The sequence below is a fragment of the Lepus europaeus genome, chromosome 11 (assembly GCF_033115175.1).
Source record: "Lepus europaeus isolate LE1 chromosome 11, mLepTim1.pri, whole genome shotgun sequence".
Taxonomy (NCBI): domain Eukaryota; kingdom Metazoa; phylum Chordata; class Mammalia; order Lagomorpha; family Leporidae; genus Lepus; species Lepus europaeus.
In genome coordinates, this window is record NC_084837.1 from 114,000,416 (window position 1) to 114,069,308 (window position 68,893).

The 68,893-nt window shown below is 60.7% G+C and overlaps 2 protein-coding genes across 3 annotated transcripts in view; one reads left to right on the plus strand and one right to left on the minus strand.

Moving 5' to 3' along the window:
• INSYN1 (inhibitory synaptic factor 1) overlaps positions 1 to 2,072 on the plus strand; it is an 8,964-nt gene extending 6,892 nt beyond the window's left edge. The window contains exon 2 of the mRNA XM_062204881.1: positions 1,267 to 2,072. Within this exon, the coding sequence (XP_062060865.1) occupies positions 1,267 to 1,989 (723 nt within the window). The 3' untranslated portion in view covers positions 1,990 to 2,072. The remainder of the gene's footprint in view (positions 1 to 1,266) is intronic.
• Positions 2,073 to 20,081: 18,009 nt separating this feature from the next.
• On the minus strand, positions 20,082 to 49,554 carry CD276 (CD276 molecule). Of its 2 annotated transcripts, XM_062206496.1 has the most exons (11): positions 49,267 to 49,298; positions 39,670 to 39,788; positions 33,918 to 34,011; positions 31,801 to 32,151; positions 31,282 to 31,596; positions 30,582 to 30,932; positions 30,081 to 30,377; positions 25,307 to 25,441; positions 23,941 to 23,982; positions 22,157 to 22,192; positions 20,082 to 21,211 (listed from the first exon to the last, which is right to left on the minus strand). In XM_062206496.1, exons 3-11 carry the CDS (start codon positions 33,964 to 33,966, stop codon positions 21,198 to 21,200), a joined length of 1,590 nt encoding a protein of 529 aa, XP_062062480.1. In that variant the 5' UTR covers positions 33,967 to 34,011; positions 39,670 to 39,788; positions 49,267 to 49,298; the 3' UTR covers positions 20,082 to 21,197. The 2 variants fall into 2 exon arrangements, with proteins under 2 accessions (XP_062062480.1, XP_062062478.1); XM_062206494.1 differs by lacking the exon at positions 39,670 to 39,788 and having other exon boundaries at positions 49,267 to 49,554.
• Between the last annotated feature and the right edge of the window lie 19,339 nt (positions 49,555 to 68,893).

Genomic DNA, 68,893 nt, shown 5'->3' on the forward strand with positions numbered 1-68,893 from the left:
CCTATTGAGCCGCGGCGCCGGCCCAAGCCGACTGGTCTGGATGTTCCCTGTGTGTCTGTCCCCGCCCTCCGCAGCCGGCCTGGTGCGGACCCCTCTGCTCTGCATTTGTGGTTCTGCTGTTTTGCTTCTGGCCTGACTCTCCCCTCTACCATCCCTGGTTCCATCCTCTCCTGTGTCTCTAGCTGGGTCCCACGTGTTCCCTCCGGGTCTCTCACCCTGATTGCTCTGCAGGCAGGGGCACAGGCAGGCACCTGTGGGGGGGTGGGAGGGGGAGAGGCACAGGCAGGCACCTGTGGGGGTGGGAGGGGGGAGAGCAGGGTGAGGCTCTCACTGAGTGCCCTTGGCCCCAGCCCTGAGCCAGGGGGCGTGACTTCTTAGTCCTTCTCCCCCAAGCCAGGGGCCCAGGGAGGACACACAGGGGGTGTGGGGGGTGGGTGCAGGAAGAGGAGGGTGACCAGCCAGTGCCACACGCCTGCTGCCCTCGTCCTGAAAGGCTAGGGGAGACCCGGAGGGGACAGTGGCTGGTGGGCTGCTGGTGGTCCCAGGTGCTGTACAAAAACCTGGACAGGGCCTTCCTTGTGGCTGTCCTGAATCCTGTCCTCCCTGAGGGGAGTCCTGGGGACACTCTGGGGTCCTACTGCCCTTAAAAAAAAAAGATATATTTATTTGTTTTTAAAGGCAGAGTTACAGAGGGGCAAAGGCGGAGAAAGTCTTCTATCTGTTGGTTCACTCCTCCAAATGGCTACAACAGCCAGAGCCGTGCCGACCCGAAGCCAGGAGCTTCTCTGGGTCTCCCATGCAGACGCAGGGCCCAAGCACTTGGGCCATCTCTCACTGCTTTCCCAGGCCATAGCAGAGAGCTGGATTGGAGTGGAGTAGCCAGGACTCGAACTGGTGACCATATGGGATGCCGGCGCTGCAGGCTGGGGTTTTACCCACTGTGCCACAGCGCCAGGCCCCCTACTGCCCTTCTGACCGAGCTCTCTCTGTCAATCAAAGGCTGACGAGCCCCATCACCAGGGCTGCAGCTGGGTGGGAGAGCGAGGGCTGCGGCTCTGGAAAAGGACCAGAGTGTGAGGCGAGGGCCACAGCCAGCTCTGTCCACCTCGGCCCAGTCTGGACCCTCAGCTGGGCCCACGAACCTGTGACCGCCAGCCCGACCGCCCTCCTGTAGGCTCAGCAGCCGGGGGTGTGGGGAGGGGGGCACACTCGCCCGCACATGGCCCCACAGACCCTCCCATCTCGTCTCCCCCCCTCCCCGGCCAGGTGGTGAGCCAGATCGACAGGCTAACCTCGGACTTCGACTTCGACCTGGAGCCGGACGACTGGACCACGGCCACGGTGAGCAGCACCTCGAGCAGCGACAAGGCGGGCACGGGCGGCCCCTTCGACCTGGGCCAGCTGGACTTCGTGACGGCGGACATCCTCTCCGACAGCTGGGAGTTCTGCTCCTTCCTCGACGCCTCCACGCCCTCGGACTCTGTGGACGGCCCCGAGGCCCGGCCGGGCGCTGGCGCCGACTACCGGCTCATGAACGGCGGCCTGCCCGTCCCCAACGGGCCGCGCGTGGACACCCCGGACTCCTCCAGCGAGGAGGCCTTTGGCACTGGCCCAGCCAAGGGCCAGCAGCCCCAGCGGACCCCGGGCACGCGGGAGAGGGTACGTTTCAGCGACAAAGTGCTCTACCACGCGCTGTGCTGCGATGACGAGGAGGGAGACGGCGAGGAGGCGGCCGGTGTGGCAGAGGAGGAGGAGGGGGGCACGCCTCCCGAGCTCCCCCACGCCGAGGGCGCCCTCAAGCCGGCCCCAGCCCCCCACAAGCCCCGGCGCCCTCCCTCGACTGGTGGCCGCTCGGGCCCCGCGGCAGCCCCCGATCACTACAGGAGGAACAGCACAAGGAACAGCAGCACCCAGACCGTGTCAGACAAGAGCACGCAGACGGCGCTGCCCTACACGGCTGCCCGGCAAAAAGCCAAGGGCAAGAACTAGGGGCGGGCGGGCAGGCACATAGAGCTATATATATATATATAATATATATATTTAAATAATCGCAGTCATAATAAAATTTTAAAATGCCGAGGACCCGGCCCGCAGGCCCCCGGCGCTCATCTTGGGCCGAGGCGAGCCCGCAGGGGAGGGGCGGGGCGGGGCGGGGCCTGGCTGCTGGCCTGCAAGGCAGCCATGCCCCAGGCCCCAGGTGCACATTGGAGTGCTGGGGACACGGCAGGGCTGGGGCCCGGGAGTGGCCCTGGATCCCTTGCGCCTCCTCCTGGCCCCGTCTCCCACCTCCAGGCTGACTTTGGCATCTGCTGCCCTGTTTGGAACCTGGAGCGCCCCCATCTCTTCAGCTCCACTCTCAGATCCTCTAAGGGGCAAAGGTTCAGGGCAGGGCCTCAGCCACCCTGGCTTGGTCCCCAGGGCACACCCGAGGGTGTGAGGAAGCAGGGCCGCAGCCAGGCTCCCGGCCCAGACCACCTTAGCAGGCTCAGGCGTGAGCGCCGAGGGCTGCTCACAGTCACGGAGCTCCCTGCACACCTGCCCGGCGCGGCCAGCCTCTCTCTCCGAATCTCCACGGCCCGACAGCACAGGGCGCATCACTGTCCCCCCTTTGACAAATGAGGAGGTGCAGGGCTTCCGTGGCTGCTCCGGGCCCCACTGTCTGGCGCTGTGTGGCGTGGGCCCTGCGGTCGCCCGCCTCTCTGAGCCCGTCAATGGAATGAGTCCGACGGTCTTCACCGGCCATGGCAGAGCTGTCACGAGCCAGGGGTCCCTGATGGACAGAAGGGGCTGCAGGTGCCTGTTGTGGTTTCTGGGGCAAGGGTCCCTGAGTGGGTGGGGAGACAGCCAGTGGGGAGCCACCACTGGATCCCAAGTGCCCCATCCACCAGCTCTGGGGACACAGCGAGGACAGGGCTCCTCCTCTGGGCCTCCGTGTCCATGAAGGCAGCTTTCCTGGCACCAGGGGGGCCTGGCAGCAGCTGCTGTCTCTGCTTGAGAGGTGCTGTCCAGCCCCAGCCGCGGGAAGACAGCTGGATCCGACAGCAGACCCACTGGGGCAGACTCGGGGTGCTGGCTGGGTGGGGAGGGATCTCTTCTCCAGCCCTCCAGAGGTCGCCAGGATGCAGCCCCCCCCCCCCCCGCAATGTGGAAACTCCCCTCTTCCCAGCCCAGCCTGAGAGCCAGGTGCCGGATATTCAATGGCTCCAAGCACTGGTCAACCAGGACAAGGGCCGGGGGCTCCCTGGCCGTGGGAAGAGATGGCTTCTGTTCCCTGACGGTGAGGAGGGGCAGCCCCCGCCCAGCCGTGGGTCCTCCTGGCTCTGTGACAGACCTGCACTCTCCTCCAGAGGGGTTCAGACTCAGTCTCTGTTCACCCAGTCGGGGAGAAGAAACCCATCTCACAGAGGAAGAAACCAAGGGCCAGAACCTGTCAACCCCCCCGCCCTGCACACACACCAGGCTTCTTGTTGTAAATGGGGCTGTGGCGCAGGTGCGTCCTGGAGGAGGGGCATGGGTTTGGAATGGGGGTCCGGACGTGTTGTCCTCATCATTTTGCCAAGGCCAGTCCCGGCCTCACTGCCGAGGGGTGGGATCCCCACAGCTTGTCCTGCTGTGGGCACCCAGGGAGAGAGCTGATGTCACTGGTGAGCTCCCGGTCGCTGCAGCGGACCCCACCACCCCCGCGGGACTTCCTCCAGAGGCACCTGCTGGGCAGGGGTCAGCCCGTGTCCTGCCCTCCCTGCAGCTAGCCTGGGCCAGTGTCGGTGCTGCGTCACCAGGCCTCCTGCTCCAGCCGCCTCCTGTATGTATGCGCCCAGCGGGGGCGGCAGAAGGGGCCAGGCTCTGTCCTCACGGGTGACTGTGCTGGGCACCAAACCTCGCTCTAACCCACTTATCCCACACTGCAAACAGGAGACGGGACACTGGGGCTCTGAGCTGTGCGGCAGGGAGCGGCACTGGGTATCCTAGGCCAGGCAGGCCTTGGGGCTTGGGTGAGGGTGCAGACATCAGGAGGAGGGTGCCTAGGGGCTCTTGGGAGAACCTGGCTAGTATGAACTTGACTGTCACAACCTCTGACCCAGAGCCAGGGCCCCAAAGGGACAAGCGGAACAACAGGTGTTTGTTGAATGACTGAATGAGCCACACCTACAGAGGAGCATCCGCTGTGCGTGCATTCAATCAGCTTTGATGGCGGCCGTGGGGGTGGGGGTGGCTCTGTGCACCAGGTCCATGGTGCTTGTGCACAAACAGGTGCGCATGCCTCCCCCAGGACAGCCTGGGCTGTGCAGAGCGAAAGCTGCAAGGTGCCACCGGGGGGGGGGGGGAGCTGTGGGGAGAGACCCTCAACCTGATACCCTTCATTTAGGCCAGGTGTGGAGCAGGGCCCGGGAGTCGGAGAGCCGGGGCCAGGGCTGTCCCCTTGTATCGACGACGGACTGGTCTGACAGTGCCAAGGGGCGGAAGGAGCACAAGCTATTCAGAGACCCCAGACCATGCCCTGGGAGGAGAGCTGGAGTGAGAGGCACGTTCACAGCGGGTGGCACATCCAGCCCCTCCCCCAGCCCCACCCACTCCCACCTGGCACCTCTCCCACAGCTGGGTCTGTGCAAAACGCTGACAGCTCCTGACAGCCCGGCGCACAGCAGCACATCACGGCACTGACACGCAGCGACAGAGTGAGCTGGGCCCGGCGCAGAACAGGTCACCGAGTGATTACTGAGTCAACAGATTCACCACACGCCTCTCCAGGGTGAAACCAGCGCACCAACGGGGACCGTGTTCGGTGGCGGAGCCAGAGGCCAGGAGCAGGGGCCTGGGCGTCGCTGTCACTCCTGACGCCATGCGTGGAGGAGCTGCTGTCCCTGGGGTCCCGGCTCTGCACCTGGCTCTTCGGTGGGCAGGGCCACCTGCTGCCCTGGGCCAGACTTCCAGTTCTGGGGGCTCAGCAGGCAGGCAGCTCCAGGCCCGGGGGGTCCCCGGCTCGCCTCCTGTCTCTGGCAGAGCCGCAAGACGGGCCCTGTTCTCAGCCAGCAGAGGTCCAGGCCCTCTCTGGTGTAGGCTTGCCTGGTGCTGGGGGGCGGGAGAGTCCAGGGGCAGGGGTTACCCGGAGGAGGAGGAAGTGAGCGCCTGGGAGTGGGAATGGGTGGCGTAACAGGGCTGGTGGAACCTCAGGTGCGAGGGTGGGCGTTTAGCCTGCTGGTTAAGAGGCATGGGACGGGGACACGTCCCGTCGGAATACCTGGGCTTGATGCTCCGGCTCTGGCTCCGGCTCCGGCTCCGGCTGCCTGCTCGTGCACACCCTGAGAGGCGCAGTGACGGCTCAAGTCCTTGGGGTCCTGACACCCATGCGGGGGACCTGGCTGCCAGCTCCAGCCCGGCGCGGCTCTGGCCACCGTGGGTACTCAGGAAGTGTCTGTCTCTGTCTCTGAAACACGTGTTTGTTTTCGTATAAAAGCGCTGCCTGCGGAGCCCGTGCGGCAGGCGGGAGACAGCCATCTTGCTGAACTACAGGTGCGGTCGTGGCCAGGACAGCGGGGAGCAGCTGAGCAGGACTCAGAGCAGCCCCCGCCTGCCCGGGGGGAGGGAGGCCGGTGTCCCCTCTGCTCTGAGACAGGGGACAGGGGCAAGCGTTTGGCACAGCAGTTAAGGCCCCGTTTGGGCCGTCTGCTTCCTGTACCGAGTTTCTGGGTTTGAGCCCTGGCTCCGCTCCTGGTTCCAGCTTCCTCCTGATGCAGACCCTGAGGGGCAGCAGGTGATGGCTCAAGTACTTGGCTCCCTGCTGGCCGCGCGGAGGCCAGAACGGAATGTCAGGGTCCAGCCCTGATGGAAGATCTCGCTCTCTCTCCTCTCTCTCTCTCTTTCTCTTTCCCCCTCTCTCTCTCTCCATCGGTATCTCTCTGCCTTTAAAATAGATAAGCATTTTTTAAACAACTCAGTAGCACGTCACGCAGTAGAGACCGACGTGATGGGCAGAGAACCACCGGGCCTCAGCACACTGGGCATGAGTTACACACAGAGGTATGAGTGCATGGAAAGCAGTCAGGGGGCTGGCACCATGGCTCACTTGGTTAGTTCTCCGCCTGCAGCGCTGGCATCCCATATGGACACTGGTTCGAGTCCCGGCTGCTCCACTTCCAGTCCAGCTCTCTGCTGTGGCCCAGGAAGGCAGTGGAGGATGGCCCAAGTGCTTGGGCCCTGCACCCCATGGGAGACCAGGAGAAGCACCTGGCTCCTGGCTTCAGATCGACGCAGCACCGGCTGTAGCAGCCATTTGGGGAGTGAACCAACGGAAGAAAGACCTTTCTCTCTGTCTCTCTCTCACTGTCTATAACTCTTATCTGTCAAATAGGAAAAAAAAGAACAGAACAACAGTCGGATCCTCCCAGTACAGCCAAACACCCCCATCCCACCCCACACCACCACGACGTGAGCACTGCGCCTCTCCCCCACCCACAGCCCCGGGAGTGGGACGCTGGGGACCAGGTGCCGCCTGATTCTGCTCACCTGCTGCCCCTCCCCCTACACCTGTGCCCTCCGTGCCAGCCAAGGACACTGCGGCGGGCTCTCCGTGGGTGGCTGCAAACCACGCTGTCCACGGCCCTCGCACTACACTGATGGGATCTGACTCCCTGCCGGGAACACTCAGGCTCACACACCTGCCTGGGGCTCCCGGCCTCCTGTTCCCCTGTTCCAGCTGGGGCCGGCGGAGGTGAGACGCTTCCCACTGTGGGCGACAAACCTTCCTGGAGAAACCCAGCCCCCGGGGCTACCTCTGCCCTCAAGAGAGCAGGATGGGGCTGGGGGCAGGCGGCGGGGGGGGGGGGTCCTATACAGCAGAGTGTGTGTAGTGGCTGTGGAGAGAGACATGGGACCCTGGTCTGGTTCACCCTGGCCAGGAGACACCTGTGAGGATGGACGCTATTCTCTGAGCCAGACAGACTGACAGCGGGGACCAGTGCTGGCTGAGCCCACCCTGGAGGGGCAGAGAGGGGCCGGGGGCTCACTCACAGGTGGCGACCAGGAACGTGCAGAGGGGACAGCACCCTGGCACCTCTCACAGGCAGCAATGTGGGTGCCATTGCTCCCCAGCACCGGCCTCCCCCCTCCCCCAAGACTGACGGCTTCCGTGGGGAGATGGCACTCACCCCAAGACCAAGGGGAGCTGTGGGTGGCTAAGGAGAGCAGACGCGTGGGGCAAGTGAGGCGCCCAGTGTTTAGCCTCTGTGGGCTGAGGATGTACTGGATCAGCCTGCAAGCACACAGGCACCAGGGGGGCACCAGGAGGTCCCTGGCGGGGAGGGGGCAGGAGCCCACCCTGGCGAGCAGACTGCTGGGGGACATGCTCCTGGGGGGCTCAGCCTGACTGCACTCTGACCTTGCCCCCGGGTCTGGTGCAGGTGGGAGCAGTCAGGGGGCAGCCCCAGCATGGGGTCCAGTCTTCCCCAGCAGCAGGCGGGTCTCCCTGAGGCTCTTCCTTGTGCCGGGCTGCCGGCAGGTGCAGTGGCAGGGAGGCTGGGTCCGGGGGCTCTGAGAGCTTCCCCAGCCCAGAGACACCACCTCGCTGCAGAACCAAGTCCCTCGGGGGCAAGGATGGTGGCTGTGTCTCCAGGAGCAGGCCCAGGGCTCCTGGCAGCAGCGTGGTCCCCAGCAGGTTCCCGCTGCTGCCCTCAGAAGCCATCCTTGGCCTTGGGGGCTTCCAGCCGTCTCTAGAGTCAGGGCGAGGGGTCACGACTCCCACAGACAGGTGCTGGGGTGGGGAGCAAAGCAGGGGAGCTCTCGGCTAATCCTGCTGCGAAACTTCCCCTCACCCCAAGTTTTCTCGCTCAGGGCTGGGGTATGGAGCTGCGGATTTTTTTTAATAAAGGAAGCTTCAGCTCCAATAGCCCCATGGCTGCTCCGTCAAACCCGCTGGAGCGGCCCCAGACACAGAGGCAAGTCACATGCATTCGGGGTTTTGCATGGGGCGTGGTGAGCTGTCAGTCACGTGAGAGTTCACTTAATCAAGGGCCTTGGCCCTGCAGTCCCACGTGTGAAGGCCCGGCTGAGCAAGATCTGGCTCTGTGGTCAGCATCCGTGTCTCCCAGCTCCGGGACAGCTGCTGGCCCAGGCAGCCGGTGCAGGGGCCTCCAAGGCACCCCGTGAACAAGCTCAGGGCCCTTTGCCTCTCCGCCTGGGCCCATCAGTGAGGGAGCGGCGAGGGCACCTGCTGGGGCCACCGTACAGCACCAGCACCCCCCCTGTGACCGGCCCCTCAAGCGCCACCAAGAGGACGCTGAGGGAATGACGCCCCCGGGAGCCTGGTGAGTCCTGGCTGCTCCACTTCCCATCCAGCTCCCTGCTGATGCACCTGGGAAAGCAGCGGAAAATGTTCCAAGTGCTTGGGCCCCTGTACCCACGTGGGAGACCCAGAAGAGGCTCCTGGCTTCAGCCTGGCCCAGCCCCTGCTGTTGTGGCCTTTTGGGGGGAGTGAACCAACAGATGGAAAATCACTTTGTCTCTCTCTTTCTCTGTCGGTCTCCCCCCTTCTCTATGTAACTCTGCCTATCAAATACATAACAAATTAAAATAAGATAAATGGAGACTCTGACACCTGTTCAGGGCCATAAGGATGCATGGCCCGGACTCAAGGGTCCTGACCCTGCCCGGACTTCGAGCCCTCTGGGGACAGGGCCTACTCTGGTTGTCTTCTGAGCTCAGCCGCCGGGGTCAGGGCCCAGAGAGGTGGCCTTAGAGACTCAGCAGGGCAGGGTGTGGCCCCACACTGGTCCCACCCTCTGACCACGGCAGAGACCAGGACCTCTGGCAGGGCTCAGCATCACTGACCACATCCGGCCAGAAGCAGATGCAGCCTGTGCCCCGGACCAAAGGGAGGACCTGGCCAGGCCGGAGGAGGCCAGCAGGAAGGAGAGGCCTGGTCTGGATTGGCGCTCGCTCTCCTGCCGGCTCTGCAACCTGCCGCCTGTTCCTTAAGCTCTGGGGTTCTCTTTCTTAAAGCGGCAGGGGCTGGGGAGGCTCAGGGACACAACGCATGTCAGGCTGACAGTGCGATTGGCTCCCTCTCGAGGCCCCTAGGGGATGCCCTGAGCTCAGGAGCAAGGCCTCAGACAGGGGGACATTCCTGTGGCTGCCCCCCACCCCCGAACCTGGTCAGCAAGGTCCAAGGGAGGCCTAGCTGGAAGGGCTGGGCAGAGCCTCTGCAGACCTGGGGACTGGAAGATGCTGCCCCCTTAGAAACACTCTATCTGCTCCACCTCGAAGGCCACCTGCTAGCGGGTGAGGCCCTGGTTGTCCCCTGGGACAGGACAGGAAATGGGCATAGGCATGGGGAGGCAGGGCCCGAGCAGCCTGGAGATGGAAAGGATGTGGGGGTGGGGGGAGCAGGTACAGAAGACAAGGCAGGGGCTCCCCACATTCATCTGCCTCCCCTCTGACCACAGTGGCCGTCCACAGCACCGTGCACCCGTCCCCACCCGCTGTCAGTCACGTGAGCTGTTTTCCCAGGCCTGGCCCTGCCAGCTGCCTCCTGCTGCCTCCACCCACAGAGCTGCTCGTGCGTGTCCTCAGCCCTCACTCTCGCTCAGCCGCGGCTGGGAGCTGACGTCCCCGGGCTGCGGCTAAGTCCTCCCTGAGGACGCCCTGAGCCCTGATCCTGGTCACACGCCGAGCCCCATTCGGTTGATGAGGAGCTCCAGGCTTAGGACGGGAGCCTCTTCAGGGTAGAAAAGGGATCAGAATGTCCTAGGCCCTCTCTTTCCTCACCCCCCCCCCCACAATCCATCCAGCACCAGGCGAGCGCTGTGGCCAGCAGTGGAGGAGGCGGCTCTCAGTGACCACCTCTGCTGATGCCCTGCAGTCAGTGGCCTTCTGCAGAGTTCAGATGAGATCATGGCTCAGTGGCTGGACAGGCCCAGTCTACAGTCCACAGCCAGAGTTAGGGCCAGAGGGAGGCCAAGGTCAGACTCTGTCCAGGACAAGGGTGGGGCTCAGTGTATGCCCAGCATAAGGGTACAGTGTGGGACCAGGATCAGGGCTCAGCGTGCGACCAGGGTCAGGGCTCAGTGTGGGACCAGGACCAGGGCTCAGTGTGGGACCAGGGTCAGGGCTCAGCGTGGGACCAGGGTCAGGGCTCAGTGTGGGACCAGGGTAAGGGCCCAGTGTGTGACCACGGTCAGAGTTCAGTGTGGGACCAGGGTCAGGGCTTAGTATGTGACCAGGGTCAGGGCCCAGTGTGTGACCAGGGTCAGAGTTCAGTGTGGGACCAGGGTCAGGGCTCGGTGTGGGACCAGGGTCAGTGCTCAGTGTGGGACCAGAATCAGGGCTCAGCTTGGGACCAGGGTCAGTGCTCAGTGTGGGACCAGGATCAGGGCTCAGCTTGGGACCAGGGTCAGGGCTCAGAGTGAGATCAGGGTCAGGGTTCAATGTGGGACCAGGATCAGGGCTCAGTGTGGACCAGAGTCAGGGCTCAGTGTGGGACCAGGACCAGGACTCAGTGTGGACCAGGGTCAGGGCTTGGTGTGGGACCAGGGTCAGGGCCCAGTGTGGGACCAGGGTCAGAGTTCAGTGTGGGACCAGGGTCAGGGCTCAGTGTGACCAGAGTCAGGGCTCAGTGTGGACCAGGGTCAGGGCTCAGTGTGGACCAGGGTCAGGACTCAGTGTGGACCAGGATCAGACTCAGTGTGTGACCAGGATCAGGGCTCAGCGTGGGACCAGGACCAGGGCTCAGTGTGGGACCAGGGTCAGGGCTCAGTGTGGGACCAGGACCAGGGCTCAGCTTGGGACCAGATCAGGGCTCAGTGTTGGACCAGGGTCAGGGCTCAGTGTCTGACCCTTGTGGTCTAGAGTCTACCTGGTTCTGTTACCGGAGAACGGCAGGCCTTTGTCACACAAACCTAAGCTCATATCTGACTTCCTACCTAACAGTTCTGGCTGCGGGTTTCCAGCCCTGGGTTGGGTTAGGGCAGTGCGGTCTTGTAGCTGAAGCTCAGATGCCCCCTCCACCTCCCACAGCCTCCTTGTTGCTGTGTACGGAACCAGCACCGACTTGGCAGCTCCGACACCAGCCGACCCTGTTCTGCCCGGGGGGCCACGAGTCCAGAGAGAGCGTCACCTGGGCCCGTGCTGCAGTGTCAGCCGGCGCTCCCGCTGGCGGCACCAGAAAAGCTGTGCCCACTCTTGCAGATTCCAAAGGCAACTGCGTTCCTGGCTCCCAGGGCCCCTTTCTCCACCCCCAGGCCAGCTGCTGGCCGGGATCGCCCTCCTTTTTGTCTTCTGATGACCTCTTGGCCCTTGGATTCTTTCCTGCCTTTCCCTTGGAGGACCCAACCAGAGAAGCACAATAATCTCCCCACCTCAGGATTTTTGCGTGGACAGCATGCCTTCTGCCACAGGCTCCGGGAATTAGGACTGTGTGCCTACAGGGAGGACCATGAGGCGGCTACACTCTTGTAGGTGCACAATAAAAAAGAGGCAGTCTCTCTGCTCACGGTACCGTAAGTCCTTCCAGCCTCAGCTTGGATGTCACCGGTCTGGGAACCTACCCCGCCCAGTTCCTCCAGCTCCTCCTGGATCAAATTCCTATCAGTGCTGATCTCTCCTTGGGGGTCTTGTCTCTCAGGGACGTCCCTGGATGGAGGGGGCAGCCACGCACGAGACGCCAGCTTCTTCAGAATTCTGGGTCCGGAATTAGGCAGTGACAATGACAAGGGGCGGAAGAGGCAGCCTCCACACAAAGGAGAGGCAGGGGTTAAGCCCAGGACCCAGACAGCGAGCGAGCAGAGAACAAGTCCTGCTGGAACAGGAGCAGGAAATGTCCTAGGTCCCCTACGTCCCCTCACCTGGGACAGGTGTGGTCCCAGAACCAGAAGCGCGCCTCCCCAGTGCAGCACATGGAGGAAGCCGTGAGTGCGAAGGTGACAGCCGGCCCTGCACGGGCCACCTCGGCTGACCGGCGAGAACCCAGGAGTCTCAGGCTGGGAAACCTGCCCTGCCCACGGCCAGCAGTGGTTGACCACATAGAAGCAGAGAGAAGAGGGGTCCCTGGAGGCGGGAGGGGGAGGGAGGAGTGAGAGGTGGGTGATGGGCACCTTCAGGTGGGTGATGGGCAGTTCGAGGGGGCGGGTTTCCAGTGCCACTGGCGCGGTGCGGGACGCACAGTCCACAACAGAGCAACTAGACAGTGGCGCCGATAGCCTGGCCATGACCACACATACCACGTCCCCTGGCCAAGCCCCGCCCTCCCTGGCCCTCGGTGTCTTCCATCTATACACTCGGGACAGCAGAATCCGGGCTGACGGCCTAGGGAGAGAAAGCAAGCCGCAGGAGCAGCAGAGAGAGGGGAGCAAGGTCCCACCGAGCAGCGGGAGAGGCAGAGCCTGGATCTGGGCAGGAGAGGCTGAGGCCAGGCGGCCGGGGGTGGAGGAGGGGACGGCTGGGAAGCCCGAGGGGCCACTAATGAGGTCCCAGCAGACAGGCCGGTTGTGAGCGCGCAGCTGTCCCTCCTCCATCCCTGACACTCAGCACACTTCCAATTAATAATTAAAGAGCTTCCTGTCGGCTTGCAGCCTGGCGGTAATTAGAGCAGCTCTGGGCTTCAGGTGATGGCCGTGAACACAGCTCTCTCGTTAGAAGGAGACCTTCCTGGAGCCAGCAGGGCGAGGTCGAGCCCTCCTCCCGGCGTCTGTCTGCAGGCCGGGAGCAGACAGGCCAGGAGCAGGCAGGCCGGGAGCAGGCAGGCTGGGAGCAGGCAGGCCGGGAGCAGGCAGGCCGGGAGCAGGCAGGCTGGGCTTTCCCTCTGGCCTGGGGAGAGGCAGGGGCATGGGGAGGAACCATGATTCCCCCACCTGTGCCTGGAGGGCACTGCCCAGGTGCCACCAGAGCTGCAGACAAAACAGCAGCTCAGGGATTCAAGCAAGATGAGGGCAGGAAGGGGCTGCTGTGAGTTTAAAAGCCAGACAGACCAAGGGGTCCAGTGCATCTCTCTGGGGACCCCGCACCCTGTGCCATGGGACCCTCCTGGGCCCGCCGCACCCGGAGTGCTCAGCTCATTAACCGAGGGCCCTGAGCTCCCATCCTGGGGCTGCAGCCCGCCCTTAGGGGCTTGACTGGGTACCTATTAGGAGGAAATCGCTGGAGTTTGCCTTCATACATATTTTAAAGGTGTTTACTAGGAAAATCACAGGAGCTGAGTGGAGGTTGGTGAGGTTGGTAGGGGAGCTGCCCAGGGGGACTCGGCTGCCGCCAGAGAGACCCGACTCCCTCGGAGGGCTGCCGGGAGGGAAGCCCCCTGTGTCCCTGCCCCACCACAAGCGAGCAGCTTCTCAGGCGCTGTGCCCTCATCCTCACGCTGAACCCTAGAGGGACACCGGCCGGCTTCAAAGAGCTCGCGGCGGCTCACTAGGCTAATCCTCCGCCTGCGGCGCCAGCACACTGGGTTCTAGTCCCGGTTAGGGCGCCGGATTCTGTCCCGGTTGCTCCCCTTCCAGGCCAGCTCTCTGCTGTGGCCCAGGAAGGCAGTGGAGGATGGCCCAAGTGCTTGGGCCCTGCACCCGCATGGGAGACCAGGAGAAGCACCTGGCTCCTGGCTTCAGATCGGCGCAGTACCAGCCGTAGTGGCCATTTGTGGGGTGAACCAACGGAAGGAAGATCTTTCTCTCTGTCTCTCTCTCACTGTCCACCTCTGCCTGTAAAAAAAACCCAAAAAACAAAAGAACTTTCTCTCTCTCTCTGTAATTCTTTCAAAATAATAATAATTAAAAAAAAGTTTGTGGAAAATAAGTGTATGTGGGGAGGTGACCAGATTTTAAAACGCACTCCCAGTCTTGCCATAGGCAGCACTCCCTGGGAACTTTTGGAAGGCTCTCTCACAACCGCAGTCCTGGGGTCCAACCCTGGGCTGGCAGGGGCAGGCTGCCCCGCCCTCCTCAGAGCTTGGCTGCTGGCCGCTGGAGCGCTGATGGGGAGGGCCCCTGCTGGGCAGCCACCCCGCCCTCCTCTCTCCCTCATCTCCTGCCACATCCATGCAGAGCCACAGGCATCAGGCTGTGCAGCTGAGGCAGAGCAGGTGCACGGGGCCAGAAAGCTCCCCCAGGAGCCCCTCAGTGCAGGCACACCACAGAGTGCCGAGAGAACCCGGCTGGGCCTGGGCAAGAACGGTGTTGCACCTGCTGAGCCCGAGCCTTGGGAAGCCGCCGGTGCAGGAGGTAAGGCACCACTCTGACAAGCTCCCAAGCAGAGAGCCTTTTTCTCCTCCCCAGGCCAAAGCCAGCAAGTCAATTAGACCCGGGAAGCAGAATCGACCAGCGAGGGATTACACCCACCTGCAGTGCTGCGGCCGGGGGCCCAGCTGCTTCCCCGGCGCGCCGGGGCACCTTGCACTGCGTCCTCCCTACTCCATCGCCAGCTTCTCCTCCCCCTGCCCACAGGTACCCCGTCACTGGGCTCAGAGCCAGCCCACTGCCACCTTCTCAGACCCATACACTCCCACCGGCAGTGGTGGCCCTGGGAAGGCTGGGTCCTAGGAGCGATCCCTGTCCCTTCCCACCGACCAGGGAAGGGGGCACTGCTGGAGACCCCACTTCACAGATGCAGCCTGCAAGGACAAGGAGGTGGGGGCACCGGGCTCACTCCCTGGGGTGGGGGTTGGGCCAACAGCTTAGAGCGCCTTCTCTGGTTAAGAAAAAAAAAAAGACTTGTAATTACCATATCAATTGTTTCTGGGTAAATAGGGGCCTCTAAAAGATTTTAAAATAGATTATTCTTTCAAATAGGCTGAGCACCCTTGGGCAGCCTCATTTGCATTATTCATTTTCTGGGAAATCCTTTCTTCATGGGTAGTGTGGCTGTGGGGGGGGAGAGGGTGACTGTGCCAGGGAGGAGGAGGGGTGCTCCCGCGTGGACTGCAAAGTGCAGGGCTGTGGGGGGGGGGCGTGTGGGTTCAGAGCCCCCCCCCGGGGGGGGACTGAGGAACACGAGCGACTGCCCCTCCCCCAGTCATCTCTGTCCCCTTCCCGCCCCGTACCTCCCCCCACTCCCTCGACCCCCACTCCCTCGACCCCCACGGCAGAGGCCTCCACTGGGGAGCTCTGGCTGCTAGCACACCCTCTGCGGGCTGGCCTGGATCCTCTGGCCGCAGTGGACAGGAGAGCAACAGGAATAGACTCGCAGACACGCTGGGGGGTGCGGTGGGGGATGCACACCCTGGCCATGCGCAGCACAGAAGTGCGTCCACCCATGGACGGATGGACAGCGAGTTCCATGGATGCATAGCAAACACAGCAAAACCTCCACTCAGGGTGGGCGGGCTGTGCCGGCCAGCGCGGCGGGGGCCCTCTGCGGGGAACAAGGAAGCCAGAGGAGCAGGCAGAGAGCAGGACCCTGGGGTGGCCAGCACGGCGGGGACCCTCTGCGGGGAACAAGGAAGCCAGAGGAGCAGGCAGAGAGCAGGACCCTGGGGTGCTGGGCTGGAACGATGGGAGTGGGAGGCTGGATCTGGGTGGGTGACGTTTGTTTGTTTTTTTAGGTACAAATAAGATGAACTTAGAATGAAGGAGAAATCCCATCTCACAATTTAAATTCTTCAATGAGAGGTGCAGCGTAGTGGGTAAAGTTGGCGCCTACCACGATGCCACGGGCACCCCATGTGGGCTGTGGTTCAAGCCCCAGCTGCTCCACTTCCAACCCAGCTCCCTGCTAATGCGCCTGCAAAAGCATCAGAAGATGCCCAAGTGCTTGGGCTCCTGCCACCCTCAGAGACCTGGGTGGAGTTCGGGGTTCCTGGCTTGGGCCTGGCCTGGCCTGGCTGTTGCGGCTGTCTGGGAGAGATCCAGCAAGTGGAAGATCTCTCTCTCCTCTTCCCCCTGGTTGCTGTGTCTTTCAAGTAAATAAATATTTTTTGAGAATCTTTTTATTAACATGCAACACTTGCACAGCCTGATGTGTACAATGCAGCATTTCAATACATGCACAGAGCGTAAACCGATCCAACCAGGCAGCTGGCCAACTGCTCACCAGGCTGCACCCTATTCAGGCTGGAAACCGAGGGGAGCCCAGGCAGGGGAGGGGGCTCCTGGCGTGCAGGCGGCTGGGGGGTGAGTTTTGAAACTGAGGAGGGGCTGCGGTCAGAGGTCTTCGGGGGAGATGCCAGGCTCTGGTCACTACAGGCCCGCTGGGTGGTAAGCACCCCAGGACCCTCTGTGGCGGAAGTGTCTGAGGTGGGGGCAAGGACAGGCGGGAAGGCTGCTTCGCTGAGCCTGGGGCTCAGGCACAGACTGACAGCACCAGGGAGCAGGACAGATGGCTGCCCCGCGGCTGCCCTCCCTCCCCCGCCCGCGGGCCAGGAACAAGGAAGGAGCGGACCCAGCCACATGACTGTGCATCTGGAGCCGCGATCGAGGTGCGGGGGTGGGAGGGGAGGGGCACGCCGAAGGAGGGAGGTCCCCTTCCCCGGACTGAGCTCAGAGGGGCTGAGCCTTGGAGGGGTCCTGCCCTCTCCAGCGGCCGCACATCCCAGGGAGCAGGGGAGCCTGCCTCGCTCCCGCGTTCTCCATACTCTGCTCCGTTAGAAAGCACCAACCCTTCTGTCTGACCATGTGGTCTCTGAGGACGGGCCCCACTCAGGGCTGGTCCCCTGCATCCTACTTTGCATTCATTTGCAAGCCAGGCTGGAGCCCCTGGGACCCGCAGATCAAATATTGAACAACAATCTCAACCAAGCGCATCCCAGTGGCTCAGAGGGGGAGTGTGGCACCAGCAGCCCTGGAAACCCCAGGAGTGACTTCAGAGAAGCAGGGGGCTCCCTGGGGCTGGGGCTGTATCCTGAGGAGCACAGTGGCCAGGGGGGAGGAGGTGAGAGGCAGCCAAGGCCATGCAGGAGACCGATGGGGTGGATGACCGCCCTGCCTCGCACATCCACTCACTCAGGTGTTCTGGGTGTGCACGCTCAGACCTCAGCACTGCACCCTCACCCCCCAGCAAGAGGCAGGTGCACCCACCCAGGGACGGGGCTCCCAGACACGCAAAGACAGCTCCTGGGAACTGAGGAGGCGGTGGACAGAGGCAGATGTATGAGGGGCAGGGAGTGGTGACCACAGACCCTGTCCACTGCAGAGCTGGGGCTCCAGCCTCGTGAATGGGCTGTGGCTGCTAAGCACGGGTTCTGCCCTTGTCTGGACTCAGCATTGCGGGGGGGCTCCGTATTCTTTCTTTCCTGGCTTCTTACTGCTACAAGGCCTGGCCACAAAGCAGCCGGAGTCACTGGCAACTCCACTAATGTTTAAAATGCTCCCCAAGCTTAGAGGATGCACAGGGCTGCATCGTTGTATCCACGCTGCAGAAGTGGCAAAAGGCATTAGTACCGTGAGATCCTCCCTCCCTCCCTCCCGACCACTGACAAAACCCAGGGCAGGGCCGGATACAAAATAGCAGGCACTGGAAGTTCAAGAACAAGCAAAACTAAGCCAGGTGCGCGGGGCGCTCTTGCCTGGAAGCGGCAGTGGTGGAACTTCTCAGGGCCCCAGAGCTGCTCCGGCTTCTCCGGGCAGTGGTTCCAGCGGGAGATATTTGTGTAAAAGCCGCGCGGAGGCCTGGCATGTCTTCCACCCCGCAGTGGGGGAGGTAAGTGCTTCGCACAGCAGATCAGATGGCAGCAGGGCTGCCCTCGTCTCATACAGGCGTCAAGTGGGTTCTGCTTCTGATTCCAGCCCCCTGCTGATGGGCACCCTGGGAGGCAGCAGGCGATGGTTCAAACAGTTGGGTCCCTGCCACCCACGCAGGAGACCTGGGTTGAGTTCCTGGCTCCCAGCTTCTTCCTGCCCAGTCCTGGCCATTGCAGGCGCTTGGGGAGTGAAGCAGAGGATGGGAGTGCCCTCTCTCTGTCCAATAAATGATTTTAAAAGGAGGAGTAACGAGTATAGTGTGCTATATCAAACCCCAAACCCTCCAAATAATTGACCTTAATAAAAACAAACCCAGAGGTGTGTTACACAGCAATACCCAGAGGAGAAGGGGAAGTTGGTAAAGAATGCAGCGCTTACCTGCGAGGTCAGGTTTGGAAACAGAGGAGGCTGCGGGGGGAGCCTGGCGGGACAGCGCACCCCCAGTGACGCCGCCCCACAGCGGGCAGCGTGGAGGGGAGCAGGCACCACATACAGCTCTGCCCTGGCTGCTGCCCTGCCTACCCCGCCCCCACCTCTGGCTGCAGCTTTTTTGGGAGCCCCTGTGGGTGGAGCCAGGGATCCTGGTTCCTCAGGGCAGACTCGGCCCAGCTGAGGTCTTGGCCTTTGCCATGTTGTCAGGATCTCTGCTCAGCCCCCTCCCCCGCCCCCCCAGCTGCCTCTGGGCGGAGCCAGGTGAGGTGCCTCCTGGGCAGCAGACCCCATGAAAGGCAGGGCTCACGGCCGCAAGGGGGAGCAGGACGGTCCAGACAAGCAAGAAGAGGTAGGGGTGGCTCAGGGTCCCTCCTCCCCGTCTCTCCTCTCTGACTGGTCCTGGCGCATCCCCATGGCCCTGGCTCTGAATGAACCCTGGCTCTGTCCCCTCGCCCCTATGAATGGAACACCTGCCGGCTGCAGCTTGTCACACTGGAGAGTTTATTTCTCCATTAAAATGCAGGAGTTGGACCTTTGCCCGGGAAAGCAGCTAAAAATACTGTCCTGCAGGGCACTTGTCACCAGGAGACTTCGTGGCCACTGTCCTCACTCATCTGTCCCCAGGCGAGTCGCACACGTGCTGGCCCCTCCCAGCAAGCACTGGTTAGCAGGCCTGGCTTACAGCGGGCAAACTGAGGTGCGGACAGCTCCCTCAGCGCTGCTGTCATCAACCTACACGTGTTGGGAGCAGCAGTGGGCGGCCCCGACTCCAAGGAGGGGAAGAATCCTTGACAGGAGCCCTGCGCTTACGTCTGCAGTGTCTTCCTACCCACGCCTCGTCCGAGTCTCGCAACAAATCCTTCAGACGGAGAACTGACAGCCGTCTCCACCTCACGGTGGGAAGGAACCCGGCGAGGGGAAGCGAGGTGCTCAGGTCACACAGGGAGCTAAGGGGCCACAGCACACCTACATCAGAACAAGCCTTCGATCCAAAACCTGCCCGGAGCGGCGACCGGGGGACTGGAGCAAGGGGGAGTGACCTCACCCGACAGCCATCACTGTGACAGGTGCTCCATTTGTCACACACCCTGCAAGCTTTTCAGGCCAGGACTGGTCACCCCACTTAACAGACGGGGAAACGGGGTGCAGAGGTGTGAAGACGGCACAAGTTGGGAACGGAGCTGGGATCAAACGTGAAGGGTCCCGGGGTTGGCACCGAGGCTGAGACGCCGCCCTGGGGGCCCAGGTCCCATCTCAGTGCCTGGGTTCCACTCCCAGTTCCCGACCCCAGCTCCCTGCTGACGCACACCCTGGGAGGCAGCGGTGACGGCCCAGGTGCCTGCCGCCCACGTGGGAGACCTGGGTTGAGTGCCAGGCTCCGAGCTGCTGCGGGAATTCAGGGAGTGAAGCCGTGGATGGAAGATCTCTGTCTCTGTTTCTCTCGCTGTCTCCACCTTTCAAACATATTTTTAAAAACTTTAAGTGTCCTGGCCCCTGGCCCAGAACCTGAGGGGCTCCGGGATGAGTGGCCGGCCCAGGGTGGCGACTCGGTCACCGGGACAAAAGAGTAGTGAGCTCAGCCACTCCACAGCCCCGAACCCGCTTCTCCTCCCAGATTCACCTCCCTTCGAAGTGGAAGGTGCTTAAAACTGCGGACCCATTTTCCACACAAGAAAACAAAGGCCCGGAGGAGGTAAGGGCCTTGCTCAGGGTCACAGGACGGAAACTCGATCCTGAGCCTGGTGCCCACTCCGCAGGGTCAGCCAAGGACAGCAGAACTCTCTTCCTGGCGTCAGTGTCTTCCTGGGCCTCAGTGTCCCCATCTGTGAAATGGGTACACTAGCAAAGGCTCTAAACAAGCATCGGGGTCGAGTATTCTGAGGCAAACAAACTTGCAGCAGCGGGCAGTGCCCCAGGCGTCTCCCCTCCGCTTGCAGTGTCCAGCACGGAGCACTGCCCACCACGTGCTGCTCCAAACACCGCACAGAGGGGCAGCTTCGTACAAAGGCATTTATTTTTCCCCAAAATCCTCCCCCCTCCCCGGTTTACAAAAGTCCTGAGTCCCACACTTAAATAAGAAGCCCTCCCGTCTCCATCCTTGGGGTAGGGGTGCCATGGGCCCAGCAGCTCTTGCTGGCAGGGCTGGGGGCTGGCCGAGACAGCGGGAGGCGGCTTCCCGGCCCCAGAGTAGCACCACGGGGACCCCTCTTGGCTCTGCCCCATCTCAGGCTGTGGCCAGCGAGGACAGGCCCCACGCTCGGCTGTGCGAGGTTGGCAGGGCCCTGGCTGCCGGCTCAGCCCGCGTCCCCCTACTCCTGCGTTTTGCTCCCATCCCAAGCTCCGGGGAGAGATTAGGGGACGAGATGGGGGTGAGGTATCCAGGCAGCTGGGGGCAGAGGCAGAGCTGCCCCCAGGAAACCACAGACCCCGCTTCCAAGTGGGGGGTGGGCAGCAGGGGTGGGGTGGGGGACTGGTCTTCTCACCGGGGTCCCCAGTACCTAGCCGGGTGCCGACACCCCTGTCACCCTGTGAACAGTGACCGAACGGATGGCAAACAAAAGCCGCAGACGGGGAGAACCAGATCCCAGACCCAGTGTGACCAGCACAGGCTGCCCCGGGGCAGGGGCGGGCAGCGGGGAGGGCACTGTGGCGATGACCGCGGGGGCGCCCACACGTGTTCCTGCACGTGGCTGTGGGCCCGCCCCCGTGTGTGGGGCCGGGGTCAGAGCGGGGAAGGCAAGGCTGCAGGCAGGAGGCAGCCCCCAGACCCGAGGAGATGCGGGGCCGCTGTGGTGGGGTGAGGAGGTGAGAAGCAAGGCAGGGGGTGAGTATGAGGAGGAAGGAGGCGGGGCCGGCTCGGAACACCTGTCTTTTGGATTAAAAAAATAAAAAAGGCAGCCAGGTGGTCAGAAATAAGGTGGTGCGGTCTGGGCCCTGTGTCCCTAAGAAGTAAGGCAGCGGGATGGCGCCGGGATGGTGTCGAGGAGCGGTAAGGCAGCAGGACGACGCGGGCACCGTGTCACTCACAGGAGGCACAGACCTGGCCCCGCAGGCCCGCGTCCCCGGGAGAGGGCCCGCCCGGGGCCGGGGGCAGCCGCTCCCGGGGCTCCGGGGTCAGGCGATTTCCTCTGCACTCGCCGTGCCGAGAAGAGAAGGAGAGAGAAGCGTTAGCTGTCCAGCTGCCGGAAGTTCCGCTCCCTGCACACTTCTGGGGGCCGCGTGGGCAGGACGGACCGCAGCAGTCCCACAGAAGCCCTGGGCTGACCCGGGCTCTCGCAGCCCAGACCTGGGTACCGGAGGCAGGCACCGGGCATCGGGCAGGCCACGGAGCCTATACTCCCTGCACCCCTCCCCCTACAGCCTCCCTCTGCTGGGCCCCCTGCCCGGGTAAGTCTCCCCTCCACTTCCCATCTCCCTGCTGGCCTGCTCTTCAGGGGACGCCCTGCCCCTCCAAGTTAGTTCTTGGGCTCTGCTGTCCCCGTACAACTCGTGGCCGCTGACCCTGGGGTCGTCCAGTGTGGCCAGGGGCTGGGGGCCAGGCTGCCTCACTGGGCAGCAGGGACAGGACGGCCACTGCTTTGCCCTCGGGGCACGGAGAATGCCACCTGCCCGCTTGGTTCTGAACTACAGGCTGGGGAAGCCTTCTCTCCCGCGTTTCCCGAAGCTACTGTGGATGAGGTCACAACACAGAGCCCCCTGGCTGCAGGCGCCAAGGACCAGGGACACGGCCACTCCCCCTGAAAGCTGCATCTCCATCCCCCTGCACCCACTGGAGTTCGGGGTCCTGGGGCTCCCTCTCTCCCCTCCTGGCCCAGCAGGGCGCTGGGGGCCCAGAGCACAGCTTGGATCTGGAGCCAGAAGCTGTGCCCACAAGGCCGAGCGCAGGCGGGGGTACCCGGCTGCAGGACTCGGGGTTTCGGGGTGCTGCCGGCCCTGGGTGTGGCTCGCTGGGACCTGGTTCCCCGCCTGCTGCCGGCTCACGGGGTCTCCTGGGAGGGAGCCTCAGGTCATGGGGGAAGGTGATGACCCCCGCCCCCCCCAGGCGCACGCATCCCGGGCCCGCGTGGCTTTACCTTCTTTGCTCTCAGAGTGCTTCAGAGGCCGCAGGGCTGCCAAGAGAAAAGCCAGGAGGGCCTGGTGAGGGAGGGAGTGCGGGGCAGAGGGAGGGGCATCGCAGGGCGGGAGAGGCCCCAGGCTGCTCCCCAAGGCCCCGTCCTGAGTCCCAGCTTCCCAGGGGTTTAGCGCTCCTCTCTCTGAGCCTCAGTGCCCTCTGTCCACTGATGGGGACAGTGGCTCAGTGAGCTGGAGATGAGCTCGCGTCCTGAGCCCATTCTGCGTACCTCGGCAGGTGCAGGCGCCCTGAGCCCACTACACACGCCTCGGCACGCGCACGTGCAGGTGCCCTGAGCCCACTACACGCGCCTCGGCACGCGCACGCACCCTGAGCCCACTACACGCGTCTCGGCACGCGCACGCGCCCTGAACCCACTACACTCGCCTCCAGACGCGCATGCGCCCTGAACCCACTCTACATACGTCGACAGGTGCAGGTGCCCTGAGCCCACTACACGCGCCTCGGCACGCGCACGCGCCCTGAGCCCACTACGCTCGCCTCCAGACGCGCACGCGCCCTGAACCCACTCTACATACCTCGGAAGGTGCAGGTGCCCTGAGCCCACTACGCTCGCCTCGGTGTGGGGAGGAGCTACAAGCACATTAGCAGGCTGGCCCAGGTGGGCTCAAGACTGACCAAACCTCCAGTGCCCCTCTTCCTCCTCCCTCCCTTCTGCCAACTTCATCTGCCTCTGAGCAGCAAAAAATGAGGCCGGATCCCAAGGCTGTCTCCACGCCTGCCACCAGCACCGACCGCGGGCAGAGAATTAATTGGCGTAATAACAGCAGTCCCAGGTGTCAGTTGCCTGCCTGCCTGCCTTCTGCAGGGGTGGGGAGGGAACTGGTGTCAACCGGAACGTGCCTCTCCCAGCCTGGGTGTCTCTGGAAGGGACCCCCGCGCTGCGTCCCAGGTCTGCAGTGGCCCCTTCCCGTGGCTTTACCGATGGTACATGCAGCCCAGAGCCGCCGAGCCTCTCGCAGGAGCTGGGCTACCCCGGGCTGTTTGCTGATACACGCAGTTCCCGGCTCCCGAAGGCACGGCTCAGGACTTTGCCACTTTAGATGGTGGGACAGTGAGAGGCGGTGGCAGAAGCCATACTCCAGGATCAGGCACTGTGCCAAACAGTCCTCTCCCATGGAGGCTGGGCAGTGGCAACGAGGGCAGCTCTCAGGCAGCCCCCACGGCTGCAAGAGGAACCCGGCAGCGTGTTACTGAGCCAGGGAGTTGGTGCTTTGTTGATGCAGTGTTCCTGGCTTGGGTCAGTGTGCCGGGTGCAACCATGAGGGAGCATCCCAGAGACAGGGCTCCACTCCAGCTCCAGGTCCGGGACTGGGGTCTTTCTGCACAGTATCTCATTTAACTGAACCCAAGCAACCCGGGAACCTGTTGTGACGCCCATTCTGTGGATGAGAAAACTGAGGGCCAGTCAGTGTCTCTGAGCAGGAACTGAAACTCCCCTGTCTGCTGAGCCCCTGTGCCCATCCCCAGCAGGCACAGGGCGGGGTCAGTCAGGGGGACTTGGCCCCGGCAGACAGGGGCAGGCCAGGGGCAGGCCGGCAGGACAAAGGAAGCAGCACCTGGCAGGGACTCGGGGGCGGCACCTTGGGGCTTGACCTGAGCCAATTGCTGATCCCCAGGCTTGGGCAGCCTCAGGCCGGGCCACACCTCCGCCACACCTGGAGCAGAGCCAGTCCCTCCAGGCCCGGCAGGCCCCCGGGGCGTGAGCTCCACGCTCAGACTCACCGGTCTTGGAGCCATCTCCATCTCCATCCTGATCCTCTGCCCCTGGAAGGCAAGGCCACAGGTGAGCGAAACGCTTCCCGGCCCCTTCTCAGCCCCCCCCTGCTCTTCCAGGGCCCGCCTGCGCTCCGAGGGTGGGACCCGGGGGAGAGTGTGTGGCCAGGGCAGAGCAGAGCCGAGGGTGGGACCTGGGGGAGAGTGTGTGGCCAGGGCAGAGCAGAGCCGCGCCTGCGTGAGGACGAGAGCGCACCCCGCCTGCAGCCCCCTACTCACTGCCCGTCCCATCACCGGCACCCTCCCTCTCACACCCACCCTTCCGGCTCGCTCTCCAGCCCACCCAACTGCCCGCTGGCCAGGTGTGGCTGGCGGCTCTTAGTGGTCCCCAGTGACATGGGTGCTCACGCCCAGTGGGGTGGGATGGCCTTTCAGAGGGGGTGGGGCCACAAGGGCTCCACGTGGAGCGGAGCCTGGCGCTGCCCGTGGTCTGGCTCAGCCACTCACCTCCTGCCACGAGAGGACCATGAGGCATGAAGCCCCTCCTGCAGGGGCCTGCACACGCACGCACACCTGCACACGCACACCCACACACCCACACCCGCACACCGGCACACACACACCCCTGCACACCTGCACACACAATCCCACACCCCCACACGCACACCTGCACACACAATCCCACACACCCACACGCACACCTGCACACACAATCCTACACACCCACACCGGCACCCGCACACACACTCACACACCTGTACACACACTCACACACACACACCTGCACACCTGCACACACAATCCCACACACCCACACCCACACACCGGCACACACACACACCTGCACACACAATCCCACACACCCACACCTGCACCCGCACACTCGTACACGCACACACATTCCAACACACCCCCACACACACCTGCACACACACTCACACACCACACACACCCACACGCACACCTGCACGTGCACACACTCCTACACCCCTGCACACCTGCACACACAACCCCACACACCCACACGCACACGCACACACACATTCCAACACACCTGCACACACACTCACACACACACACACCTGCACACACAACCCCACACACCCACACGCACACCTGCACCCGCACACCTGTACCCGCACACTCACACGTTCCAACACACCCACACACACACCTGCACACGCATACACCCCCACACCCGCATACCTGCACATGCACATGTACATACACCCGCACACTCGCACACACACCCACACACACATTCCCACCCGCACACCTGCACACACACACCCGCATACTGCACATGCACACGCACACACACCTGCACACGCACACGCTCCTACACCCCTGCACACCCACTGCCTCTCGCACTCACCGGCATTCTCCTCCTCGCAGCTCTGCTTGATCTTCCTCCAACATACAAAGGCCAGCGCCACCAGCAGTACCACGAGGCAGACAGACAGCCCCACGGTCACCCACAGGGCCTCGGGGGGAAATGCCACGGCCTGCCCTGGGAGGGGTGCAGAGAAGACAGCCATGAACTTCAGCCTCCACTGGCCCCACCCCCAGTGCACCACTGGCCCCACCCCCAGTGCACCACTGGTCCCACCCCAGCAGAGCTCCACCCCTGGCACCCCACTGGCCCCACCCCCAGGACACAATTGGCCCCTCCCCCAGCATATCACCAGCCCCACCCAAGTGTCCTCCCCTACCTTCCCATATGCCCCGCCCCCAATCCTCGGCCTCAGCCTGCCAGCCTTCCTGGGGGTGGCACAGGGCCTCTATCACCTGCCCACCACCTGCCCTTCTAGTTTCACTACAGGAACCCCTGGCCCAGCCACACAGAGCCCCGAGCTCCACACAGGCTCCCTCCAGCCTCCGTGGCCGGCTGGCCATCCCCTCTCCCACGCTCTCCACCCCGCCCGGGACTCCCCGCCTCCTGCGGCCAGCAGCCAGGAAGCCACAGCCCACGAGCCGCTCCCAGTTGCTGAACTGTAGAGTATCTCCGTGAGAAATAGCGGCAGCCACGGAAGAGGAGGAGGAGGAGGAGGAGGAGGAGGAAGAGAAGCCACAGAGGTGGCGCATCACCCGCTAAGCCTTTGCCCCGGCCCTGCAGGGAAGGGAGGGAGGATTGTGGGGAGCATGGCCGAGCCCTCAGGGGACATCCATGGGCAACACTGAGCCGCCTGCTCTCAGCTAAAGTCAACAGCAGGGAGTGCAGGGGCCCAGGCGTGGGCCAGCGCCGGCTCTGTCCCCCTAACCCTCCTCCCAGAGTGCCCAGGGCAGCAGCACTGCCGTCCACCCCGGGCTGCAGGGGCCCTGGCACAGGTGCACGTGGGGAGCGATGTGCTGGGCACCACGGGCAAAGCTGCTGCTCTGTGCTCTGGAGGGGCCAAGGACTCCCGCGAGCAGAGGAAGGGGGTGGCCAGGAGGCTCGGCAGGTGCAGCCCACAGAAACCAGCCCAGGAAATCCAGGCGGGATTTTCCTGCAGGCAGCGGGGGAGGGACAGAGCTACAGAAACACTCCCTTGGGGGGGAGGCGTCTCTCTCTGCGTGTCCCCCCCCCCCCCCCCGGCTGGTGTTCTTGTGCTGGGACTTGGACCAGACTTGCTGTCACTCTCCCAGGAGGAGAGGACAGAGCTGGGACTCCGACCCACACCTCCAGGTCACAGGTCCAGCGTCTGCCCCCTAAAGGGCCCCTCCCAGGAGACTCCGCCACCTCCATGGGAAGAGGGAGGGACCCGGTGGCTGGACGCAACCTCTGCATCCCGCAGGTTTAACCAGGAGCAAAGCTGCCTGGAGCAAAATGCAGGCCAAGGGCTCCAAAGTAGGCCAGCCCTGCTGCAGCCAAGCCGGGAGGCTGGCTGGCGGGCAGCAGAGGAAGTAGGCCGAGAGGCCAGAGCCAGATTCTGATCCCGGCTCACGTGCTCACCGCGGGGTGCTGAGCCAGGTCCCCAGGCCCCCGAGGAGGAGCGCAGACAGGCCAAGAACGCAACATGCAGGCAGCTGCATTTCTCATTTATCCAATTTCCCAGCAGGTGCGCGAGTGCCAGAGATTCAGCACAGGGTGGGGGCGGTCGATTTGCAGCCTCAGGAGGGTGCCCTCTGCTCTCACGACCTCATCCGCGAAATGTGCTGAGCACCACTGGCCTCAACGCAGCTGCCTTAAATGTCAGCCACTAGACTGCAAAAGAGGGGCCAGCGCTGTGGCACTGGATCGAGTCCCGGCGGCCCCACTTCCCATCCAGCTCTGGGCCAATGCGCCTGGGAAAGCAGCAGAGGGTGGCCCAAGTGCTTGGGCCCCTGCACCCCCGCGGGAGACCTGGATGGAGTTCCACGCTCCTGGTGAACCCACAGATGGAAGATCTCTCCTACTAAGTCTGCCTTTCAATAAATAAATGCATCTTTATAAAAAAAAAGTTTGCAATAAAGGATTCCCTCTTTGTGAACGCTCCTCCTGTACAATCACGTTTACACTTGGAAGGCCTGATGCACAGCTTGCTCATCTCCCACCTGCCCAGGTGGGACCACTCCCACCACCCCCGCCATGAAAGCCGCACATTCCCCTGCCCACCTGCTGTCTGACACACCTTGCTTTTTCCTGTGAGCATGCCAGATCGCATGCTGCTCTCTGCAAGAAAAAGGACACCCAAGAGCCCAGGGCAGAGACTCCCCCGCCCCCCCAGACAGCACAAACCAAGGGGTCCCTGGTGGGGGGGGGCAAGATGGGCTCAGTCTTGGGGGAGGATGGGTAGAGGAATTCAGCCCTGCCAGGAAGCTCCAGAAGGGGGAGGAGGGAGGCTGAATGGTTAGCGGGCAAGCCTGGCAGAGCTGGCTCTAAGCTCCTCAGACGCCAAGGTCACGTCAGGGCCAGGGCACTCGGAGGCAGAAGAGGGACTGTGCAGACGCTGGGGGCCGGGTGGGGATGGCAGGTGACGTCATGGGAAGAGGACAGGGAGCCAGCCAGCCAGCCAGAACCTGCCTGCAAAGCTCGGATGGCCCAAAGGGGTGGGCTGGCCAGCCGGTCAGAGCACAAGGCCTGGGCCTCTGAGAGCCAATCGCAGATACAGACCGCCTGAATGTGGGCCAGAGGCCACTTCACAGCCTCCCCCGACCGCTGCCCCCTGGCCCTGCCCCAGCCAGGCACAAGCGCTGCCCACCTAGGCTAGGACCTGGAACCAGAACCGGATATAGCCAAAAGGGCGAAGCTATTGAGTGTCTGACCACATGGGGGCAGCAGAGACAGCTCCCGGCCAACCCCACTGTTCCCAGTACTAGTCCCCTAGGGAGCAGATGTTGATCCTGGAGGGGAGGCGACCTGGGGAGGCCCCGCTGCCTGGGTGTGTGTGTGTGTGTGTAATCTGCCTCTGTGTGTGTGTGTGTGTGTGTCCAGAATCATAGGATGCCAGTGAATTCAGCAGCCTGGTGGGGTGTGTGTGTGTGCCTGGGTGTGTGTGTCCCTGGTATGTGTATGTGTGTGTGTGTGTGTGTGTCGACCTGGGAAGGCCCAGCTGCCTGGGGTGGGTGTATGTGTGTGCGTGTGTATGTGTCCCGGCTGCATGTGTGTGAGGGGGGCCAGCTGTGTGTGCATGTGTGTGTGCCCAGAACCAGAGGGTGGCCGTGAATTCAGCAGCCTGGTGGTGTGCGTGTGTGTGTGTATGTGTGTGTGCCGGGGTGTGCGTGTGTGTGCCCAGAACCAGAGGGTGCCCGTGAATTCAGCAGCCTGGTGGTGTGCGTGTGTGTATGTGTGTGTGCCAGGGTGTGCGTGTGTGTGTGCCCAGAACCAGAGGGTGCCTGTGAATTCAGAAGCCTGGTGGTGTGTGTGTGCCTGGTGTGTGTGTGTGTCTGGGTGTGTCTCTATGTGTGTACCTGGTGTGTGTGCGTGTGCCCAGAACCAGAGGGTACCCATGAATTCAGAAGCCTGGTGGTGTGTGTGCCTGGTGTATCTGTGTGTGTGCCTGGGTGTGTCTCTATGTGTGTACCTGGTGTGTGTGTGTGTGTGCCCAGAACCAGAGGGTGCCCGTGAATTCAGAAGCCTGGTGGTGTGTGTGCCTGGTGTATCTGTGTGTGTGCCTGGGTGTGTCTCTACGTGTGTACCTGGTGTGCCCAGAACCAGAGGGTGCCCGTGAATTCAGAAGCCTGGTGGTGTGTGTGTGCCTGGTGTGTGTGTGTGTGTGTGCCCAGAACCAGAGGGTACCCGTGAATTCAGAAGCCTGGTGGTGTGTGTGCCTGATGTATCTGTGTGTGTGCCTGGGTGTGTCTCTATGTGTGTACCTGGTGTGTGTGTGTGTGTGTGTGTGCCCAGAACCAGAGGGTGCCCGTGAATTCAGAAGCCTGGTGGTGTGTGTGCCTGGTGTATCTGTGTGTGTGCCTGGGTGTGTCTCTACGTGTGTACCTGGTGTGCGTGTGTGTGTGTGTGTGTCGGGGTGTGCGTGTGTGTGTGTGCCCAGAACCAGAGGGTGCCCATGAATTCAGAAGCCTGGTGGTGTGTGTGTGCCTGGTGTGTGTGTGTGTGTGTGCCCAGAACCAGAGGGTGCCCGTGAATTCAGAAGCCTGGTGGTGTGTGTGCCTGATGTATCTGTGTGTGTGCCTGGGTGTGTCTCTATGTGTGTACCTGGTGTGTGTGTGTCTGTGTGTGCCCAGAACCAGAGGGTGCCCGTGAATTCAGCAGCCTGGTGGTATGCGTGTGTATGTGTATGTGTGTGTGTGCCGGGGTGTGCTTGTGTGTGTGTGCCCAGAACCAGAGGGTGCCCGTGAATTCAGAAGCCTGGTGGTATGTGTGCCTGGTGTATCTGTGTGTGTGCCTGGGTGTGTCTCTATGTGTGTACCTGGTGTGCGTGTGTGTGTGTGCCCAGAACCAGAGGGTGCCCGTGAATGCAGCAGTCTCTTCCCACCCGGAACCTCCTCCCCGTGGGAAGGCACCCCCCACCCTGGCCCGTGCCCCTCCTCCTCCAGGTGACAGGCTACGCACACCTGAATCACTCTCCACGGTTCGGATCCGCTCACGAAAGCAAATCCCTGAAGCACTTCTGGCCGGGCAAGAGCCTGAGACACTGGAGCGCTTCGGTCAGCCCCACCCTCTCCCTCTCCCTCTCCCTCTCCCAATCCCAGCTTCGCGCCTGGCACCTGCCAGCCCCACCGCGCCTCACCTGTGACGGTGACCGAGCCGTGCGCGTCCTGCCGCAGCACCGGGTTGCGCACCAAGCAGCTGTAGGTGCCGTTGGCGCCCAGCACCACCTGCAGGACGCTGCGCACGTCGAACAGGCCCTGCTCGTTTGCCATCTGTGACGTGGTCACGTTGCTGGTCAAGGGCACGCCCTGTCCGTCCTGCCACAGCACCTCCGCCTCCGGGTAGCCCCGGTAGCTGGAGCACGTGATGGTCACGGTGTCCCCGGGCCGCAGGTCCTTGTTGGGCTCCAAGGTCATGCTGGGCTTTGAGTAGGGGGCTGGAGGGCGGCAGAGGGCGGGGGTCAAGAGCAGGGACCAGGCAGGTGCAGGCGTCAAGGACAGAGCAGGTGCAGGGGCGAAGGGTGAAGGGGGAGTGTGGCTGTGAGCTCAGTGGCCAGCACCGGTGCTTGGGATCTGGGGCAGTCAGGGCACGGTAGGCTGGGGGCTGTGTGAGGGATGGGGAGCCCAGTCCCGGTGCTCACCCGCCACCTGCAGGCTGACCGCCGCGCTGCCGAAGTCCCGGATGCTCACGAAACAGGTGAAGCTGCCCTCGTCGGCCACGCGCACCCGCAGCAGCCGCAGGGACGCGTTGCCCTGCGCCAGCAGCTCTGGGAAGAGCGCCGTGCGGTTGGCGTAAGCGCTGCCCGGGTCGCTGCCCTGGTCGCGGCCGTGCGCGAAGCTGTGCACCAGCTGCTTGGTGTCCGTCAGCTGCCAGATGAGGCTGAGCTGTGCCAGGCTGAAGCCGGGCTCGGGCGCAAAGGAGCAGCGCAGGGTGGCGTCGGTGCCCACCAGGGCCACCACGGGGTCTTCGGGGACCTGGACCTCCACGGCTCCTGGGCGGGGCGCCGAGAGGTGGGGTGGTGACTCCAGGGGCCGCCAGGCCACATCCTCCAGAGCCCACCCCACGACCCCCAGGCCCTGTCCCATCCCCCCTTGGTCTCCCCACCACGGGGTCTCTAGTTACCCGGGTGGCCCGAGCCACCCCTCTTGCCCTCCGGGAAACCTGGGGTGGGTGCTGGATCCCTGCCCTCCACCCTCTGCGCACCCTGTCATCTTTCTCCTCGCCACCATGCTGTTAGCCATTCCCGGCGTTTGAGACCAGGAAGGCAGCGCTGGATCCTCCAGCCTCTGCCGACTGAACCAGAGCCCCCCCCCCCCCCCCGGGGTCATGTAAGCAGAAACCTGCAGGGCTTCTATGGGGTGTGACGGTGATGGAGCCGTGCGCGTCCTGCCGCAGCACCGGGTTGCGCACCAAGCAGCTGTAGGTGCCGTTGGCGCCCAGCACCATCTGCAGGACGCTGCGCACGTCGAACAGGCCCTGCTCGTTTGCCATCTGTGACGTGGTCACGTTGTCGGTCAAGGGCGCGCCCTGTCCGTCCTGCCACAGCACCTCTGCCTCCGGGTAGCCCCGGTAGCTGGAGCACGTGATGGTCACGGTGTCCCCGGGCCGCAGGTCCTTGTTGGGCTCCAAGGTCATGCTGGGCTTTGAGTAGGGGGCTGGAGGGCGGCAGAGGGCGGGGGTCAAGAGCAGGGACCAGGCAGGTGCAGGCGTCAAGGACAGAGCAGGTGCAGGGGTGAAGGGTGAAGGGGGAGTGTGGCTGTGAGCTCAGTGGCCAGCACCGGTGCTTGGGATCTGGGGCAGTCAGGGCACGGTGGGCTGGGGGCTGTGTGAGGGATGGGGAGCCCAGTCCCGGTGCTCACCCGCCACCTGCAGGCTGACCGCCGCGCTGCCGAAGTCCCGGATGCTCACGAAACAGGTGAAGCTGCCCTCGTCGGCCACGCGCACCCGCAGCAGCCGCAGGGACGCGTTGCCCTGTGCCAGCAGCTCCGGGAAGAGCGCCGTGCGGTTGGCGTAGGCGCTGCCTGGGTCGCTGCCCTGGTCGCGGCCATGCGCAAAGCTGTGCACCAGCTGCTTGGTGTCCGTCAGCTGCCAGATGAGGCTGAGCTGTGCCAGGCTGAAGCCGGGCTCGGGCGCGAAGGAGCAGCGCAGGGTGGCGTCGGTGCCCACCAGGGCCACCACGGGGTCTTCGGGGACCTGGACCTCCACGGCTCCTGGGCGGGGCGCCAAGGGGTGGGGTGGTGACTCCAGGGTAGGGGGGAGAGGGGCAGAGGTCTCTTGGGCCCCCCCTTCCCTGTTTCTTGAGCACCTGCTATGTGACCAGCTTAAGGGTTAGGACATGCAATGAGACTGAGACTAACGAGTCTAACGAGACGGACACACAAGTCCCACTACCACGCAGTTAGGGTTTGAGGGGAGATGGCAGCGTTTCACAGCCTGCCAGGTCCCCTGCGCCTGTGTGTGCTTCCCCTAAGCACACGCTGCTTCTAAAAGCTGAGAAGGTAGAATTTCTGCGGCCAGATGTTAGAGCGGCTGTCCCTGCAGCAACGTCACACGTGCTGTCTCCTTTTTCGGAAATAAGCCCGGGTGGCGTTTACGCGAGAAGGGACACCTCCTTCCATCAGGCTGCTCTTTAAAGGGGCGGGGAGGAGCTGGGAGTTAAGGGGAAGGAGAAGGAGCCAGGCCAGTGTGAGAGTGGGGGTGGGGCGTGGGAGGGTCTGGACGGCAGGGCGACCGGGTGAGGGTTTCCTGCATAGGCACTGGGAAGTCACGGGGCGGTTATGATGCTGAAAGCCCCGCTGGAGTTCCTCTGCTGACGGTGGGCTGCCCAAGGGCAGGTGGGGGACCAGCTGGGAGGCTACGTCGGTGTCCCTGTTAGGAGGAGTGGCTTGGCTCGGGAGGGGGGCCAGCAGATAAGAGCCGGGGACAACTGGGCAGATTCCAGGCTGACTTAGGAGGGGAAACCAGCGGGGCCTGCTGGTGGGTTCCAGGTGAGGGGCAGGCAGGGCACGAGAGACCCCACCCGGGGCCAGGTCCTCTGTTCCCCGCTAGCCCTCTCCCCTCCCCAGGCCGTCACCTCTGCCTCCACTCCAGCTCTTCTTCAGAGCCCTGGAGCTTCGGAGGCTGCCAGTGCTGTGCCTGGGTAGTGGCTCTGGGCACCTGCATGGCAGGCGCATTCTCAATGCAGAAGATCAGCCTGTGCGGGTGGCACACGACGCCCAGGGGCGCTTGCTTGCGTTCAGAGAACGACACATCGACACATCGCGCCTAGTGCTTTCACTGTAAAACTGCACACGGGGAGGGGCCGCTGCGGCCTTCCCAGTGCACGGAGACCTCCAGGGGTGCAGCTTCCCAGAAATCAGCAGCAGGCTTGGGGAGGTTGGGCGCCACCTCCTCGTGGCCACAAGGTGGTGCCCCACCGCCAGACACTCAGCTCGGTGAGCCCCGTGGGGGCAGGCGTCTGGCTTAGAGCAGAGATACAATTGGGTTACGGGTATTGTTATTAGGATGTTGTTATTAACGTAGCTGGGCTACGGGGCACCTACTCTGCAGCAGGCCCTCATTGTGGCCCCTGTGTGAGATGCTGGGGACAGAAAAAACGTGGAGGAATGCAGTCAGGGTGGGGGGAGGGAGGATGGGGGGCTATTTTTTGCAAGGAGCCAGCAAAACCTGGCCGAGGAAGCGTCCCTTGAGCCAAGACCTGGGTGGACTGAGGGCTGCAGTCCTGCAGGTGTCGGGGGGGGGGGGGTGCGGAGTCTCAGGCAGAGGGGGCAGGATGTGCCAAGGTCCTGGGGGAGGGGACACACAGTGCACAGGCACCTGCATCCTCTCACACACAGAGCTCACGTCCCATTGCACACACACGGCAAAGCGGGCCCAGACCCTGCAGGCAGAAACGAGCGTCCCGGCTGGACGGGGCCGGCTGGGCAGGCGCCTCTCCCGAGCTCACCCTTCCCAGGGGTTCCCGCCTCCCCCTCACCTGCCAGGCAGAACCACAGCACTCCCAGGGCGGCGCCTGCACGCAGCATCTTCCCGGGAGGCGCTGACTGCAGGCTCTCTGTGGCTGCCCCTGCCTGGAGGAGGAGGAAGCCATGTCTCAGACATCCGGCCCAGACCTTCCCACGCCTCAGCTCAGCTCCCCGGGAGAGGCCAGCAGGGGGAGGAGGAGGAGAGCCCAGCCCCAGGGTGAGGACCTGCACTGCTCAGTGTGGCTCCAGGGGAGCAGGTGGGAGCTGGGCTGGAACAGACTCAGGGATGGGCTCAGAGGTGTGAACTCTGTCTTGAAGGCAGGGAGCCAAGGAGAGATCTTGGACAGGGGAGCAGACGTGGTCAGAGCTGGGCTTTATCAAGATCAACGTGACAGCTCCCGCAGGGTAGAGGCGAGGGGTGGACAGGCCGGACGGAGCAGGTCAGTGCACAGGGCAGCACTGAGGATGTGGGGAGGAAGGGGGCCGCCAGGGTGACCGCGCTCCTGAGCCTGGGTAGCCGGGTGGGCACCTGCTGGGCCAGGGGCCGGGGAAGGGCTCCGTGGGGGGACCAGGAAGTTAGTGGAGGGTTTGTGCGCAGACTCCCAGGGCGGACTTCCAGGAGGCGGTGCGTGGGAGTGTGGGACCACAGCTTAACACGTGCACTGAGTGGCCAGGAGCCACGGGAAACGGAAGTGGCCATGGAGAGCTGACCCCCAGTGCTGGAGACAGGACTCAGTGACAGGCAGTCTGTGGCCACAGGTCAGACCTGAGCTAGGATTCCCCTGGGAGCCAGCCTGCTCCCAATCCGGCCACCCCAGGGGTGTCCAACCTAGGCAGGCTGCACACTCCCGTGCCCTACAGCTGCTGCCCCGTGGCTTGTGCCACGGCCATCCTGCTCCAGCCCCAGGGGGTAGCCTGTCGCCAGCCAACAGGACAAGCACCGAAGCCACTTCCTACCCGGACCCTGGGATACAACCACACCTGCCCCAGATGAGTGACTTCATGAATGTCGCACAAGTTCCAGGGTGGCACAGCTACGAGGAGCCCCGTCCTGCTAACCCTCCTGCCCTTCTACGGAGCAGCCTCAGCAGCAGTTCCAATCATAGGCGCCCAGCCCCAGCCTCCCAGTCTCAGCCAGCACCCCCACACACACACACACCACCCACGTGCACACAGGCAGCTGGGCGCAGAGAGGCCTCAGCCAAACCTGGCGCATCCTGGTCAGCCCTCCACAACACACACACACACACACACACACACCCGCCAGCTGTCCCCAGCGGGGAAGCCCTGGGCAGCCACTTCCTTTCCAGACGCTTCCGGTCCCAGCCTGGCTGCCTGCTGACTCAGCAGCTTCGGGCTCCATTCATAAAGGCACCCTCAGGGCCACCACATCCTGCCCCCAAGGCCACCCCAGCCACAGGAAAACCCCTGCTGGGCCTGCCCCGCCTCCCGGGAGTCCTCAGATGGGAGTCTGCTCAGCTCTCGCTCTCATTCAAGAACCTCCCAGGGCTCCCCATTCCGGGTGAGCCCTCTCCTTCTCCATATCCCACACGGACTGCCGCCCCCAGGGCTCCCCTCTGAGGGTCACCTGGGAACACCTGCCACCCCCACGCATACGGGGCAGGGGGAGCTCCTATCCTGATCAGACTACGGGGACCCTCCCCTAGGGTGGGCAGCCCTTCCTCTCCCAGTCTCTGGACCCAAGAGAGCCTGAGGCCACCGTGGAGAGGAGGCGTAAGGGTTCCACACACCGGCACTGGCACTGGGAGTCTACTGGGAGTCTACCGTGCCAACAGCTGGGCCCCCCAGGCCAGAGGACAGGAGGGAGAGACAGGGGACAGGCCTGGGAACAGGAAGCCAATGCCACCTCCCAGTAGGGACCTGCCTTGCAGTCAGCATGTACAGCCCCTCCCAGTGAGTCAGCAGCTGGACCCAGGCCCTCCCTCCTCCTCCTCCTCCTCCTCCTCCTCCTCCCTCTCCTCTATCCTTATCCCAACCAAAGGTGGGAAAGACCACAGAGCATCCTGGGCTTCTGCAGAGCAGCAGAAGTGAGGGGCCAGACCGCCCTTGGGCTGCAGAGACAGGAAGTACACAAGCCCCCAGCAGAGACAGGAAGTGCATGAGCCCCAGCAGACAGGAAGTGCATGAGCCCCTGCAGAGACAGGAAGTGCACGAGCCCCAGCAGACAGGAAGTGCATGAGCACCTGCAGAGACAGGAAGTGCAGGAGCCCCTGCAGAGACAGGAAGTGCACAAGCCCCCAGCAGAGACAGGAAATGCATGAGCCCCAGCAGAAAGGAAGTGCATGAGCCCCTGCAGACAGGAAGTGCACGAGTCCCCGGCAGGGACAGGAAGTGCATGAGCCCCCAGCAGAGACAGGAAGTGCATGAGCACCCTGCAGAGACAGGAAGTTCATGAGCCCCAGCAGGTACAGGAAGTGCACAAGCCCCCAGCAGAGACAGGAAGTGCACGAGCCCCAGCAGGTACAGGAAGTGCACAAGCCCCCTGCAGAGACAGGAAGTGCACGAGCCCCCAGCAGAGACAGGAAGTGCATGAGCCCCAGCAGGTACAGGAAGTGCACAAGCCCCCAGCAGAGACAGGAAGTGCACGAGCCCCCCAGCAGACAGGAAGTGCATGAGCCCCTGCAGACAGGAAGTGCACGAGCCCCCAGCAGACAGGAAGTGCACGAGCCCCCCAGCAGACAGGAAGTGCATGAGCCCCTGCAGAGACAGGAAGTGCATGAGCCCCAGCAGACAGGAAGTGCACGAGCCCCCAGCAGACAGGAAGTGCATGAGCCCCCAGCAGAGACAGGAAGTGCATGAGCCCCCAGCAGACAGGAAGTGCACGAGCCCCCAGCAGACAGGAAGTGCATGAGCCCCCAGCAGAGACAGGAAGTGCATGAGCCCCCCAGCAGACAGGAAGTGCATGAGCCCCTGCAGAGACAGGAAGTGCATGAGCCCCAGCAGACAGGAAGTGCACGAGCCCCCAGCAGACAGGAAGTGCATGAGCCCCCAGCAGAGACAGGAAGTGCATGAGCCCCCAGCAGACAGGAAGTGCATGAGCCCCCAGCAGACAGGAAGTGCATGAGCCCCCAGCAGAGACAGGAAGTGCATGAGCCCCCCAGCAGACAGGAAGTGCATGAGCCCCCAGCAGAGACAGGAAGTGCACGAGCCCCCTGCAGAGACAGGAAGTGCATGAGCCCCAGCAGACAGGAAGTGCATGAGCCCCCAGCAGAGACAGGAAGTGCACGAGCCCCCTGCAGAGACAGGAAGTGCATGAGCCCCCCAGCAGACAGGAAGTGCATGAGCCCCCAACAGAGACAGGAAGTGCACGAGCCCCCTGCAGAGACAGGAAGTGCATGAGCCCCCAGCAGAGACAGGAAGTGCACGAGCCCCCTGCAGAGACAGGAAGTGCATGAGCCCCAGCAGACAGGAAGTGCACGAGCCCCAGCAGACAGGAAGTGCACGAGCCCCAGCAGACAGGAAGTGCATGAGCCCCCAGCAGAGACAGGAAGTGCATGAGCCCCAGCAGAGACAGGAAGTGCATGAGCCCCAGCAGAGACAGGAAGTGCATGAGCCCCCTGCAGAGACAGGAAGTGCATGAGCCCCCAGCAGAGACAGGAAGTGCATGAGCCCCTGCAGACAGGACGTGCACGAGCCCCCAGCAGAGACAGGAAGTGCATGAGCCCCCAGCAGAGACAGGAAGTGCACGAGCCCCAGCAGACAGGAAGTACATGAGCCCCCAGCAGAGACAGGAAGTGCATGAGCCCCAGCAGAGACAGGAAGTGCACGAGCCCCTGCAGACAGGAAGTGCATGAGCCCCCTGCAGAGACAGGAAGTGTCCGAGCCCCAGCAGACAGGAAGTGCATGAGCCCCCAGCAGAGACAGGAAGTGCATGAGCCCCAGCAGAGACAGGAAGTGCATGAGCCCCTGCAGACAGGAAGTGCATGAGCCCCCTGCAGAGACAGGACGTGCACGAGCCCCCAGCAGACAGGAAGTGCATGAGCCCCAGCAGACAGGAAGTGCATGAGCCCCAGCAGACAGGAAGTGCACGAGCCCAGAAGCAGACAGGAAGTGCATGAGCCCCAGCAGAGACAGGAAGTGCATGAGCCCCTGCAGACAGGAAGTGCATGAGCCCCCAGCAGAGACAGGAAGTGCACGAGCCCCCTGCAGAGACAGGAAGTGCACGAGTCCCCAGCAGAGACAGGAAGTGCACGAGCCCCCTGCAGAGACAGGACGTGCACGAGCCCCCAGCAGACAGGAAGTACATGAGCCCCAGCAGACAGGAAGTGCACGAGCCCCCCAGCAGACAGGAAGTGCATGAGCCCCTGCAGAGACAGGAAGTGCATGAGCCCCTGCAGAGACAGGAAGTGCACGAGCCCCCTGCAGAGACAGGACGTGCACGAGCCCCCAGCAGACAGGAAGTGCATGAGCCCCAGCAGACAGGAAGTGCACCAGCCCCCAGCAGACAGGAAGTGCATGAGCCCCAGCAGAGACAGGAAGTGCACGAGCCCCCAGCAGACAGGAAGTGCACGAGCCCCCAGCAGACAGGAAGTGCATGAGCCCCCAGCAGACAGGAAGTGCATGAGCCCCTGCAGAGACAGGAAGTGCATGAGCCCCCAGCAGAGACAGGAAGTGCATGAGCCCCCAGCAGAGACAGGAAGTGCATGAGCCCCCAGCAGACAGGAAGTGCATGAGCCCCAGCAGACAGGACGTGCACGAGCCCCCAGCAGACAGGAAGTGCACGAGCCCCAGCAGACAGGAAGTGCATGAGCCCCAGCAGACAGGAAGTGCACGAGCCCCCAGCAGACAGGAAGTACATGAGCCCCCAGCAGACAGGACGTGCACGAGCCCCAGCAGACAGGACGTGCACGAGCCCCAGCAGGTACAGGACGTGCACGAGCCCCCAGCAGACAGGAAGTGCACGAGCCCCAGCAGACAGGACGTGCACGAGCCCCCTGCAGAGACAGGAAGTGCACGAGCCCCAGCAGACAGGACGTGCACGAGCCCCCAGCAGACAGGACGTGCACGAGCCCCCAGCAGAGACAGGAAGTGCACGAGCCCCAGCAGACAGGAAGTGCACGAGCCCCAGCAGACAGGACGTGCACGAGCCCAGCAGACAGGAAGTGCACGAGCCCCCAGCAGACAGGACGTGCACGAGCCCCCAGCAGACAGGACGTGCACGAGCCCCCAGCAGAGACAGGAAGTGCACGAGCCCCAGCAGACAGGAAGTGCACGAGCCCCAGCAGACAGGACGTGCACGAGCCCAGCAGACAGGAAGTGCACGAGCCCCCAGCAGACAGGACGTGCACGAGCCCCAGCAGACAGGACGTGCACGAGCCCCAGCAGACAGGACGTGCACGAGCCCCAGCAGACAGGACGTGCACGAGCCCAGCAGACAGGACGTGCACGAGCCCCAGCAGACAGGAAGTGCACGAGCCCCAGCAGACAGGACGTGCACGAGCCCAGCAGACAGGAAGTGCACGAGCCCAGCAGCAGACAGGACGTGCACGAGCCCAGCAGCAGGGCCACAGGGAGGCCCCGAGATGACCCAAGCTGCATCCTCATGAAAACCAGACTGACTAAACACTAGGCAAGTGCCCTCAGCCTGCAGACGCTCCAGAGCGGCTTCTCCCCTGACCTCCGCCCCAGACCACCTACCCTCCGCCGCCTCCCAGTCCCCGTGCAGGGCTCCTGGGCAGTGCTTCCCGCAAAGAGGACAGGAAAGGCTAGAGACACGCAGAACCCTGCAAAGACGTTAAGTACCCAGATCCAGCTGCGCCTGAAGCCAGCTGCACACCGACACCGCCCAGGTACTGGGGCCGAGCACTGCTTTCCTCTCACACCAGTGTGAGCTGTTTCTGTTACCTGCAACTGAAGAAGTCCTGGAAGAGAATTCAGTCACTGTCTATCATTCATTTAGCTATCCACCCAGTGCCTGGGAGGGTCCCCGCGGGCAGAGAGGACCCAGCCACAGGCAGGGCCTCGAGGCCAGCACAGCTTAGCAGTCTGCTGTTGAGGGTACAGCGAGGGCTCCTGGGGGGCATCGCAGGGACAGGATAACCCCAGAGGGACATCCTGACGGTGCTGAGCGGCTCCCAGGGGACACGGGCTGGGGGAGGCAGCCCCACCCCGGCCTCGTGACACCTGTCCTGGCACTGCGTGTCTGCCTCGCCAACCACACCTCCTGGAGATGGTAGAAAGTGAGCCCCAAGTGTGGGTTCTCGTCCCAGCTTGGACACCTTGCTATAAGGTCACTCCTACCTCTCTCTGAACTCGATGTTCTGACCTGTGAAATAAAGGCTTGGGCAGGGGTGTTCAGCCTCGTGGTGAAGACGCCCACATCGCACAGTGCAGCGCCTGGGTTTGATCTCCAGCGCCAGCTCCTGACTCCAGCGTCCCACTAATTCCACCTTGGGAGGCAGCAGGTGATGGCTCCAGCGCCTAGGTCCCCTGCACCTACACAGGAGGCCCTGACTCCACTCCCGGCTCCCGGCTCTGGCCTGAGCCCTGGCTAGTGCAGGCATCTGGGGGAGGGAATCTACCTTTTTCTTTCTTTGACTTGCAAATAAAAAAGAAAGTTTGTGTTTTTTTAAACAAGAAGGTATAGCTGGATACTAGAGGCGCTTCACCCCTGCCTTACGCTTTCTTGGGCCCCATCGCGATGGCTCAGGCGGCTCGCTGATAACCAAGGAGCTCCGAACGTGCAGCGACTGTGGCTGCCCCACGCCCATCCTCCTCCCGGGGAACCCTGTGAGAACGTGGTCACGCAGCTAAGGACTACAGATCCCAGGCTCCCTTACGGCGGGGGTGTGGCCACGGGACTACCTCCTGACTAATAGGATATGTGCAGCTTTGGAGTCCCGGTCTTACAGGTGGGGTACACTCTCTGCGTCTCCCTGCCCCCCACCCCTGGCTGCAGCAACAGGTGTGTACAGCCTCCCACGACCACACTGCCGGGCCACAGACACCGGGCACTGCAGAGCAGGCCAGGATCCAGCGCGGCTGTGGTCCCGGAGCGCCACGCAGGTGAGAAGTAAGCATCATCTATCCTCCCATCAGTCCCTGGTATTTTGGGTCCCAAAGCATCTGAACCAAGTAATTCGGGAGCCGCCGCCCTCCCTCCATCCACTTCTCTCCACCCAGTGAAAATCGCTGCTGCTCAGAGCCATGAAAGGAAGCCACATCTGAAACGGGTCTCTCAGAACTCAAACTGGAGGCTTCTCACCAGAGCCCCCGGTGACGCCGGGCTGGGGGACTGTGCGTGGGCAGGGGGCGGTGTCTCAGGCTGGGCCCCTGAGGAAGAGGGGGAGACCGGAAATGGGGCGTGGCTTTGGGGCAGGAAGAGTCCCACCTGCCGGGTGCAAGCCATGGCCTCCCAGACTCCCAGAGCTGGGGCTCAGCACACACGGTGGGTGGGGTGGGTGGGGGAGGCACCTGTGCATCCGTGGTGATGAAAGCGGAGTGGGGCGCGCGGTGATGGAAGGAGAGGCCCCAGGACAAGTCTAGAGAAGTTAACGGTCAAGCACCAAGACAACAGGCCTCACTGGCCACCCCCTTCCAGGGTGGGCACCTTCCACCCGCTAAGGCAGCCCACTCACGGGGCGGAGCTCACTGGCAGGAAGCTCTCCCTTCCACCGAGCCCAAATCTGGCACCTTGGCCCCCAGCCAGCCCCACTCAACAAGCCAGCCCCTCCCCCATCCACACCGTTCATCCCAACCACTGGTTAAGACGCTGCCTGGGACGCCCGCTTCCCATGTCGAAGGGCCTGGGTTCGAGTCCCATCTCTGCTTCCTGCTGATGCGCACCCTGGGAGGCAGCAGGAGTTGGCTCAAGTACTTGGGTCCCTGCCACCCACACGGGAGACCTGGACTGAGCCCCCAGGTCCCGGCTTCAGTGCACCAGTGAACGAGAACTCTCTCTCCCCCTGTCAATTACATTAAAAATTCTTTTAAAAGATTTTATTTGAAAGACAGTTATGGGGGGGGGGACACACAAAGAGAGAGAGAGAGAGGAGAGAGAGGGGGGGGGATTCTCCATTCACTGGTCCTCTCCCCAGATGGCTGGGGCTGGGCCAGGCGGAATCCAAGAGCCAGGAGCTTCTTCCAGGTCTTCCACGTGAGTGCAGGAGTCCAAGCCCTTGGGCCATCAGCTGCCACCCCTCCCAGGCTATCAGCAGGGAGCTGGATCACAAGACCGGCCCCTACATTTTAAAAAACATTTTAAATTATGCCAGATGACAAGAACCAAGGCCAGCGCTGCAAGCCTGCCGCACGCCGGCCTCTGCCTTCGCACACACAGACCGCCTTGGGCCTCCGGCCCCTCTGACACAGGCGCTCTTGCTGTCCCTTTTCAGGCCTGGGGCCGACCAAACCTGCCCAGGGTGCTGCAGAGCGGCATGCCCTTTAAGATACAGGGGCGGAGTCTCCCTTATCTGAAAATCTCGGGATCTGGGTTTTTCACTTGGAGTCTGCATAGACAGAGCCTGGCGTCTTGGGGACAGGACCAAGTCTACACAGGAAATTCGTTTGTGCCTCACCTGCGCCTCGCACCCAGGGCCCGAGGGTCACGCTATCCAGTGTTTTCAGCGTGCCTGCGTTCCCCCCCACCTGTCACAGGTGGGCCGTGGGGTGGCCCACGCATGCCATCATGTCCGCACTGAGCACGTCCTCCAAGTTGGAGCAGTGCCGAGCTGGGATTTGGGGACTGGGGGTGCTCAACCTGTATCATGTTCTCATAATAAAACAGGAAAAGGGGTTGGGAAACTAATAGATAATTCAAATATTAAAATATGAACTGACCAGTTCTTTGCTACCAGCTTTTATTTTTATTTGATTTGGTTTTAAATCAAAACCAGAGGGAGAGGGAGGAAGAGGGAGAGAGAGAGAGAGAAACTGTCCATCTGCTGGTTCACTTCCCAAATGGCCACAAGGAAGCCAGGAGCTCACCCGGATGTCTCACATGGGCGGCAGGGGGCCAAGCACTTGGGCCACCCCCACTGCTTCCCCAGGTGCATGGGCAGGGAGCTGGATGGGAAACAGAGCAGCTGGGACTCAGTCGGAGCCGATACGGGATGCCGGCGTCCCACATCAGCCCCCAGGTGGCCTTTGTGGTGCCCTCGTGACAGTCACGCCTTGTCTCCCTGGAATGGCAGCCGCCATCATCTCGCCTGGGTGACTACAAAAGGCTGTCTCTGGTCTCCCGCCCCTCTCTTGTCCCCCCCGCCCCCCATTCAGTCCTCCAGTCTACACACAGCAGCCAGAGCGCTGCTACAAAGCAACACATACGTTGCAGCACATCACCGGCCACAATGGTGAGTGAGTCCCAGGGCTGCTCCTATCACGTGGGAAAGAGCCCAGCTCCGCCGTGGCCAGCAGAACCCTACCTGGTCTGGCCCTCCCCCCATTTCTCCCTCACCAAAGAGCTGCTTCCAGCTCCTAAAACGCGGCACTCTCCTTCCTGCCTCCCATGGTTTTATTCTGCTTGTTTGTTTTTGGGTTTTTTTTTAAGATTTTATTTATTTGAGAGGTAGATTTACGGGGTTGGGGGAAGGTCTTCCATCTGCTGGTTCACTCCCCAAATGGCTGCAATGGCTGGAGTAGAGCTAAGCCGACCTGAAGCCAGGAGTCAGGAGCTTCTTCAGAGTCTCCCACGTGGGTGCAGGGGCCCAAGCACTTGGGCCATCTTCCCCAGGTCGTCAGCCAAGAGTTGGATCAGAAGAGCAGCCGGGACTCAAATCAGCGCCCATACGGGATGCCGGCACTGCAGGTGGAGGCTTAGCCTACTACACCACAGCACCGGCCCTTGTTTTTGTTTGTTTTTCCAAGGTTTTTATTTTTACTTATTTGAAAGGCACAGAGGCAGAAAGAGGGGGAGGGGAGGGAGAGGCAGAGAGATGGATCATCCACTCACTGGTTCACTCCCCAAATGGCCCACAATGGCTGAGCTGGGCCAGGCTGAAGCCTGGAGCCTGGAGCCCCACCCCGGGTCTCCCACATGGGTGGCAGGGACCTCAGTGCCTGAGCCATCACCCGCTGCCTACCGAGGCACATTAGCAGGGAAATGGACCGGAAGCAGAGTCAGGATGGGAACCCGTGCTCTGCTATGGGATGCTGGAGTTGCGGGCAGCCACTTAACCCCTGCACCACAGCATCCGCCCCTCCCAGGGGTCTGCAACACTGTCCTTCCTCCTGCCGGGCGGTGACGCCACCTTACTCTGAAAGTCGCCTTGGCGAAAGGCCAGGGAGGACGTCGGGCACGGAAAGGGGGCCCTGCCATCCACAGCGCCCGTCTGTTTCCCTCCCATCCCCCTGGAAGCTCCCTAAGCGGGAACCACGGCTTTATTCAATGACCACGCCCTCAATTCCAGCAAAGCCTTGGCACATACGGGTGCTCAGTGCACTGGTCAATACATACATGACTGAGTGAGTGCGTGTGTGTCTAGAGATGGATGGGTGTGCACGAGGACTTCAAAGAACGCTGGGGGGCCGGCGCTGTGGCTCAGCAGGTAAAGCCACTGCCCACAGTGACAGCTTCCCATGTGGGCACTGGTTCAAGTCCTGGCTGCTCCACTTCCAATCCAGCTCCCGGCTATGGCCTAGGAAAGCAGTAGAAGATGGCCCAAGTCCTTGGGCCTCTGCGCCCATGCAGGAGACCCAGAAGAGGCTCCTGGCTCCTGGCTTCAGATCAGCGCAGCTCCAGCCATTGCGGCCATTTGTGGAGTGAACCAGCTGATGGAAGACCTCTCTCTCTCTGCCTCTCTCTAACTCTGCCTTTTGAATAAATATTTCTTTTTTAAAAAAAAGTTTTGTTCCGGCGCCGGCACACCAGGTTCTAGTCCCGGTCGGGGCACCGATCCTGTCCCGGTTGCCCCTCTTCCAGGCCAGCTCTCTGCTGTGGCCAGGGAGTGCAGTGGAGGATGGCCCAAGTGCTTGGGCCCTGCACCCCATGGGAGACCAGGAGAAGCGCCTGGCTCCTGCCATCAGATCAGCGCGGTGCACCGGCCGCAGTGCGCCTACCGCAGCGGCCATTAGAGGGTGAACCAACAGCCAAAGGAAGACCTTTCTCTCTGTCTCTCTCTCACTGTCCACTCTGCCTGTCAAAAATAAAAAATAAAAATAAAAAAAAAGTTTTGTTCATGATATGTGGAAAATGCACATTGGAAAAATATGCGTGGATTTCAATTTTTTTGCACCAAAAAAAAAATGAGGATTAAGGTCTACTTCCATTTTCTGCTTGATCTATTCCACTTCAGGCAATGAGCACAAGATTCTTCAACTCACAGGGCAAGGAAGGCAGCAGCACCCAAGCCTGGTGTGGGTCTGAGAGTGGCTCGGTGACCTCCCTGGGCCTCTGCCCCCTCGGCTGCCACCCTGGACTGTACCCAAGACCGCACACTGGCGCCATTACAGAAGGGGGCCTGGTGTTTCAGACAACTCCAGTTGGAGAGGTGGGTTCAAATACAGGTCACGTGACTAGGGGAACTCCAGTGTTCTCATCTGTGAAATGGGGCTTGGAAACCCTCCCCTGTGAGTGCAGAGATCAGAACTGACCCCGTTAATGCCAGGCGCCGCCCCAGTGGGCAGGGGCCCCAGGGAAAGTGCAGGGTCTGCACAGTGCTCTGGGAAGCTCCTCCTCTTTCCTGGTTTTCTGAGTCAGCCCCAGCCTTCGTGTCCAAGGCTGTCCACTGGGCGCCGCGCCCCAGCCCCGTGACCCCACCCGAGGGAGGTGACCCGTCCTCCCTCTCCGAGCGATTTCTGTGTGAGGCAGGACATCGGCTGCCATCATGGCCGCCCCACACGCGGCGAGGCCCAGACCTCCCTGGCGTCCCCGCCTGCCTCCCCGTGCAGCTGCATCAGGACCGGGAGAGCGCACAGGCCAGTGGCCGCCCCCCAGCAGCATCCTCTCCAGCCGGCACGCGGGGCCCAGGGCGCCCTGACGTCTGTGCTGGCGTGCAGCAGCTGGCCCGCCCTACGCGCTGCCTCAGGCTGCAGCTGCCCCCGAATGAGCCTGCGTCTCCCAGGGCCCTGGACAGCGTGAGCCCAGCCTGGCACCAGAGGCCCACGGGAAGCTGAGCTATCCACGCATGCATGGCACGGAGGTGCGCACTGAGCTCGGAGGACTCCAGCCGAGAAGGTGGCAGCAAGGGGACGGACACAGGACGCTGCGGTCCAGGGCAATGTTGCCAGGCACGTGGCCCCCACCCCTACGTGGGCTCAGTCCTGTGAGGCCCCACCCCCACCCCTGCCCAGGACCTGTCGGAGCTCCACTTGAGAGAGGCCCAATTCCTGCACTGCCCCCCAGGGCTCTCCCATGGACGCCGGCTCAGGAGGGCGGCAGGTGCCAGGGGTCCCCTGGGCGTGAAGGCCTCTTGGCGTTCACCCAGCCCTGTGCCCTGACACAGACAGGAATCAGAGCCTGGACAGGAGCCAGCATGTGGTCACCGGTCAGCAGCAGAGGTGATGGCCAGCCAGCCAGCGGGGTGTCCCCGTTAGAGGGAGCCTCAGGCCACCCGCCTGCCCAGGATACAGCGAGGGCTCAGGAGCAGGCAGCCCTGGGTTCGAATTCTGACCCTGAGGCCTGAGCCAAGTATACATGGCTTAACCCATGAGACTGGATTCCATATCTGTGAGACTAAGGTGCAGCTCATGGGCCCAGGGATGTGGTGAGAATAAGACAATGGAAAGAGAGAGAGAGAGAGAGAGCGAGCTGCTGCTGCCCCCACCCCACTGTCCCAGCCAACACATCCTGTGTGGGGGCGGGCCGGCGTCCAGGCCCCAGGGCCTTTGCTCCTTCCCTGTCCGCTGGGAGCACCCATGTAGCTCCATAGCAGCAGCCACAACGCGACCCCATCTCTGGGCCCCTCCCCGCTCTCTCCCCAGAAGTGCCGCAGGCTCCACCCCCCAGTGCAGAGCCCCCCAAACACACACTGCAATGTCTCCCCAGTTCCTGGACACATGGGTTGACTTGGGGAGCCCTGCCTCCCAGTGAGACAGCGTCTCACTGCTCCTCACGCCACCACCTGGGGGTGGGGTCTCGCTCCACACTCTGGACGCCCACTCACATTAGGGGAGAACTGGGCGACGGGCAGCCGGCTGGGAGCCCCGGTCAGCGCCCTGGCTGGTGCAGGCGGGGCCCCGGAGGCCCCCTGTGGGCGGAGGCAAGGAGTCTCAGGCAGTACCGTCATCAGGGTTGCCCAGCTCCCCGGGGGCACACTCGGTGAACCTTTCTCCCCCACACCATGAAACCGTGGCAGAGCCCAGCATGGCACAATGGGCCAGCTCCCCTGGGCCTCAGTTTCCCCGTCTGTGCCACGGTGCTACCGAGCAGGACCGCCTGGACAATTCGGTGAGATGAGATCCGGGACGCATTCCCCAGAGTCCCATCTGCGGGGATGTGCCGAGCTGGGGCGGTGGAACAGTGTGGCACCCGGCCACATAGGACCAACGGGAGCTTCCCACGACCATGCGGGCCGGGCCTCCCCAGGCCCTGGCTGTGCCCTCCCCACCACGCCTGCCCCTGGGGTGTGGGAAAAGGATGCAGGGAGAAGCTCGTGGGCGGTGACATCATCCTCCCTGCCCTTCCGCCTCCCCCCTGGGCCCATGACTCAGATCCATCATGGCAGAGGCTGCTGGCTAGCCTGGGGTCACTTTGTGCACACAGCCCAAACCCCGCCTGTCTAACCAAGAGCCACGCAACAAGGGCCGAGGCACCTGCGCTGCCTTTTATTTACTTCAAAATCAGAGTTAGAGAGAGAGAGAGCGAGCGAGCAAGAGAAATCTTCCATCTGCTGGTTCGCACCCCACGTGGCCACAGGGCTGGGCCAGGCTGAAGCCAGGAGCCAGGAGTTCTATCCGGGTCTCCCATGTAGGCAGCAGGGACCCAAGCACTAGGACCATCTTCTGTTGCTTTTCCTGGGCCATTAGCAGGAAGCTGGATTGGAAGTGGAGCAGCTGGGACACAAACTGGTACCCTCATGAGAGGCCGGCACTGCAGGTGGCGACTTTACCCACTACCCACCACACCACAGCGCCAGCCCCCACTGCACTTTCTAGAAGACTCCGTGGCTGCCCTATGACCATCCCAGCACTGCCCAGCTCTGATAGAAATCCACTCCAGAGAAGGACAAAGGTCAAGGTCAAGGAACCACACACAAAGTTTTCCTGGTCGAGTTCACCAGGAGAAAAGGGCACAGACCCCCAGAGGAGGCTCTGAACCCACAACTTTTAGTCTCTGAGCTCCCTGTAAACGTTCAAGCACCAGTCTGGCTGCCATGCACTCAGAGGGAGAGGACCCTGGCCAGGGCCCAACACTGGGCGCTCCCACCCCAGCAGGGTCTCACGCTGAGGCTGGGGAGGGCTGAAGGCTCCAGGGCACCCGCGGCTTCCTGCAGGTAGTGAGGGCTCCAGGGGGCCCATGGAGAGCTCCAAGAACCAGGCAGGGCCATCGAGGCAGGGGCTCTGTCTCCCCAGGAGCCCCCCTGAGCACGGGGAGGGGGCCACCCCTTAGTGCGGACACTGCTGCGGGCAGGACTGACCCCAAGTTCCCAAAGACAGCGTCAGCACTCCTGTAATTAACCATCAGGAGCTCAGGAAGTCCAGGCTCCAACCGCCACACACGTGCGCGCAAGACCTCAATTCAGCCCTGTGTACAAGGACCCACACCGGATCTGAGGGTGAACCCTTACATACACACACACACACACACACGCACGCACGTACAGGCAGTATGCTCCCTCGGTGACCGATCTCCCGGTCTGACTCACCCATCACGCATTTCTCATTAGGGCAGGTTTGGCTTAGCAATAAATCCCCTTTCTGCCCTGTTCACCGCCCCAAACCCGGCCACGGCCGCACTTGCGGGCCTGGGGCACCCCTGCGCCCGCGCCTCTGGCCGCCCCTCCCCCTCCCGCGCCCCATCCTCCCCCCACCCCGGCTCCACCCTCAACCCCGGCACCCGGGCCAGCTGTTCCTCCCTGCCCCCTCCCAGGACCGGTTCCTCGGCCCCCGGCCGCCCGGGGAAGTCCCCAGTGCCCACGCCTTGTCTTTCAGGGTCAAGCAAAGCGGACCCTCTCCTCCCCGCAGACCCCTCCCCGACATCCAGAGGCTCCTCTTCCCTCCCAGGGCTTCCCGAAGCTGCCAGGCCCGCGCTCCACGGCCAGGGCCTCCGCGGGCGCGCGCAGCTGCCCGGGGAGCCAGGCGGGCCCGGCCCCAGCCTCGCCCCCGGCCAGGAGAGGCCAGGCTGGTGCGCGGTGGCCTCCGGCGCCCCGGGGCTGAGGGTTCGCGGGTCCCCCGGGGAAGGCGCCGCCACGCGCCCGCTGCAGACAAAGGCCGCCCGCCCGCCCGCGCCACGCAAGCACTCACCGCGCGCGCCGCCGGGACCGGCCCGCGCTGCCCGCCCGAGGCCCGGCCGAGAGGGGGCCGCGGCGGCCGCGAGCCCGAGGGGCGGGGCGGCCGGAGGAAGCCGAGGGCCCGGAAAGGCGGCCCGGCTGCGCCCCAGACGCCGGATTGGCCCCGCGGCGGCCGGGGCCGGCCCCTACCCAAGTCGGGACCGGAGCCCGGAGGCAGCGCCGCTCTGCTCTTCCGAGGCCCGAAGCGCCTCGGCTGCGGGAAGGGACAGGTGGCCGGTCCCGGACCGCGGCCACACGCCAGGCTGCTGGGGGCGGGGCCGAGCTCGAGCCCGCCCGCCCTGCGCCCCGGGCCCGCGCGCGGCCCGCAAAGGGTTAACCCCACCGCTAGGCGCTCCCTATAAATAACGGGGGCGTGGGCGCCCGAGCCGACCGCAGGGCCATCTCCGCCGGGTTGGTCTTCCTTCCACCCACGGCCGCCGGCCAGCCCTGGCCCCCAGCCCGGGCTCCGTCCCCTGGCCTTTGCCCGGTCCTCAGAAGGGCCCAGCTGCAGCCGCGCATCTGTGCACCTGCACCCGGTGAGTTCCCCTGGACCCAGACGACGACGGCTCAAGGGCAGGGCGGCTTCCTTGTGCCTCTGGGAGCCCCACGGCAGCCCCGCCGGGTAGATAATATTATTGCCATTTTACAGGTGCAGAGTGATGGAGGCGCTCCAGCCTCGTGCTGGGGCCGGGCCCACCACCGAGGGATGCCGGCGGCGGTGTTGGAGAGCGCTCAGAAAATATGCACGGGGCTGGCTCTGTGGCATAATGGGTAAAGCCGCAGCCTGCAGTGCTGGCATCTCGTGTGGTCGCCGGTTCGAGTCCTGGCTGCTCCACTTCTGATCCAGCTCCCCGCTATGGTCTGGGAAAGCAGTTAGAGGCTGGCCCAAGTGCTTGGGCCCCTGCACCCACACGGGAGACCTGGAAGAAGCTCCTGGCTTCAGATCGGCTCAGCTCCAGCCGTTGCAGGCATTTGGGGAGTGAACCAGCAGATGGAAGACCTCTCTCTCTATGCCTCTCCGTAACTCTGCCTTTCAAATACATAAATAAATACACATTAAAAAAAAAAAAAGTAGGAGTAGGCACAAAGGTGCTTGGAAAACGAAATTACATAACTATTTTGCTGCAATCAAAATTTGAAATCTGCAGTTTTACCATGATGCATATTTTCTGTGAACTTTCTGTAGGCGACAGGTGAGTCAGCCACAATTTTATTTTTTAAAATTCTTAATTATTTTTATTTCTCCTGGTTCACTCCCCAGATGCCTGCAACAGCCAGGGCTGGGCCGGGAGCCCAAGTCTCCCTCTTTGGCCCAAGGACTTGAGCCATCACCTGCTGCCTCCCAGGGTGCTCATTAGGTGGAATGAGAGGCGGGGACAGGACTGGGGCCAAGGCCCCCGATGTGGGATGGGGTACGGGCTGCAGCCTCCTAAGTGGGACCCCGAATGTGGTGGCCTGCAGGTCCCTGCTCTGCTTCTTCAGCTCTGCCCCCACTCCTGTTGGAGGACTCCTGGGCCTGGGGTGTGTGCCGGGAAAGGGAGAAAGCAGGCGCCGGCTGTGCTGCCGGGTGTTCCCGGGCCACCCTCCTTCCTCACGGTACACCTGTTACTTCGTCTCCAGCTGCTTCCCGCTGCGGGCCTGTGGATCCAGACCGTGGAAGCCAGTCCGAAGGCTCCGTTCCCCGGAATACGAGACTAGAGGTGGGGGCGGGGATCAGCAGGGTCCCCTCGTGGACATCCAGCCCCCGCCCCCCGCTGGTTGTTCTGGATGGAGGGGCCGTCTGCGTCCTGGGTGAGGGGATGGGGTATGAGTGTGGCCTTGGCCAGGGGCGTGGGGGGCCGTGGGCTGCGGACTGCACGGGCTCCAGCTCGCCTCCACAGAGCGAGGCTCAGCCAAGATGCCGGCCGAGTGTCAGCGGCTGGCCCCTCAAGCCCCCTCCTCCCCTCTGTGGACACAGACAAGACAGCAGCTGTGAGTTACCTTCCGCAGGTGAGGCACGCCAGGCCTCTGAGCCGCGTTCTGCAAGACGGCTGAGAGCTGGCTGAGGCGTCCAGGCTGCTGCGCCGACGGACGCCGGGGCGGAGGTTCTTGTCCCGCTGTGGAAGGCAGCAAAGGGAAGTCACCGTCTCCAATCTCGCCCTGCAGTTGGAATCTCTGCTCCGGCAGAAGCGGCAGGAGGACGTCCCGAGTTAGCTGTGCAACGCCTTCTGCTGTCCCTTCTCGCACTGCCCGGCGTGTGGGCGGCTGCCGGCTGCCTCTTGTGAGCGCCAGTGCACCCTGCATTCAGTTCTCTGGGAGACAGGCCTGGAAGCGGAAGTGCCACATTGTGGGGTCATTCCACTTTCAAGTTTTTGAAAAAGCGCCACGCTGTTTTCCATCGTGTGAGGCTGCTCCTTTGACTGGCTTGCCGCGCGGCGCCCTTCAAGTGAGCTCCATTTCTGTCTCAGTGCCGGTACCAGGTGGCCACACGGCGTGACTGTCTCTAGCTGCAAGGGAGTCTGAGCATTTTGCCATAGGTGTACAACTTTGAAAGGCAGGGAAAGAGAGGGAGATGGAGAGAGATCTTCCACCTGCTGGTTCACTCCCCAGAGGCCCACAGTGGCCCAGACTGGGTGGCAAGGACTGAAGTCCTTGAGCCATCACCACTGCCTTCCAGGGTGCACATAGCAGGAAGCTGGGTTGGAAGTGGAGGAGCCAGGACTTGAACCTGTGGCTAAGCCACATGGGAACCAGATATGCTAATGCTAACGCAGGTCTGAATCTTAAATACCAGCATGGACGCTTTCAGGGGCCTCTTCATACCCTGTGCCTGGGCACCTGCAGCACTTCCTGCCATTGTCCATGCCCTCGGAGAAGCCTGGGCTGCCCTGGGGTGGCAGGGGTGTCTCCAGGGCAGGTGGCAATTCTCGCCTGCCCCTTTTCTCTGCCCGGCTCCTCCCATTCCACTGTCTCGCTCTTCTGGGGATGCACATCCTGACACAAGTGTCCCGTGCTGGGGCCATGTCTCTGCGGCTGCTCGGTCTCCATCTGGTCCTGGGGAACAGCCGGCTGGGACAGGGCAGCTACAGAGCAGGATGTGGGGGTGGTGGGAGGCTCAGTCCCCTACCCGCTTTTGCCACCAGAAGTGGGGCTTTGTGCCCAGAGGCCCCTTCTCCCTCTGACGTGGGGAATCGTGTGTGTGTGTGTGAGAGAGAGAGAGAGAGAGAGAGAGAGAGATTTATTTATTTATTTGAAAGGCAGAGAGAGAGAGAGACAGAGAGAGAGGTCTTCCATCCATTGGTTCACTCCCCAAATGGCCGCAACAGCAAGAGCTAGGCCGATCCCAAGGCAGGAGCCGGGAGCTTCTTGCAGGTCTCCCAAGAAGGTGCAGGGCTTGGGCCATCTGCTGCTGCTTTCCCAGGCCATAGCAGAGAGCAGGATCAGAAGTGGAGCAGCCGGGACTCGAACCGGTACCCACATGGGATGTTGGCACTGCAGGCCGTGGCTTTACCTGTTATGCCTCGGTGCTGGCTCCTCTTTATTTTTTTTAAGATTTATTTATTTATTTATTTGAAAGAGTTAGAGGGTGATGAGGGGAGAGAGAGAGAGAGATCTTCCATCCGCTGGTTCACTCCCCAGATGGCTGCAATGGCTGAGGCTGGGCCAGGCTGAAGCCAGGAGCTTCTTCTGTGTCTCCCACATGGGTGCAGGGGCCCAACAACTTGGGCCATCTGCTGCTGCTTTTTCTCAGGCCACTAACAGGGAACTGGATTGGAAGTGGAGCAGCTGGGAGTCAAACCAGTACCCGTATAGGACGCGCCCAGCTGCGCCGGGTGCTGGCCCCGGGAGTCACTTCCTGCCGGTGTGACCAGCTGCCTGGTCTCTGTGGACAGCGACTGCTCGTGGGCACAACCCTGCGTTTGTTTCCTGGCTGCAGTGACACATCTGTCGCCTCTTCTTTCCTCATTTCCTGTGTGAGGTCATCACAGACCACAGACCACAGACGTGGCTTCTAAGGAGATCCATGCAACCAGGCGCCCAGAGGAAACGTGAGGCAGGCACAGGCGCAGGGAGCTGGTGGCCACCCCGGGGCGCCCCTCGACCAGCCCCTTGTCCTTCTACCTCTCAGATGAATACGTACATACAGGGCACAGGGAGCTGGTGGCCACCCCGGGGCGCCCCCGACCAGCCCCTCGTCCTTCTACCTCTCAGATGAATACGCACATACAGGGCGCAGGGAGCTCCCCAGAGGTGGTCTCCAACCAGAGTCCCTCACTTCCCGAAGTCTCTCCAGGGCACGGGCACCAGCTTCACCCTGGCCTCTGCCGACGTGGACCTCAGTCCTGAGCGCTCCTTGCAGACAGCAAGCTGGCTTCTTCCCCTCCAGGGTCCTCGCCCGTGCCCTTGCTCTCGCCATCCCTGAATAAGACCTTGCACTCTGGCTGGCTGGGGAAGCAGACAGCACAGCAGCTGGGAACGAGGGCTGCCGGGCTCAGCCCTGTCCAGGCTTTGCCGCGTGGCCGGGGTGTGGGGGGGGGGAGTGGGTTCCAGGCTCCCGTCCACGGCCTGCCGAGCCTCTGACCACAGGGGCGCTTGCAAAAGCTCATCCAAAATGGGATCAAAAGTTTATTTGGGCACAAAAGTCTTGAAATCTGTATATAATTTTTGCACAGTATGATGTCTCATAGATGTATGATTTTTTAAAAATGCAGCTAAATAAATTTACCTTTTAATTGCAATTCCCATAAAGTTTTTTTTGGAACACCCTCGTGTTCCTCTCTGAGAGCACCGAAAGGACTTCCTGCTGGGCCCGGCAGCAGGAAGAGCTCCTGGCTACCATCCTACCCATCCAGGCTGGTGAAGATACTTGCTTGTAGCGCCCCCTCCTGGTGATAAGAGGAAATGCAGTGGAAAGGGCTTCCACCCCCGCAGCCCAGGACCCTGCAGGGATGCTCAGGGGGAGGGGTCCCCAGAGGAGGGAGGCCAATAGCTGGCCTTGAAGGGCTGGTAAAACCCGACAAGTGGAAGGCCTCAGAGGCCTGCCCAGGACTGACCGTCTAAGACGAGGTTCGAGCACAGAGAGCCTGGGTCTGATTCTCCCTCTTGGGTGTTGCTTCCAGAGCTGAGTCCTGCGCAGTGGTCTGGGGGATGGAGGCGTGGTGGGTGGGGTGGGTGGGGTGGGGGAGAGGAGAGAGGAGACGCAGGGCACACACTCCCTGCCTCCCCTCCCGGCCCCTCCTGTGCACACTCCCCTGGCCACTGACAGCCCCTGCTACTGTATCACCAGCGTTCTCACTCTGCCCGGAATCACTCTCTTCGATGCTCCCGGCATCCCGGACACTGCCGTCCCCTCCTCTTCTGCTCTCCGGTGCTGGGTCCTCCTCCTCCCCCGAAACCCTCAACGCTGCCGGGACCCAGGAGTCTCCTCCTCAGGTCTCTGCCCACTCTGCCCTTGCTCACCTCTCCCAGCTGCCGCATGAGAGACGTCCTGTGAGCCGAGACCTCTCCAGTCCATGTCGCCAGCTTGGGCTGCGTCCCTGGATTCCGTGGGACGTGGCCACGTGCCTCTGGTAAGGGCGACCGCATTCTTCCAGGAGCTCGGACCCCACACCTCCCAGTCCTCCTTGATTGATCTTGTCCAGTGCACGTCAGTCATCCTGTTGGCCCAGCCTCCCAAGTCTATCCAGAACCAGGACAGCTTCTCCTGGCCACCGCGCTGCCGCCCTGGCCCACGCCATCCCCACCATTTGCCTGCATGATTCTGTCTCTTGTCCCACTTTTTTATGTTAAAGATTGGTTTATTGGGGCCGGCGCTGTGGCACAGTAGGTTAATCCTCCACCTACGGCACTGGCATCCCGTGTGGGCACCGGTTCTAGTTCTGGCTGCTCCTCTTCCCATCCAGCTCTCTGCTATGAGCTGGGAAAGCAGTAGAAGATGGCCCAAGTCCTTGGGCCCCTGCACGCAAGTGGGAGACCTAGAAGAAGCTCCTGGCTCCTGGCTTTGGATTGGCACAGCTCCGGCCATTGTGGCCATTTGAGGAGTGAACCAGTGGATGGAAGACCTCTCTCTGTCTCTCTCTCTCACTGTCTGTAACTCTACCTCTCAAATAAATAAATAAATAAATAAATATTTTTTTAAAAAAAGATTGGTTTATTTATTTGAAAGGCAGATTTAGAGAGAGGTCTTCTATCTACTGGTTCACTCCCCAAATGGCCACAACAGTTGGAGCCAGGCTGATCTGAAGCCAGAAGCCAGGAGCTTCTTCCGGTCTCCCATGCGGGTGCACGGGCCCATCCACTGCTTTCCCAGGCTCATTACCAGGGAGCTGGATTGGAAGTGGAGCAGCTGTATGGGATGCCGGTGGGGTCACGGGCGGTGGTTTTACCACCTACACCACCGCACCCACCCTGTTACTGTTGAGTTTAAGAACTCACTGTATGCTTTGGATAATAGTCCTTTATCGGATATGCCTTTTGTAAATATTTCCTCCTCATCTCTGATGGGTGCTTTTTTTTGTACTCAGAGAGACCTGAGCCTGTTACGCACCCATGGGGAGGCAGGAGACCCAGCAGGAGGGCTCACTTCCCGAGGGAGTGGGTGAGATCACTGAGAAGGAGAAAGGGACAGGACCCGCGGCCAGGTGACAGGACGCTGATGTCACCCCGCCGCTGGCCTCGGGTTTTTCCTATGAAGCGGAAGCCTGCCAGGTGGGGGGATGTGTGAGTGTGTGGAGCCCGGCTCTGAGGACCCGGCTTTCCCAGGACCAGCCGTGTGGGTTTTGTTTTTTCTTTGAAGTTTGTGCTTATATATTTATGTGAGAGGCAGAGACGGAGAGCGCTCTCATCCTTGGTTCACTCCCTAGATGCAACAGGCCAGGGGTGCACCCACTGAGGCCAGGAGCTGGGAACTCCATCCAGGTCTCCCACACGGGTGCAGGGACCCGGGGACTTGAGCCGCCCCTGCTGGCTCCCAGGGTGTGCATCCGCAGGAAGCTGGAGTCGGGAACAGAGCTGGTGCTTGAACCCAGGCACTTTGATAGGAGATGCAGGTGTCCTGGGCGGTGGGCTTGCTGCTAGGCCACGTGCCCGCCCTGCGCCTGGAGAGCAGGAACCTAGGCTGTGCCCTGCAAAGCCGCCTGACCCCAGCCCCCTCCTGAGAGCCAGCAGGTCGGCCTCAGACTCGCCAACGTGACATCCGGGGAGTCTCTCATCGCTCTCGGCCTCAGTTTACCCATCTGAGGGCCCGTGAGATGCATGAAGCCGCGGGCGGCAAGGAGCCCCTTGTTCTTGGGGCTCAGAACCTGTGCCCCTCCCCCCAGCCCTCTCCCTTGCTGGAGCCGGCAGGCCCAGGTCCTTCCAGCCAGGGGTCACCGCCACGTCTCACGTCGGAGTGAGGCAGAACAAGCGTCCTAGGGCGCTCTCGGCCGCTCCAGCCCTCCCCGAGTGGACACTAGTGGTGTCTGGTTGACAAGGAGGCGTCGCGGACATCCAGGGGACTGGTGCCTGGAGGCACTACGGGGGGGCAGCTTCAGGGACTTTTTAAAAAAATTATTTATTTATTTATTTGAGAGGTAGAGTTACAGACAGATGGAAAGACAGAGAGAAAGGTCTTTGATCGGCTGGTTCGTGCCCCTAATGGCTGCAACGGCTGGAGCTGAACTGATCCGCAGCCAGGAGCTGCTTCTGGGTCTCCCACGCGAGTGCAGGGGCCCAGGCACTTGGGCCATCCTCCCCGGGGTTGTCAGCTGAGAGTTCCATCAGAAGAGGAACAGCCGGGACTCAAACCGGCGCCCATATGGGATGCTGGTGCCGCAGGTGGAGGCTTAGCCTACTACGCCACAGGGCAGGCCCCTGTTTTGTTTTTGTTTCAGGATTTTTATTTTAATTTATTTGAAAGACACTGTGGCAGAAAGAGAGGGAGGAAGGTGGAGGGGGAGAGAGAGATGGATCACCCACTCACTGGTTCACTCCCCAAATGGCCCACAATGGCTGGGCTGGGCCAGGCTGAAGCTGGGCCTGGAGCCCCACCCAGGTCTCCCATGCAGGTGGCAAGGACCTCAGTGCCTGAGCCATCACCCGCTTTCCCAGGCCACAGCAGAGTGCTGGGTCAGAAGAGGAGCAGCCTGGACTCGAACTGGTGCCCATATGGGATGCTGGCACCGCAGGTGGAGGCTTAGCCTACTACACCACAATGCTGGCCCCAACTTCAGGGGCTTTTGAAGAGGCCAGGGTGCAAGGTAAAACTCACTTAGAAGTCTACTTAGCTCTGGGAGGGAGCAAGCAAACCCTCGTGCTCCCCCACACTCTGTGTACCCCTCCTCCGCCCCCAGGTTCGCATTGCTCGTGCTGGGGTGGGTCCTGCAGGTGGCCTATGCTTTGTCGTCCTGAGAAGAAACGGCCTTGGTCTCTCAGCTGACGACTCACGGCCAGGCGGGCATGAAGAGGAAGCCAAACCCAAGAGGGCTGAGCCGGGTCCTTGGGAGGTGGCATGACCCCCAGACGCAATCGAGTCCACCACTCCCATGTTACAGAAAGTTAAAATAAGGTGAGGGAGGAATGGAGGCGAGTTACAAAGCCACACAGCCCCCCGGTGTGTACAAAGTGAGGGTTCCTGCCACGGAAGAGAAGGGTGCTCTTGGAAGATGGCCTTGCCTCTGAATGACGGAAAAGACACAGTCACCTTTAAGACGGTCAGCACGGCACCGGGCAGCACTGGGAAGGGACTGAGGGGCCACACAGACCGGAAGGGCCGGGAAGTTTCTGGGAGATGCATGGAGTGCAGACTCCTGAGTGCCAGAGTAAGGGGACTGTGGAAATCCTCCTCCCCCAGACTTGCCTGTGTAAGGGGGCGGGGTGGGGGGTGATGCATCCTGAAATCTAACCTCCGCAGCGACAAAAGTCGGTGTGAGCCCCGCAGCCTAGCGAGGACAGAGTCGGAGACCACGGGAGGATGGACGTCTCGGGGCGGGGGGGGGGGGGCTTCCTAGCTCTGGGCCTTTCTCCAGGTGGCTGGAACTTGCCCCTTGACCCCCGTGGGAATGAAACCTCAGCGAGGCACCAGCAAAGGCGCCTCGAGGCCGTTCTGGAGCCAGTGGGAATCAGCCACATGTGAAGGCGGGCAGAGGCGCCAGGAGCCCACTTCCCCGTCTTCAGCCTGGCTGGGGTGCGTGACCGCACAGAGAGCAGCTCAGAGCTGCGCTGGGCCAGGCCGGGTTCTCTGGCTTACCTGCGGGCAGCGGTGGAAGGTGAATGTATTTACTTGTGTAAACGGCAGAGATATGGGGAGAGAGAGAGAGAGAGAGAGCGAGCGAGCAAATGAGCTTCCATCTGCTGCTTCACTCCCCAGGTAGCCACAAACTCTGGGGTTGGAGTTTGTGCCCATGTGGGATGCTGGCATCACAGGTGGTGGCTTTATCTGCTGTGCTACAAAGCTGGCCCCAAACGGGGCAGTTTTTTTAAAAAAAGATTTATGTACTTATTTGATAGGCAGAATTACAGATAGAGAGAGGGAGAGACACAGAGAGAGATCTTCCATCTACTGGTCCATTCCTGATAGCCACAACAGCCAGAGCTGGGCTGATCTAAAGCCAGGAGCCAGGAACTTCTGGGTCTCCCATATGGGTGCAAGAGCCCAAGCACTTGGACCGTCTTCTACTGCTTTCCCAGGCCATTAGCAGGAAGCTGGACTGGAAGAGGAGCAGCGAGGACTCAAACAGGTGCCCATATGGGATGCTTAACCTACAGCGCCAGCCCCAACAGTGCAATTGTTAAATGAACAAAAAACCCCAGCTGTTTTACAAAAGGAGATATACACATGGGCAGTAAGTAGATGGAACAAGTGCTTAAAGCCATTATGCGGGCCAGCACCGAGGCTCAATAGGCTAATCCTCCGCCTGCGGCGCATGCACACCGGGTTCTAGTCCTAGTCGGGGCACTGGATTCTGTCCCGGTTCCTCCTCTTCCAGTCCAGCTCTCTGCTGTGGCCCGGGAGTGCAGAGCAGGATGGCCCAGGTCCTTGGGCCCTGCAGCCGCGTGGGAGGCCGGGAGAGGCACCTGGCTCCTGGCTTTGGATCAGCGCAGCGTGCCGGCTGCAGTGTGCCAGCCGCGGCGGCCATTGGGGAGTGAACCAACGGAAAAGGAGGACCTTTCTTTCTGTCTCTCTCACTGTCCACTCTGCCTGTCAAAAAAATAAATAAATAAATAAATAAAGCTGTTACCGGAGAAATTGCAGGGTTCTTGTCTTCGCGCAAGAAAGAATTCAGGCGTGAGACAGAGAGTAGTGGGAGGTAAAATAGCAAGGTTTATTAAGAAGGAACATCTGTAAGGACGGATGGGCACCTCTCCAGACAGGGCCTGAGAGAGAGTGCCCAGTCCCTCAGACTGGAGGAGAGCGGGGCTGCATGGGTGAGTGGAGAGTACACCCGGCCAGGCCAGGCGGGCGGCTCAGCAAAGGTGCAGAGAGCTGAGCGCGCACAGTCCAGTTGAGGCTGGGGGTTTTAAGGAGATGGGTCTTTGTCTTCACATGCTTCAACCTGGAAAGAAAGACTTAATGGATGTAAATGTTAAGAAGCTTCTTCCTGTGGAAGGTCTGAAACAAAGGACTTTATGGATGCAAATGTTATCAGACCTGAGGAAGGGGCAGGGTGTTTGAGATGCAGATGTTGAGCTGCACCTGGGAGATTGTGGAAGATTTAGCAGGAGGGGTGAGGGCCTCCACCTGGCAGGTTACCAGGTAGAAGGGGGTAGGGCAGGCAGGATGCGAAAATCTGGGCTTCCCCTGGAACATTGTTAGGATGACTTTGAGATGCAGATGCATATAGATGTCTTCTCTTTAGGCCTGTCACACACACATAAGCTCATAACTGACTTCCTACCTAACAAAGCCATTGTGCTTCAGGAAATGCAGATTAAACCAACAGTGAGGATGAGTACACAGCAGGCAGAGAGAACGGCTGAAATGAAAAAGCCAACACCAAGTGTTGGAGAACAACTCTCCACCACCTGTGTGCGTGTGAAGTGACACAGTCACTTGGACAATCGGCGACCTCTTGGAAAGGTACACACGCATGCACCCTGTGGCCCTGCAGCTCCACGCCTAGAGAAATAAAAACACATGTCTACAAGGGGCCTGTGATACTGGGGTCCCGTATCAGAAAATCAGTTCGAGTCCTGGCTGCTCTGGTTCCAATCCAGCTCCAGGTAACTCACCTGGAAGGCAGCCGAGATGGCAAAGAACTTGGGCCCCTGCACCCACGTGGGAGACCCTGAGGAAGCTCCTGGCTCCTGGCTTTGGATCGGTGCAGCTCCAGCAGTTGTGGCCATCTGGGGAGTGAACCTGCAAATAGAAGATCTCTCTCTCTTTCTCTCTCTCTCTCTCTCTCTCTCTCTCTTGCTCTCTCTGTCACATTGCCTTTCAAGTAAATAACATAAATCTTTATAAACACATGCACACACATATATCAACCAAAAGCCTTGCGTAAGAACATTCATGGAACTTAATTCCCTTAGTCCCTACGGGGGAACAACCCAGATGCCCACTGAGAGAAGGATGTTCATACAATGAAATACCACTAAGCCAACACAGATGTCTCAAACTGTGGCCCAGATTGGAAGAAGCCACACACACAGAGGCCCATTCTGTTACAAATGAGTGCATTTACATGAAGTCCGAGCACAGGCAAAGCTAGCATGTGAGGGTGCTCAAAGAGTGCGTGGAAGAATGGAACGCAGAGGTACAGCTGAGGTGGGTACCTGGCCTAGCAGTTAGTTGCTGGTGTCTGAGTCCCTGGGCTTGATAACCAGCTCTTTCTCCTGACGCCAGCTTCCTGCCCACGCACACCCCGGGAGGCAGCAGTGATGGCTCAAGGACTTGTGTCCGGCCACCCACGTGGAGGACCTGGCTGGAGCTCCTCACTCCCAGCTTCAGCCTCGATCCAGCCCTGACCATTGCAGGCATCTGGGGAGTGAACCAGTCAAAGAGAGCCGTTTATCTTTTGGCCTCTCAGATAAATAAATAAAATTTTCATAGGAAAAAAACCCTCAACTCTTAAAACAAAAAAAGTAAGCTTATTTGGTGCAAAAGAAAATAAATCCTTGCAGTTTTATATAGCATACATTTTCTTTAACTTTCTGAAGACCCCTCTAGGTATGGATAAATTTATCTTCTAATTGCATGTTGCACAAACTCTGTAAAGTGCCCTTGTGTAGTGACAGAAATTAGAGCAGTGGCTGCCCTGGAGAGAGGAGGGGTTCTGTGTCCTCCGCAGCTGGTGGAAGAGTCTCTGAGGAGCTGTAATTTTACCACACGTAGTTCGCATTGGAATTAAAAAACATGAAGACGGGGTAGGCCTTGTGGCATAACAGGTTAAGCCACTGCTTACATATCACATGGCCGCTGGTTCAAGTCCCAGCTGTTCCACTTGCAGTGCAGCTCCCTGTAATGTGCCTGGGAAGGCAGTAGAAGACGACCCAAGTGCTTGGGCTCCTGCACCTTCCCAGGAGACCCAGACGGAGTTCTGGGCTCATAGCTTCAGCCTGGCCCAGCCCCGGCCACCTGGCCATTGCAGCCATTTGTGGGTGTGAACCAGCAGATGGAAGATTTCGTTTCTTCCAGCATGATGAAAAAGTCCTAGAAGTGGAGAGTGATGGTGTCTGCATGACGCTGTGAATGTACACGATGCCTCAGAACCAGCACTTAAAAATAATTAAAATGGTGAATTCTATGTTGCATACATTTTGTCATGATAAAACTTTTTTTTTTAACAGGCAGAGTGGATAGTGAGAGAGAGAGAGACAGAGAGAAAGGTCTTCCTTGGCCATGCACAGCGCTGATCCGAAGGCAGGAGCCAGGTACTTATCCTGGTATCCCATGGGGTGCAGGGCCCAAGGACTTGGGCCATCCTCCACTGCACTCCTGGGCCACAGCAGAGGGGCAACTGGGACAGAATCCGGCGCCCCGACCAGGACTAGAACCTGGTGTGCCGGTGCCGCTAGGCGGAGGATTAGCCTGTTGAGCCACGGCCCCATAATAAAACATTTTTTAAAAAATAAATAAATAAATCACCATGCTAAGAGTGGGGGTAAATATTAAAAAGGGTGATTCTAAGGGTAATAAATGATTAAACCTGATTTTTCATGAATAAATGTTTTAGTAGAATGGATGATTTCATAGGAAATGCGTGAGGCACCAAAACTACTCAACAGCAGGCAGAAAAACCAATGGAGGATTTTTTGGCTTCTCCGGATAGGGTCCTGGAGATTTAACTGAGATTAGCAAGCAAACACCAAGCAGTTTATTGGCTTGGGCAGTGCACGTGTATGTGGGAGGGACTGTGGTTAGAACTTTGTGTATACCACCTTAACAAAGAGCAGTAGACTGTAGACAAAGGAGAGGGCTGTGGGCTTCCAGGGCAGCCAACCGGATGGCCAAGGAAAGGAGGAGCTGAGGGAGTCAGATGGCTCTGTGGGTGTAGGGCCGTCCTGGTGTGGACTTCCGGTCGTCTCCCCGGCCACAGAGCTGCCCTGGAGAGGGGACTTGCAGCAGCTCGCGCTTCAGAGAAGCTTCCGGAAGACTTCGTTCTGCCTCTGGTGGCTCTCAGATGCCTCCAGCTAAAGACAATTGCATGCCAACGCGGCATATTTGATCTCCTACAGGGAAAACATGATATTTAAGAAGAAGTCAGGGGACTACGTTCCCTACACCTGCTGCCCTCCCCTCCACAGACTCAGGTGCATAGCTGGGCTCTTTCAGATCTTTGGGGAAAGAAAATCACTGTCATATCTGCACCAGTGATTTCCAAACTTGACTGTGCATCACAATTATGTGGGAGCAATCTTAAAAAACGACATATATATAGATTTCCTGGCTTCTCAGATCCAATGAAGTAGACTCTCCAAAATTTGGCCTGGAAATCTATTTTTTCCATAAGGATTTTTTTCTCATTCCAGAAATTATATTTAGTGGTTGTAAAAAAAAAAAAAGAAAAAGAAAAACAACCTAACAGTATAGATGTATGTATAAATGTATAAAATAAAAATTGCCTCCGATTTTCTTTCTAATCCCACAGTCTCTGAGAAAGATTTAATCAATTTATGTGTCAGTGTATTAACTTATGGATATTCTTCTGTATTTTCTGTGATTATCCAAGACAAGTGGAATCTGTGCTTTAGAAAATACTCCCAGGTGACTGTAATGAAATGAATTTTTAGATCAATTTTTGGATGAATTTATGAGTACAGAAAAACATGGAGTGTGAGTCAATTGTTTTTTTTTTAAAGATTTTATTTATTTATGTGAAAGGCAGAGTTACAGAGAGGCAGAAAGAGGCAGAGAGAGGGCAGGACGGAGGATGGGAGGGAGGGAGAGAGAGAGCTCTTCTATTTGCAGGTTCACTCCCCAGATGGCCACAACAGCTGGAGCCAGGAGCTTCCTCAGGGCCTCCCATGTGGGTGCAGGGGCCCAAGGACTTGAGCCATCTTCTACTGCTTTCCCAGGCCACAGCAGAGGGCTAGATTGGAAGTGGAGAAGCTGGGACTCGAACCAGAAAGCATATGGGATGCTGGCACTACAGGCAGTGGCTTTACCTGCTACTCCACAGCACTGTGACTGAGTGAGCTGTTCTGTAAAGTTACTGTAACCCTGAACTCAAAAGCAAAAAAACACCATATTTTTTAAATAAAAGATTTATTTATTTATTTATTTGTGAGGCAGAGTTACAGACAGAGAGGAGGAGACAGAGAGAGAGGTCTTCCATCCACTGGTTCACTCCCCAAATGGCTGCAACAGCTGGAGCTGGGCCAATCCAAAGCCAGGAGCCAGGAGCTTCTTCCAGGTTTTCCACGTGGGTGCAGGGGCCCAAGGACTTGGACCATCTTCTACTGCTTTCCCAGGCCATAACAAGGTCCAAAGTAGAGCAGCCAGGACACAAACTGGTACCAGTATGGATGCTGGCACTGCAAGTGGCGGTTTTATGTGGTCCACCCCCAAAAAAGATCATATTTTTTTAACAGGCAGAGTTAGGCAGTGAGAGAGAGAGACAGAGAAAAAGGTCTTCCTTTTTCTGTTGGTTCACCCCCCAAGTAGCTGCTATGGTTAGTGCGTTGTGGCTGGTGCGCCACGCCGATCCAAAGCCAGGAGCCAGGTGCTTCCTCCTGGTCTCCCATGTGGGTGCAGGGTCAAGCACCTGGGCCTTCCTCCACTGCACTCCCTGGCCACAGCAGAGAGCTGGACTGGAAGAGGAGCAACTGGGACAGAACCCAGCACCCCGACTGGGACTAGAACCCGGGGTGCCGGCGCCGCAGGTGGAGGATTAGCCTATTGAGCCATGGCGCCGGCCAAACGATCATATTTTTTAAAGATTTGTTTATTTATTTAAAAGTCAGAGTTACAGAGAGAGAGGGAGAGAGAGAGAGAGGAGAGAGAGAAGTCTTCCATCTGCTGGTTCACTCCCCAAATGGCCACAACAGCCAGAGCTGGATTCCATCCAAAGCCAGGAGCCAGGAGCCTCTCCCAGGTCTCCATGTGGGTGGCAGGGGCCCAAGCACTTGGGCCATCTTCTGCTGCTTTCCCAGGCTGCTAGTAGGGAGCTGAATCAGAAGTGGAGCAGCCAGGACTTGAACCAGTGCCCATATGGGAACCCGGCACTGCAGGCAGCAGCTTAACTTGCTACGCTCCAACACCAGTCCTAAGATCGTGTCTTTTTTAAAAAAGCAAGAAATGATAGACTGATCTCATTTGTGAAGACAAAGGAGAAGTTTTAAATCTGCACAAAGGTCGGTGCACTGAGCACACACGTCTGTCTTCCCATGAGGACGTGAGCGGAAGGTGAGGGGCCGGCACAGACGGCTCCCGCTGAGGAGGGCTCGGCTCCCGGTGCTGCAGAAGGCAGGAGCCCGCCTTTGAGTCTTGACTTCGCAGCTTTCCCACAGGGGATGCTGCGGGCCCACTCCTGCCATCGCCAGGGCAAGCAACCAGCGCTTTACGTTTCCACATGTTGCTAAGCCACGATGGTCAAGTGTAGTGGTTTTCTTTCTTTTTTTTTTTTTTTTTCTGACAGGCAGAGTGGGCAGTGAGAGAGAGAGAGACAGAGAGAAAGGTCTTCCTTTGCCGTTGGTTCACCCTCCAATGGCCGCTGTGGCCGGCACATCTCGCTGATCCGAAGCCAGGAGCCAGGTGCTTCTCCTGGTCTCCCATGGGGTGCAGGGCCCAAGCACTTGGGCCATCCTCCACTGCACTCCCTGGCCACAGCAGAGAGCTGGCCTGGAAGAGGGGCAACCGGGACAGAATCTGGGGCCCCAACCGGGACTAGAACCCGGGGTGTGGCGCCGCAGGCGGAGGATTAGCCTAGTGAGCCACGGCGCCGGCCCTTGTAGTGCGTTTTAAAAAGGTGTTTGTTTATTTGAGAGGCAGAGAGAGACAGACATAGATGCAGACAGAGGGAGAAGGTACGCCCACCTGCCGGTTCACTCCTCAGATGCCTTCTGCAGCCAGGGCTAGGCCAAGGCCAGAGGCAGGGAGCCAACCACGTGAGCCATCACCTGCTGCCTCCCAGGGTGGGCAGCCGCAGGGAGCTGAGGGCAGCGGCTGGGACAGGAACTTGAAGCCAGGTGCTCTGATGTGGGACACGGCGTTTTAGCTGCCAGGCCACCCGCACGCCCGCCCCCTTGCATTTTGGGCGCGCATTTTGCACGCACAATGGGCTTATTGGACGTAACCTGCATCTTCGTGGCAGGGGGAATGAGGGTAAGAGGCTCTGTAAGATGTCTGGAGGCAGTGACTGGACAGAAGCTGTTGGTGGGTGAGACCGTGACGCGGGCCTACCGCTGCAGCACCAGTGGAAGAAGGCAAGGGGGCGCCGGGACCCCCAGCACAGGCTGAGAGTGGGCGAGGGGAGACTGAGGCATAGCAGTATGCCTTCCCGAGACCACTCTACTTGCAGCTCTGCCGGCTGTGGGTAACCCAGAGAGTAGAGGCTGCCTCCGGGGGTGGGGAGGTGATGTCTTAGTCTGTTTTCTGTTGCTGTAAGAAGTTACATAGCCTAAAGAATTCCTAAGCAATACAAGTTTATGTGGCACTGGGTTCTCGAAATTGAAGGTAGAACTGCTGATTAAAAAAAAAAGTATGTTTTTCATTGGCCCAGGACAAATAAGGAGTGCAGAGACCGGCGAGTCTTCCCCGTGGATGTGGATATTTCCATGAGATTCGGAAAAGACCACATATGCATAAAACAAGCACAGATTGCTACGATAAAGGAATAAGACATTGCCGCTTGCATTTTAAACACCGACCTTGAGAGAAGAATTGGCAGATCAAGGAAGGCGCAGACTGTGGAGCCAAATGCAAAGGGATGGCAGTTAGGAAAGAGAGACAGGAGACAGAGGATCAATCCAGAAAGTCAAACGCTCGGAAAAAAGAAAGACCGCGAAGGACAGAGGCTTCCAGATGCAGAGTCGCAGCGAGCATTGCGCACGATAAGTAAAAAGACCCGCACCTTGGCTTATTGGTTTGAACTTTCAAAACACCAAAAATAGAGTGCAGTTTTTAAAAGCTTCCAAACAGTCTTTTTTTTTTTTTTTGAAAAATGACTTATTTATGTATTTATTTATTGGAGAGGTAGAGTGACAGAGAGAGAGAGGCCTTCCATTCATTGGTTCACTCACTCCCCAAATGGCTGCAATGGCTGGGGTTGGGCCAGGCCAAAGCCAGAGCCAGGAGCTTCTGCTGGGTCTCCCACATGGACGCAGGGCCCCAGGTACTTGGGCCATCCTCTGCTGCTTTCCCAGGTGCGATAGCAGGGAGCTGGGTGCGGAGTGGGGCAGCCGGAACCCGATCTGGCACACATACGGGCTGCCGGCACTGCAGCTGATGCTTAACCCACTGTGCCACGATGCTGGATCCCCCGTGATTTTTTTCAAAGTAGCTGCATGCCTTGGTGGAAAATCACATGAACAGTGGACTTTTTATCAGTGACACTAAATTCTGTGGGGATGAGGCAGCCCCTTAACAGCTCTGAGGAACAAGTAGTTCAAGTCAGCAATGGATGTCCATCCAAACTGTCAATCAAGCCTGAGAAAAAAATCATAACTTTCCACACTGCAAGACCAAGAAAATTTCTCTGTCTCATACTTTAGAGGAGAAGATTCTTTATAATGAAGCAAAATGAGGGACCAAGCCAAAGAACATGTTGGATTCTTTTTTTTTTTAAATATTTATTTATTTATTTGATAGGCAGAGTTACAGAGAGGCAGAGGCAGAGAGAGAGAGAGAGGTCTTCCATCCACTGGTTCACTCCCCAGATGGCCGCAACGGCCAGAGCTGTGCTGATCTGAAGCCATGAACCGGGAGCTTCCTCTAGATCTCCCAAGTGGGTGCAGAGGCCCAAGGATTTGGGCCATCTTCCACTGCTTTCCCAGGCCACTAGCAGGGAGCAGGATTGGAAGTGGAGCAGCCGGCACTCGAACTGGCACCCATATGGGATTCTGGCACTGCAGGTGATGGCTTTACCCGCTACGCCATAGCACGGGCCTCCATGTTAGATTCTTGATGAATCCCCTGATAATGCAACAGATGCCAGCGTGGAGAAATATGTTTTTATTTCTCATACCTCTCAGATAGTCTGGTTATGGGCACTCCATGGCTGGCGGGGCAGCTCAGGGGTGTGGTACAGGTTCTAGACACATTCTTGTCCCAGTTCTGCCATCTCTAGAATTTTGTCTTCATCTTCCTTGTCCCAAGATGGCTGTGGTAGCACCAAACATCACATCTCCATTCCCAGCCAGAGGGAAAGAGGAGGTGTAAAAACAAAATTTATTCCCATGAAGATGTCCCTGCGGCCCCGCTCAGAGTGGTATTTTACAGGCCACACAGTCACACAGTCTTCCATCTGCCGATTTACTCCCCAAGTGGCTGTAACGGGTCTCGAACTGGCACCAGCTCCAGCCCCCAGTCCCTTATTCTTAACAGAAGGTTGAGGGAGAAAGGTCTGTCTTCTGTAGCATCTTCAGGCTGTGCCAGGACATCCTACCTGCCTAGCCACGGAAGGAAAAATCTCCTGCTGATGGATTTAAACACGTTGTTTGAGGAGCCAGGCATTGGCAGTGTCTGGAATCCCTGTATAATGAAACTGTTGGAGTCTGGAAGACACACATTTGAGAGTTAGGCAAGAGTAAAACTGGGCAAAGAAAGAGCAGCCAGGGGCCAGCATTGGGGCGCAGCGGGTAAAGCCATTGCCTAGGGTCCCGGCATCCCATATGGGTGCCAGTTCGACTCTCAGTTGTTTCACTTCCCACCCAGCTCTCTGTTAACATGTCTGGGAAAGCAGCAGAGGATGGCCCAAGTGTGTGGTCCCTGTACCCATGTGGGAGACCTGGAAGAAGCTCCTGGCTCCTGGCTTTGGTCTGGCCCAGCCCTGGCCATTGTAGCCATTGCCAGCAGGTGTTCCTAGGCCATCTGGTGTCCATGCCCACCTCGGCCAGGGAATCTAAAGAATTATGCAGTTGCTGCCGACGTGGCCCGTGGTCTGGGCTAAGCCACACAAGGCAGCAGTTTCCTTAAAGCGGCGTCATGGGAAGTATTAAGATCTGGCATCACCGAAAACCGAGGGGGCGAGGCTGTCCTCCACAGG

What these genes read in the sequence shown, in the direction of transcription:
- CD276 (XM_062206494.1), bottom strand. Translation starts at nt 33,966, where the DNA reads ATGCTGCGTGCAGGCGCCGCCCTGGGAGTGCTGTGGTTCTGCCTGGCA. An exon ending in GCTGTGGTTCTGCCTGGCAG is followed by an intron (nt 32,152 to 33,917) that starts GTGAGGGGGAGG and finishes CGCCCCGCCCAG; the next exon opens with GAGCCGTGGAGGTCCAGGTC. An exon ending in CTGCGAGGAGGAGAATGCCG is followed by an intron (nt 23,983 to 25,306) that starts GTGAGTGCGAGA and finishes CTTGCCTTCCAG; the next exon opens with GGGCAGAGGATCAGGATGGA.